Source organism: Hyla sarda, chromosome 6 (genome assembly GCF_029499605.1).
Source record: "Hyla sarda isolate aHylSar1 chromosome 6, aHylSar1.hap1, whole genome shotgun sequence".
NCBI lineage: Eukaryota > Metazoa > Chordata > Amphibia > Anura > Hylidae > Hyla > Hyla sarda.
Genome location: NC_079194.1, coordinates 61,274,940 through 61,346,440, shown reverse-complemented (window position 1 = coordinate 61,346,440; position 71,501 = coordinate 61,274,940). Strand labels below are relative to the sequence as shown.

The 71,501-nt window shown below is 45.4% G+C and overlaps 1 protein-coding gene, 1 long non-coding RNA gene and 3 other non-coding genes across 7 annotated transcripts; 3 read left to right on the top strand and 2 right to left on the bottom strand.

Annotated features, from left to right (window-relative positions):
- Nucleotides 1–12,356: 12,356 nt before the first annotated feature.
- Nucleotides 12,357–37,986, bottom strand: LOC130275671 (uncharacterized). The gene is made up of 3 exons (XR_008844865.1): nucleotides 37,846–37,986; nucleotides 23,112–23,145; nucleotides 12,357–12,795 (listed from the first exon to the last, which is right to left on the bottom strand). It is a non-coding gene; the product is annotated as an uncharacterized LOC130275671 (long non-coding RNA).
- Nucleotides 37,887–47,367, top strand: RPL3 (ribosomal protein L3). Of its 3 annotated transcripts, none has more exons than XM_056523896.1 (9): nucleotides 37,887–37,910; nucleotides 39,814–40,006; nucleotides 41,727–41,895; nucleotides 42,490–42,625; nucleotides 45,140–45,326; nucleotides 45,587–45,747; nucleotides 45,830–45,931; nucleotides 46,596–46,811; nucleotides 47,242–47,367. In XM_056523896.1, the coding sequence occupies exons 1-9, from the start codon at nucleotides 37,908–37,910 to the stop codon at nucleotides 47,281–47,283; spliced, it is 1,209 nt and encodes a 402-aa protein (XP_056379871.1). In that variant the 5' UTR covers nucleotides 37,887–37,907; the 3' UTR covers nucleotides 47,284–47,367. The 3 variants fall into 3 exon arrangements, with proteins under 3 accessions (XP_056379871.1, XP_056379869.1, XP_056379870.1); XM_056523894.1 differs by lacking the exon at nucleotides 37,887–37,910 and adding an exon at nucleotides 38,230–38,357; XM_056523895.1 differs by lacking the exon at nucleotides 37,887–37,910 and adding an exon at nucleotides 38,250–38,285.
- LOC130277842 (small nucleolar RNA U83B) lies at nucleotides 45,430–45,523 on the top strand. Its single transcript, XR_008845604.1, has one exon. It is a non-coding gene; the product is annotated as a small nucleolar RNA U83B (small nucleolar RNA).
- On the top strand, nucleotides 46,249–46,339 carry LOC130277843 (small nucleolar RNA U83B). Its single transcript, XR_008845605.1, has one exon. It is a non-coding gene; the product is annotated as a small nucleolar RNA U83B (small nucleolar RNA).
- Nucleotides 47,368–59,989: 12,622 nt separating the features above from the next.
- LOC130277832 (U11 spliceosomal RNA) lies at nucleotides 59,990–60,154 on the bottom strand. Its single transcript, XR_008845597.1, has one exon. It is a non-coding gene; the product is annotated as a U11 spliceosomal RNA (small nuclear RNA).
- Nucleotides 60,155–71,501: the final 11,347 nt, after the last annotated feature.

Genomic DNA, 71,501 nt, shown 5'->3' with positions numbered 1-71,501 from the left:
CTTGTCCTCAGTGTACAGAGCCCCGCTTGTCATCTGTGTACAGAGCCCCGCTTGTCCTCAGTGCACAGAGCCCCGCTTGTCCTCAGTGCACAGAGCCCCGCTTGTCTTCAGTGTACAGAGCCCCGCTTGTCTTCAGTGTACAGAGCCCCGCTTGTCCTCAGTGTAAAGAGCCCCGCTTGTCCTCAGTGTACAGAGTCCTGCTTGTCCTTACTGCACAGAGCCCTGCTTGTTCTTAGTGCACAGAGTCCTGCTTGTCCTCAGTGTACAGAGCCCTGCTTGTCCTCAGTGTACAGAGCCCTGCTTGTCCTCAGTGTACAGATCCCTGCTTGTCCTCAGTGTACAGAGTCCTACTCATCCTCAGTGTACAGAGCCCTGCTTGTCCTCAGTGTACAGAGCCCTACTCGTCCTCAGTGCAGAGCTCTGCTTGTCCTCAGTGCATAGAACCTGCTTGTCCTCAGTGTACAGATCCCTGCTTATCCTCAGTGTACAGAGCCCCGCTTGTCCTCAGTGCACAGAGCCAGGCTTGTCTCAGTGTACAGAGCCCTGCTTGTCCTCAGTGTACAGAACCCTGCTTGTTCTCAGTGCACAGAACTCTGCTTGTCCTCAGTGTACAGAGCCCTGCTTGTCCTCAGTGCACAGAGCTTTGCTTGTCTCAGTGTACAGAGCCCTGCTAGTCCTCAGTGTACAGAAGCCTGCTTGTTCTCAGTGCACAGAGCCCTGCTTGTCCTCAGTGTACAGAGCCCTGCTTGTCCTCAGTGTACAGAGCCCTTCTTGTCCTCAGTGTACAGAGCCCTGCTTGTCCTCAGTGTACAGAGCCCTGCTTGTCCTCAGTGTACAGAGCCCTGCTTGTCCTCAGTGTACAGATCCCTGCTTGTCCTCAGTGCACAGAGTCCTGCTTGATCTCTGTACACAGAGCCCTTCTTGTCCTCATTGCACAGAGTCCTGCTTGTCCTCGGTGTACAGAGCCCTGCTTGTCCTCAGTGCACAGAGCCCTGCTTGTCTCAGTGTACAAAGCCCTGCTTGTCCTCAGTGTACAGAACCCTGCTTGTTCTCAGTGCACAGAGCCCTGCTTGTCCTTAGTGTACAGAGCCCTTCTTCTCCTCAGTGTACAGAGCCCTGCTTGTCCTCAGTGTACAGAGCCCTGCTTGTTCTCTGTGTACAGAACCCTACTCATCCTCAGTGTACAGAGCCCTGCTTGTCCTCAGTGTACAGAGCCCTACTCGTCCTCAGTGCACAGAGCTCTGCTTGTCCTCAGTGCACAGAACCTGCTTGTCCTCAGTGTACAGAGTCCTGCTTGTCCACAGTGCTCAGAGCCCTGCTTGTCCTCAGTGTACAGAGCCCTTCTTGTCCTCAGTGTACAGAGCCCTGCTTGTCCTCAGTGTACAGAGCCCTGCTTGTCCTCAGTGTACAGAGCCCTGCTTGTCCTCAGTGCACAAAGCCCCGCTTGTCCTCAGTGCAGAGAGCCCCGCTTGTCCTCTGTGTACAGAGCCCCGCTTGTCCTCAGTGCACAGAGCCCCGCTTGTTCTCAGTGCACAGAGCCCCGCTTGTCTTCAGTGTACAGAGCCCCGCTTGTCTTCAGTGTACAGAGCCCCGCTTGTCCTCAGTGTACAGAGCCCCGCTTGTCCTCAGTGTACAGAGCCCTGCTTGTCCTTACTGCACAGAGCCCTGCTTGTTCTTAGTGCACAGAGTCCTGCTTGTCCTCAGTGTACAGAGCCCTGCTTGTCCTCAGTGTACAGAGCCCTGCTTGTCCTCAGTGTACAGATCCCTGCTTGTCCTCAGTGTACAGAGTCCTACTCATCCTCAGTGTACAGAGCCCTGCTTGTCCTCAGTGTACAGAGCCCTACTCGTCCTCAGTGCACAGAGCTCTGCTTGTCCTCAGTGCATAGAACCTGCTTGTCCTCAGTGTACAGATCCCTGCGTATCCTCAGTGTACAGAGCCCCGCTTGTCCTCAGTGCACAGAGCCACGCTTGTCTCAGTGTACAGAGCCCTGCTTGTCCTCAGTGTACAGAACCCTGCTTGTTCTCAGTGCACAGAACTCTGCTTGTCCTCAGTGTACAGAGCCCTTCTTTTCCTCAGTGTACAGAGCCCTGCTTGTCCTCAGTGTACAGAGCCCTGCTTGTCCTCAGTGTACAGAGCCCTGCTTGTCCTCAGTGCACAGAGCCCCGCTTGTCCTCAGTGCAGAGAGCCCCGCTTATCCTCAGTGTACAGAGCCCCGCTTGTCCTCAGTGTACAGAGCCCCGCTTGTCCTCAGTGTACAGAGCCCTGCTTGTCCTTAGTGCACAGAGCCCTGCTTGTTCTTAGTGCAGAGTCCTGCTTGTCCTCAGTGTACAGAGCCCTGCTTTTCCTCAGTGTACAGAGCCCTGTTTGTCCTCAGTGTACAGATCCCTGCTTGTCCTCAGTGTACAGAGTCCTGCTTGATCTCTGTGTACAGAGCCCCGCTTGTCCTCATTGCACAGAGCCCTGCTTGTCCTCAGTGCACAGAGCCCCGCTTGTCCTCAGTGCAGAGAGCCCCGCTTATCCTCAGTGTACAGAGCCCCGCTTGTCCTCAGTGTACAGAGCCCCGCTTGTCCTCAGTGTACAGAGCCCTGCTTGTCCTTAGTGCACAGAGCCCTGCTTGTTCTTAGTGCACAGAGTCCTGCTTGTCCTCAGTGTACAGAGCCCTGCTTGTCCTCAGTGCACAGAGCCCCGCTTGTCCTCAGTGCATAGAGCCCCGCTTGACCTCAGTGTACAGAGCCCCGCTTGATCTCTGTGTACAGAGCCCTTCTTGTCCTCATTGCACAGAGCCCTGCTTGTCCTCCGTGCACAGAGCCCTGCTTGTCTCAGTGTACAGAGCCCTGCTAGTCCTCAGTGTACAGAACCCTGCCTGTTCTCAGTGCACAGAGCCCTGCTTGTCCTCAGTGTACAGAGCCCTTCTTGTCCTCAGTGTACAGAGCCCTGCTTGTCCTCAGTGCACAGAGCCCTGCTTGTCCTCAGTGTACAGAGCCCCGCTTGTCCTCAGTGTACAGAGCCCCGCTCTTCCTCAGTGTACAGAGCCCTGCTTGTCCTTAGTGCACAGAGTCCTGCATGTCCTCAGTGTACAGAGCCCTGCTTGTCCTCAGTGTACAGAGCCCTGCTTGTCCTCAGTGTACAGATCCCTGCTTGTCCTCAGTGTACAGAGACCTGCTTGATCTCTGTGTACAGAGCCCTTCTTGTCCTCATTGCACAGAGCCCTGCTTGTCCTCGGTGTACAGAGCCCTGCTTGTCCTCAGTGAACAGAGCTCTGCTTGTCCTCAGTGCACAGAGCCTGCTTGTCTTTAGTGTACAGAGCCCTACTTGTCCTCAGTGTACAGAGCCCTGCTTGTCCTCAGTGTACAGAGTCCTGCTTGTCCTCAGTGTACAGAGCCCTGCTTTTTCTCTGTGTACAGAGCCCTACTCGTCCTCAGTGTACAGAGCCCTGCTTGTCCTCAGTGTACAGAGCCCTACTCGTCCTCAGTGCACAGAGCTCTGCTTGTCCTCAATGCACAGAACCTGTTTGTCCTCAGTGTACAGATCCCTGCTTATCCTCAGTGTACAGAGCCCTACTCGTCCTCAGTGTACAGAGCCCCGCTTGTCCTCAGTGTACAGAGCCCTGCTTGTCCTCAGTGTACAGAGTCCTGCTTGTCCACAGTGCTCAGAGCCCTGCTTGTCCTCAGTGTACAGAGCCCTGCTTGTCCTCAGTGTACAGAGCCCTGCTTATCCTCAGTGTACAGAGCCCCGCTTGTCCTCAGTGCACAGAGCCCCGCTTGTCTCAGTGTACAGAGCCCTGCTTGTCCTCAGTGTACAGAACCCTGCTTGTTCTCAGTGCACAGAACTCTGCTTGTCCTCAGTGTACAGAGCCCTTCTTGTCCTCAGTGTACAGAGCCCTGCTTGTCCTCAGTGTACAGAGCCCTGCTTGTCCTCAGTGTACAGAGCCCTGCTTGTCCTCAGTGCACAGAGCCCTGCTTGTCCTCAGTGCAGAGAGCCCCGCTTGTCCTCTGTGTACAGAGCCCCGCTTGTCCTCAGTGCACAGAGCCCCGCTTGTCCTCAGTGCACAGAGCCCCGCTTGTCCTCAGTGTACAGAGCCCTGCTTGTCCTCAGTGTACAGAGCCCTTCTTGTCCTCAGTGTACAGAGCCCTGCTTGTCCTCAGTGTACAGAGCCCTGCTTGTCCTCAGTGTACAGAGCCCTGCTTGTCCTCAGTGTACAGATCCCTGCTTGTCCTCAGTGCACAGAGTCCTGCTTGATCTCTGTACACAGAGCCCTTCTTGTCCTCATTGCACAGAGTCCTGCTTGTCCTCGGTGTACAGAGCCCTGCTTGTCCTCAGTGCACAGAGCCCTGCTTGTCTCAGTGTACAAAGCCCTGCTTGTCCTCAGTGTACAGAACCCTGCTTGTTCTCAGTGCACAGAGCCCTGCTTGTCCTTAGTGTACAGAGCCCTTCTTCTCCTCAGTGTACAGAGCCCTGCTTGTCCTCAGTGTACAGAGCCCTGCTTGTTCTCTGTGTACAGAACCCTACTCATCCTCAGTGTACAGAGCCCTGCTTGTCCTCAGTGTACAGAGCACTACTCGTCCTCAGTGCACAGAGCTCTGCTTGTCCTCAGTGCACAGAACCTGCTTGTCCTCAGTGTACAGAGTCCTGCTTGTCCACAGTGCTCAGAGCCCTGCTTGTCCTCAGTGTACAGAGCCCTTCTTGTCCTCAGTGTACAGAGCCCTGCTTGTCCTCAGTGTACAGAGCCCTGCTTGTCCTCAGTGTACAGAGCCCTGCTTGTCCTCAGTGCACAAAGCCCCGCTTGTCCTCAGTGCAGAGAGCCCCGCTTGTCCTCTGTGTACAGAGCCCCGCTTGTCCTCAGTGCACAGAGCCCCGCTTGTTCTCAGTGCACAGAGCCCCGCTTGTCTTCAGTGTACAGAGCCCCGCTTGTCTTCAGTGTACAGAGCCCCGCTTGTCCTCAGTGTACAGAGCCCCGCTTGTCCTCAGTGTACAGAGCCCTGCTTGTCCTTACTGCACAGAGCCCTGCTTGTTCTTAGTGTACAGATCCCTGCTTGTCCTCAGTGTACAGAGTCCTACTCATCCTCAGTGTACAGAGCCCTGCTTGTCCTCAGTGTACAGAGCCCTACTCGTCCTCAGTGCACAGAGCTCTGCTTGTCCTCAGTGCATAGAACCTGCTTGTCCTCAGTGTACAGATCCCTGCTTATCCTCAGTGTACAGAGCCCCGCTTGTCCTCAGTGCACAGAGCCACGCTTGTCTCAGTGTACAGAGCCCTGCTTGTCCTCAGTGTACAGAACCCTGCTTGTTCTCAGTGCACAGAACTCTGCTTGTCCTCAGTGTACAGAGCCCTTCTTGTCCTCAGTGTACAGAGCCCTGCTTGTCCTCAGTGTACAGAGCCCTGCTTGTCCTCAGTGTACAGAGCCCTGCTTGTCCTCAGTGTACAGAGCCCTGCTTGTCCTCAGTGCACAGAGCCCCGCTTGTCCTCAGTGCACAGAGCCACGCTTGTCTCAGTGTACAGAGCCCTGCTTGTCCTCAGTGTACAGAACCCTGCTTGTTCTCAGTGCACAGAACTCTGCTTGTCCTCAGTGTACAGAGCCCTTCTTGTCCTCAGTGTACAGAGCCCTGCTTGTCCTCAGTGTACAGAGCCCTGCTTGTCCTCAGTGTACAGAGCCCCGCTTGTCCTCAGTGTACAGAGCCCCGCTTGTCCTCAGTGTACAGAGCCCTGCTTGTCCTTAGTGCACAGAGCCCTGCTTGTTCTTAGTGCAGAGTCCTGCTTGTCCTCAGTGTACAGAGCCCTGCTTTTCCTCAGTGTACAGAGCCCTGTTTGTCCTCAGTGTACAGATCCCTGCTTGTCCTCAGTGTACAGAGTCCTGCTTGATCTCTGTGTACAGAGCCCCGCTTGTCCTCAGTGTACAGAGCCCTGCTTGTCCTTAGTGCACAGAGCCCTGCTTGTTCTTAGTGCACAGAGTCCTGCTTGTCCTCAGTGTACAGAGCCCTGCTTGTCCTCAGTGCACAGAGCCCCGCTTGTCCTCAGTGCATAGAGCCCCGCTTGACCTCAGTGTACAGAGCCCCGCTTGATCTCTGTGTACAGAGCCCTTTTTGTCCTCATTGCACAGAGCCCTGCTTGTCCTCCGTGCACAGAGCCCTGCTTGTCTCAGTGTACAGAGCCCTGCTAGTCCTCAGTGTACAGAACCCTGCCTGTTCTCAGTGCACAGAGCCCTGCTTGTCCTCAGTGTACAGAGCCCTTCTTGTCCTCAGTGTACAGAGCCCTGCTTGTCCTCAGTGCACAGAGCCCTGCTTGTCCTCAGTGTACAGAGCCCCGCTTGTCCTCAGTGTACAGAGCCCCGCTCTTCCTCAGTGTACAGAGCCCTGCTTGTCCTTAGTGCACAGAGTCCTGCATGTCCTCAGTGTACAGAGCCCTGCTTGTCCTCAGTGTACAGAGCCCTGCTTGTCCTCAGTGTACAGATCCCTGCTTGTCCTCAGTGTACAGAGACCTGCTTGATCTCTGTGTACAGAGCCCTTCTTGTCCTCATTGCACAGAGCCCTGCTTGTCCTCGGTGTACAGAGCCCTGCTTGTCCTCAGTGAACAGAGCTCTGCTTGTCCTCAGTGCACAGAGCCTGCTTGTCTTCAGTGTACAGAGCCCTACTTGTCCTCAGTGTACAGAGCCCTGCTTGTCCTCAGTGTACAGAGTCCTGCTTGTCCTCAGTGTACAGAGCCCTGCTTTTTCTCTGTGTACAGAGCCCTACTCGTCCTCAGTGTACAGAGCCCTGCTTGTCCTCAATGCACAGAACCTGTTTGTCCTCAGTGTACAGATCCCTGCTTATCCTCAGTGTACAGAGCCCTACTCGTCCTCAGTGTACAGAGCCCCGCTTGTCCTCAATGTACAGAGCCCTGCTTGTCCTCAGTGTACAGAGTCCTGCTTGTCCACAGTGCTCAGAGCCCTGCTTGTCCTCAGTGTACAGAGCCCTGCTTGTCCTCAGTGTACAGAGCCCTGCTTATCCTCAGTGTACAGAGCCCCGCTTGTCCTCAGTGCACAGAGCCCCGCTTGTCTCAGTGTACAGAGCCCTGCTTGTCCTCAGTGTACAGAACCCTGCTTGTTCTCAGTGCACAGAACTCTGCTTGTCCTCAGTGTACAGAGCCCTTCTTGTCCTCAGTGTACAGAGCCCTGCTTGTCCTCAGTGTACAGAGCCCTGCTTGTCCTCAGTGTACAGAGCCCTGCTTGTCCTCAGTGCACAGAGCCCCGCTTGTCCTCAGTGCAGAGAGCCCCGCTTGTCCTCTGTGTACAGAGCCCCGCTTGTCCTCAGTGCACAGAGCCCCGCTTGTCCTCAGTGCACAGAGCCCCGCTTGTCCTCAGTGTACAGAGCCCCGCTTGCCCTCAGTGTACAGAGCCCCGCTTGTCCTCAGTGTACAGAGCCCTGCTTGTCCTTAGTGCACAGAGCCCTGCTTGTTCTTAGTGCACAGAGTCCTGCTTGTCCTCAGTGTTCAGAGCCCTGCTTGTCCTCAGTGTACAGAGCCCTGCTTGTCCTCAGTGTACAGATCCCTGCTTGTCCTCAGTGTACAGAGTCCTGCTTGATCTCTGTGTACAGAGCCCTTCTTGTCCTCATTGCACAGAGCCCTGCTTGTCCTCGGTGTACAGAGCCCTGCTTGTCCTCAGTGCACAGAGCTCTGCTTGTCCTCAGTGCACAGAGCCTGCTTGTCCTCAGTGTACAGTGTACAGAGCCCTACTCGTCCTCAGTGCACAGAGCTCTGCTTGTCCTCAGTGCACAGAACCTGCTTGTCCTCAGTGTACAGATCCCTGCTTATCCTCAGTGTACAGAGCCCCGCATGTCCTCAGTGCACAGAGCCCCGCTTGTCTCAGTGTACAGAGCCCTGCTTGTCCTCAGTGTACAGAGCCCTACTCGTCCTCAGTGCACAGAGCTCTGCTTGTCCTCAGTGCACAGAACCTGCTTGTCCTCAGTGTACAGATCCCTGCTTATCCTCAGTGTACAGAGCCCCGCTTGTCCTCAGTGCACAGAGCCCAGCTTGTCTCAGTGTACAGAGCCCTGCTTGTCCTCAGTGTACAGAGCCCTGCTTGTTCTCAGTGCACAGAACTCTGCTTGTCCTCAGTGTACAGAGCCCTTCTTGTCCTCAGTGTACAGAGCCCTGCTTGTTCTCAGTGTACAGAGCCCTGCTTGTCCTCAGTGTACAGAGCCCTGCTTGTCCTCAGTGTACAGAGCCCCGCTTGTCCTCAGTGTACAGAGCCCCGCTTGCCTTATTGTACAGAGCCCTGCTTGTCCTTAGTGCACAGAGCCCTGCTTGTTCTTAGTGCACAGAGTCCTGCTTGTCCTCAGTGTACAGAGCCCTGCTTGTCCTCAGTGTACAGAGCCCTGCTTGTCCTCAGTGTACAGATCCCTGCTTGTCCTCAGTGTACAGAGTCCTGCTTGATCTCTGTGTACAGAGCCCTTCTTGTCCTCATTGCACAGAGCCCTGCTTGTCCTCGGTGTACAGAGCCCTGCTTGTCCTCAGTGCACAGAGCTCTGCTTGTCTCAGTGTACAGAGCCCTGCTGGTCCTCAGTGTACAGAACCCTGCTTTTTCTCAGTGCACAGAGCCCTGCTTGTCCTCAGTGTACAGAGCCCTGCTTGTCCTCAGTGTACAGAGCCCTTCTTGTCCTCAGTGTACAGAGCCCTGCTTGTCCTCAGTGTACAGAGCCCTGCTTGTCCTCAGTGCACAGAGCCCCGCTTGTCCTCAGTGCACAGAGCCCCGCTTGTCCTCAGTGTACAGAGCCCCGCTTGTCCTCAGTGTACAGAGCCCCGCTTGTCCTCGGTGTACAGAGCCCTGCTTGTCCTTAGTGCACAGAGCCCTGCTTGTTCTTAGTGCACAGAGTCCTGCTTGTCCTCAGTGTACAGAGACCTGCTTGTCCTCAGTGTACAGAGCCCTGCTTGTCCTCAGTGTACAGATCCTTGCTTGTCCTCAGTGTACAGAGACCTGCTTGATCTCTGTGTACAGAGCCCTTCTTGTCCTCATTGCACAGAGCCCTGCTTGTCCTCGGTGTACAGAGCCCTGCTTGTCCTCAGTGCACAGAGCTCTGCTTGTCCTCAGTGCACAGAGCCTGCTTGTCCTCAGTGTACAGAGCCCTACTTGTCCTCAGTTTACAGAGCCCTGCTTGTCCTCAGTGTACAGAGTCCTGCTTGTCCTCAGTGTACAGAGCCCTGCTTGTTCTCTGTGTACAGAGCCCTACTCATCCTCAGTGTACAGAGCCCTGCTTGTCCTCAGTGTACAGAGCCCTACTCGTCCTCAGTGCACAGAGCACTGCTTGTCCTCAGTGCACAGAACCTGCTTGTCCTCAGTGTACAGATCCCTGCTTATCCTCAGTGTACAGAGCCCTACTCGTCCTCAGTGTACAGAGCCCCGCGCTTCCTCAGTGTACAGAGCCCTGCTTGTCCTCAGTGTACAGAGTCCTGCTTGTCCTCAGTGTACAGAGCCCTGCTTGTCCTCAGTGTACAGAGCCCTGCTTGTCCTCAGTGTACAGAGTGCTGCTTGTCCACAGTGCTCAGAGCCCTGCTTGTCCTCAGTGTACAGAGCCCTTTTTGTCCTCAGTGTACAGAGCCCTGCTTGTCCTCAGTGTACAGGGCCCTGCTTGTCCTCAGTTTACAGAGCCCTGCTTGTCCTCGATGTACAGAGCCGGCACTGCACCCTATGCTATATATATATACCTGGAATGCATGTTGTTGTGTGGAGAAAATAAACATTTTGATTATACAGTGGGGATCAAAAGTTTGGGCACCCCAGGTAAAAAAAATTGTATTAATGTGAATAAAGAAGCCAAGGAAAGATGGAAAAATCTCCAAAAGGCATCAAATTACAGATTAGACATTCTTATAATATGTCAACAAAAGTTAGATTTTATTTCCATCATCTACACCTTCAAAATAACAGAAAACAAAAAAATTGGCATCTCAAAAGTTTGGGCAACCTGCAGATTTTATAGCATGCACTGCCCCCTTTGCAAAATTTAATGAAAAGAACCTCTGTCCAACTGTTAAGCATGGGGGTGGATCAATCATGCTTTGGGGTTGTATTGCAGCCAGTGGCACAGGGAACATCTCACAAGTAGAAGGAAAAAATGGATTCAATAACATTTCAGCAAATTTTGGATGTTAACTTGATGCTGAAAAAGCTCTGTGAAAAAGCTGAAGTTAAAGAGAGGATGACTTCTACAAATGGATAATGATCCTAAACACACCTCGAAATCCACGGGGGATTACATCAAGAGGCGTGAACGGAAGGTTTTGCCATTGCCTTCACAATCTCCTGACCTCAACATAATTGAAAATCTATGGATAGACCTTAAAAGAGCAGTGCGTGACAGACAGCCCACAAATCTCAACGAAGTGGAAGACTTTAGTAAGGAAGAATGGGCAAAGATACCTCAAACAAGAATTGAAAGACTCTTGGCTGGCTACAAAAAGCCTTTACAAGCTGTGATACTTGCCAAAGGGGGAAGTACAAGATATTAACTCTGCAGGGTGCCAAAACTTTTTCAGACGCCATTTTTTTGTTTTCTGTTATTTTGAAAGTGTAAATGATGGAAATAAAATCTAACTTTTGTTGACATATTATAAGAATGTCTAATCTGTAATTTGATGCCTTTTGGAGATTTTTCCTTGGCTTCTTTATGCACATTAATACAAATTTTTACCTGGGGTGCCCAAATTTTTGATCCCCACTGTATGTCTTTTTATGTTTCTGGCTTCTGCATTTGCCTCACAAATCCCTCTGTTCTGCTGTTCACTTATTCTGACGTCCACTGGTCAGGAAGGGGCATGTCAGAGGCGAGCACTGAGCTCGCCCTCACTCACCATGCATTCACTTCCTCCCTGAGTCTGCTGTGCTGGGTCTCTTCATCCAATCACTGCAGGCTGCTCTGTAACCCCATCCTTTCTGTTTTCATTCTGCAGTCAAATAGGAAACGAGTGAGCACAGAGAAGTGCTAGTCCCACCCTCACTTTCCGGACTCTGTCCAAGCCTGTGCTTCAGCTGGGACAAAGATGATGCTTCAGCTGGACAGGATTATGTCCTGAATAGTGCTGTTTTTTATTTTTTTTGTTTTTTTTTTATAAGCCATGATTTCTATAAAAGAAGATAAATTTTTTTATAGTACTGTATACAGTGGGGCACAAAAGTATTTTGTGCAAGTTCTTCCCCTTAAAAAGATGAGAGAGGTCTGTAATTTTCATCATAGGTATACCTCAACTATAAGGGACATAATGAGAAAAAAAAATCAATAAAACCTGCATAGAGCTGGGAGCAAAGTAACAAAGGCTACATCAGTAACATGCTATGACGCCAGGGACTCAAATCATGCAGTGCCAGATGTGTCCCCCTGCTTAAGCCAGTACATGTCCGGGCCTATCTGGAGTTTGCTAGAGAGCATTTGGATGATCCAGAAGAGTATTGGGAGTATGTCATATGGTCAGATGAAACCAAAGTAGAACTTTTTGGTAAAAACTCAACTCATCGTGTTTGGAGGAGAAAGAATGCTGAGTTGTATCCAAAGAACACCATACCTACTGTGAAGCATGGGGTGGACACATCATGCTTTGGGGCTGTTTTTCTGCTAAGGGACCAGGATGACTGATCCATATAAAGGAAAGAATGAATGGGGCCATGTACCGTGAGATTTTGAGTGAAAACCTCCTTCCATCAGCAAGGGCATTGAAGATGAAACGTAGCTGGGTCTTTCATCATAACAGTGATCTCAAACACACCACCCGGGCAATGAAGGAGTGACTTCGCAAGATGCATTTCAAGGTCCTGGATTGGCCTAGCCAGTCTCCAGATCTCAACCCCATAGAAAACCTTTGGAGGGAGTTGAAAGTCCGTGTTGCCCAGCGACAGCCCCAAAACATCACTGCTCTAGAGGAGATCTGCATGGAGGATTTGGCCAAAATACCAGCAACAGTGTGTGAAAACCTTGTGAAGACTTACAGAAAACATTTGACCTCTGTCATTGCCAACAAAAGGTATATAACAAAGTATTGAGATTAACTTTTGTTATTGACTAAATACTTATTTTCCAACATAATTTGCAAATAAATTCTTTAGAAATCAGACAATGTGATTTTATGGATTTTGTTTTTCTTTTTTCTCATTATGTCTCTCATAGTTGAGGTATACCTATGATGAAAATTACAGGCCTCTCTTATCTATTTAAGTGGGACAACTTGCACAATTGGTGGCTGACTAAATACTTTATGAAGACTAAATACTTTTTTGCCCCACTGTGTGTATATACATATATATATATATATATATAAAATCTATTATGTATATTGACTTTGGGGACTATCAGTGCATTCACCTATATGTTTCAGGACATTAGTATTTCTGGGGAAAATAACTTAATTCATGCTCATAGGTAGGTTCTTCTTTCCCTGGTGTGGAGAATCAGGAAGATTATTTTCTCCATACGCTTCGAATTCCAAACAGCTGGAGAAATATTTAACTGCTCATAGAATGATAGACTCTGTAATATTAAGATTCAGACGTGTCCACAATGTTCCAAAATTTGTCTTGACTTTTCCTCTTCTCCTCACCTTCGCTCACTGATGTTGGCACTCCGGGCTCTGTTTCCATAGCAGCTAATCAGAACTCCATTTGTGGGTCAGTGCAAGCGCGCACGCTTAGAGGCATCACTATGCAGACAGCGAGCAGCACAGCAACCGGAGATTGTGGGGAGAAATCATTCCTCATTATGTCTTGTAAATGCAGAAAACCCTCACGGGTCGCTGAACAGATCCTCATCCAAGGAGTACAGCCAATGTGGGCACATCTCTATATTTGTACAATGATAGAAAAGGCAAACTGTAAATCAAATGCATTCGATAAACATGAACCCTCCTCCTCACGCAGGTAAATCATTATATATATATATATATATATATATATATATATATATATACATATATATATATATATATATATATATATATAATGTCCCACTACAGGTACATGGTACTGTACTACCTGTAAGCCCTGTCAGGTTGAGTCCCTCCGTGACCTGGAGGTTCCCCTGCAGGGACTTCCCTTGTTCTCTTGTTAATTTACTAAATGTGGCATGTGTATCTTTAAGAGCATATACAGGATCCTAATGTCTAGATGGTATACAGGGCTTGTGGAGGACTCAAGGACCTATGTGAGTAATCCTATCACATGTTATGTTATGCAGTTATATGACTGGTTGTAACATGTACTCCCAGAGAGCACCAGCTTTAACCCATGACCCACAGCTTGACCAATGGGATTTAGTCCATCCCCCCAATAAATAAAGGGGCGGCCACCTTTATAGCGTAACTGTCATGAGATTTTAGCCCCCCAGACTACTACAATGTTGTTACCTTTTCCCTGTGTTTTGGACCCCCTCCTGACTTTGTCTAAAAGCTTGCACCAAAATGTGAATCCAATACAAATCAGAATGCATTGAGTGAACCCAGCCATAGTGGATAAATCAGTAGACACACCTGCTAACTTGTTTTTTTCAAGGGCATCAAGTCTATTGGGTTCACTAATGGGGTAGTGACATCAAATCATAAAGATAACCCCAATCCATAAGCTCTTTATCCCCAAGGGCCATATACAATAAGAAGCTTTCTGACAGCATTTAGCAAGTGTTACCAGCTCTTTTTTTCTTTTTAGCCCAATTGGAGTCCCTTAAAGTGGTACTCTGGGGAACTTTACTTATCAGATGCCTATACTCTATCTACAGCAGGGGTCTCAAAGTCAAATTATCTGGGGGCCACTGGAGGTAGCAGCTGGGTGAGGCTGGGCCGCATGCGTCCCTTACATATAATGCACCCATCATGCGCCCCTTACATATAATGCCCCCATCATGCGCCCCTAATCATCCTCCAGCAACGCTCCATTCCCCCTACCCCCGTGTGGTAATAGCATGAGTTGACAGGTGATGGGGGTGCTACATCTGGGGGTTCCCCACATTAGGTAGGCAGCAGGTTCCCCACATTAGATAGGCAGCAGGTTCCCAACATTAGGTAGGTAGTAACAGTTTCCCCACATTAGGTAGGTAGTAGCAGCTTCCCCACATTAGGTAGTAGCAGGTTCCCCGCATTAGGTAGTAGCAGGTTCCCCGCATTAGGTAGTAGCAGGTTCCCCGCATTAGGTAGTAGCAGGTTCCCTGCATTAGGTAAAAGCAGGTTCCCCACATTAGTTAGTAGCAGGTTCCCCGCATTAGGTAGTAGCAGGTTCCCCGCATTAGGTAGTAGCAGGTTCCCCACATTAGGTAGTAGCAGGTTCCCTGCATTAGGTAAAAGCAGATTCCCCACATTTGGTAGTAGCAGGTTCCCCACATTTGGTAGTAGCAGGCTCCCCACATTAGGTAGTAGCAGGTTCCCCACATTAGGTAGTAGCAGGTTCCCCACATTAGGTAGTAGCAGGTTCCCCACAATAGGTAGTAGCAGGTTACCCACATTAACTCCTTAACGACACAGGACGTATATTTACGTCCTCCGCCGGCTCCCGCGATATGCCGCGGGGTCACGCGGTGTCCCCGCGTCATATCGGGTCGGTCCCGGCCGGGACCCGTGGCTAATACAGGACATCACCGATCACGGTGATACCCTGCATTAACCCTTCAGACGTTGGGCTGTTCGGGACCGCCGCGGTGAAATTTCACCGCGGCATCCCGAACAGCTTACAGGACACCGGGAGGGCCCTTACCTGCCTCCTCGGTGTCCGATTGATGAATGACTGCTCCGTGCCTGAGATCCAGGCAGGAGCAGTCAAGCGCCGATAACACTGATCACAGGCATGTTAATACACGCCAGTGATCAGCATGAGAGATCAGTGTGTGCAGTGTTATAGGTCCCTATGGGACCTATAACACTGCAAAAAAAAAAGTAAAAAAAAAGTGTTAATAAAGGTCATTTAACCCCTTCCCTAATAAAAGTTTGAATCACCCCCCTTTTCCCATAAAAAAAATAAAACAGTGTAAATAAATAAACATATGTGGTATCACCGAGTGCGCAAATGTCCGAACTATAAAAATATATCATTAATTAAACCGCACGGTCAATGGCGTACGCGCAAAAAAATTCCAAAGTCCAAAAAAGCGTATTTTTGGTCACTTTTTATACCATAAAAAAATTTATAAAAAGTGATCAAAAAATCAGATCAAAACAAAAATCATACCGATAAAAACTTCAGATCACAGCGCAAAAAATAAGTCCTCATACCGCCCTGTACGTGGAAAAATAAAAAAAGTTATAGGGGTCAGAAGATAACATTTTTAAACGTATAAATTTTCCTGCATGTAGATATGATTTTTTCCAGAAGTACGACAAAATCAAACCTATATTATTAGGGTATCATTTTAACCGTATGGACCTACAGAATAATGATAAGGTGTCATTTTTACCGAAAAATGCACTGCGTAGAAATGGAAGCCCCCAAAAGTTACAAAATGGCGTTTTTTCTACGATTTTGTCGCACAATGATTTTTTTTCCCGTGTCACCATGAATTTTTGGGTAAAATGACTAATGTAACTGCAAATTAGAATTGGTGACGCAAAAAATAAGCCATAATATGGATTTTTAGGTGGAAAATTGAAAGGGTTATGATTTTTAAAAGGTAAGGAGGAAAAAACGAAAGTGCAAAAACTGAAAAACCTTGAGTCCTTAAGGGGTTAAATAGTAGCAGGTTCCCCATATTAGGTAGAAGCAGGTTCCCCACATTAGGTAGTAGCAGGTTCCCAACATTAGGTAGAAGCAGGTTTCCAACATTAGGTAGTAACAGGTTCCCCACATTAGGTAGTAGCAGGTTCCCCACATTAGGTAGAAGCAGGTTCCCCACATTTGGTAGTAGCAGGTTCCCCACATTAGGTAGAAGCAGATGCCCCACATTTGGACATTTGGTAGTAGCAGGTTCCCCACATTAGGTTGAATCGGGTTCCCCACATTAGGTAGAAGCAGGTTCCCAACATTTGGTAGTAGTAGATTCCCCACATTAGGTAGTAACAGTTTCCCCATATTAGGTAGAAGCAGATCCCCCCCCCCCTCCCGACTCTCACACACACACACACACACACACAGACGGACAGACACATGCACACACACATAGACACACTTACCTTTCCTGCGCTGCGCTTCTCCTCTCCGGCGGCAGCCTGACGAGTGACGCCACTGAGGTCCTCCTGTGCGGGTCTGCGGAGGGACGTCACATGCGCAACATCCCTCATCAGACTCGGGCCGGTCGGCCAATCGGAGACGGGGAGGAGGAGGGCGGGGCAAGTGAAGCCTTCTGGCATTTAGCGCTGCTTGCCCGAAGAAGGGCTAAATGCCTGAAGAAGTTACCTGCCCGGCGCCCGGAACTGCATTTCCTGGGCATCGGGCAATATAAATTACACATACCTGTGTGGGCCACAAACTTTCATTCCGCAGGTCGCAAATGCCGCGCGGGCCAGGAGTTTGAGACAAGCAGCAAGCAGCGCTAAATGCAGGAAGACTTCATTTACCCCGCCCTCCTTCTCCCTGTCTCCGATTGGCCGACCGGCCCGAGTCTGATGAGGGACGTCGCGCATGTGACGTCCCTCCACAGACCCGCACAGGAGGACGTCAGTAACGTCACTCGTAAGGCCGCTGCCGGAGAGGAGAAGCGCAGCACAGGACAGGTATGTGTGTCTATGTGTGTGCATGTGTGGGTGTCTGTCTGTCTGTGTGAGAGTCGGGGGGGACCTGCTTCTACCTAATGTGGGGATAGGGAAAAAGTGTCTGATCGTGGGGGGGTCCGACCGCTGGGGCCCCCCACGATCTTCTGTATGGGAACCATCCTACTTACCTGCTCTTAGGATGCTCCAGCCCCACCTTCCTGGATGTGGGCAAGTGTTGGCCAGCTTAGCGAATCACCAGCTGCATTGATGTCCCGCCTAAGCTGGTAATTGCCTGAGCTGGCCATCACTCGCCTACATTTAGGAGGGTGGCGGCCGGAAGGTATGCTGAGAACTAGTAAGTGGCATGGCCTCGTACATGAGATGAAAGGGGCCCAAGCGGTCGGACCACCCGCAATCAGACATACGTCTCTGAATATTTCAATTCCCTGGATTCCACCATTTGAGAAGCTCATTGTGCAGCTCATTTAAAGGGGTGTTCCATGCTAGTATGATTGAACTGCTTCTGTGTAGTGTGAGTGAGGATCACTGATTGGTGGCCTATCCTATGGAAAAATCCAAACCCCTTTAAAAAAAATTGTGTACCAAGCTGTAAGGTGCATAAAGATCTAGACCATTATATTGTATGCTGGATGCTGTCACATATTCTACATTGTTATTTTTTAACACAGTACAGATGTTGTGAGAGGACATGAGATGAGCAGATACAAATACCTCCTGGCATTATGAGAGACTGATATTACATTATAATATGCATTTACTCGAGTTGCTATTATGTTAAAGGTCCATTGATGTTTTTACACAGGTGATATCGTTTTTGTGATCCTTAAAGTGGTACTCTGCCACTAGACATCTTGTCCCCTATCCAAAGGGACCCCCGCGATCTCCCTGCTGCACCGGTGTTCTTTTAGAGCATCGGGTGCAGCGCTGGAGGCTCATCACGTCACGGCTGCGCCCCGCTCGTCACGTCACGGCCAAGCCCCCTCAATGCAAGTCTATTGGAGAGGGTGTGACGGCCATCATCAACTTGCATTTAGGGGGCATAGCTTAGGGGGACGATCACATGCCTTCATACGGTTTGTCAAACTGTGGGCTTATCTGGGCTGAGGGCGTGAATAACATACATGTGTGTAGTATGCGCTCCCATAGTCAATGAAAGTCACACAATGTAAGTCCATAGGACCATTTAAGATTGGGGAGAGAAGCGCACAACCAATATTAAGTCCCTTATACCAGTGAAAATCTCACATTTCAGGCCACTGAAATGTAAAATGATTGACACCTGATGCTGTCTGCCACTGTTCATGGTGGTATACCATTCTTATCAGGAAGCTGACAGATTCCTGTGATGGAAACCAAGAACACAATGGCCCTCATTTACTATTCTAAACCCGACTTGTTTTGTCGGGTTTTTTTGTTGCATCTTTGTCTGCTACATGTCACCAATGGCCCTCATTTACTTAGAAAATCGGATTGTAAGTCTACGTTGCTTTCTTACCCGATTGCTTTTTTCCCCTGGTATTGATTATTATGTCGCATCCTGTTTGTCGCACCTGCGTTTTTTTTTGGCTTGGTTTCCAACTCCTCTGAGTTGTAGGGAAAAATCCACAACAATTAAACAAATTGTATGGATTATGAAATAAATTATTATTTTGTATGAAGTTAAGTGCATTACAGTGATTTTAAAGAAAAATTTTGGACGGATCCGAAAAAGAAGTGATTGACGGTGTGCCATATATTTGGACGGCGTGGTGGAAACAAACTTTTTCGAAGGCTAGCCGGATTGAGGGGGGTTTAAGGACGAAAAAACCCCTCTCGCTGAAGTAAGTAAAATTGCGCTTGGAAAGTTGTAAAGTGGCTGCATATGAATATCGATCCTGTCCGCTCTCCTATATTTGTTTTTGTGTTTCTTCATTATATTATTCGGAGTGACGAGTCACTTGCCGAGGAGGATAGATGCGGAGAAAGGACTGATATAAGAGATCACTGGTTGTATCTACGGGCTTTTGAAAGTGTGTGAGTGGTTCTAGTAACCACTCACCAAGTGTAAGTGTGAATTTTATTCATTCAAAAGTGTTGCCAACGGAAGGATTAGTACACCGCTCCCAAAAAAAGTTTTTTCTTGTACTACTTTCTGCATTTATAAATACGTAGGAAAGTTCAGAAATGTCAGGTTACACCCCTTTTTTGGGGTTGGGAGAATCCAAATCGGGTCCGTCGGCAAAAAATGTCGCATCATGTCGCAGACTGGCGCACGGTGTCTGCGACATGTCGCAGACAAAGATGCGACAGAAAAACCCGACAAAACAAGTCGGGTTTAGAATAGTAAATGAGGGCCAATATATTTCTAGCCTAAACCCAATGCTTTCTTCAGAACAGCTAAAAAATTGGAACCTAAAGAGGATGGCATAGCATTGATCAGTATATGCAATCAGAAGATTGCATGTTGTAGCCCACTGTGGGGGCAAAAAAAAAAAAAAAAAGAAAAACTGTAAAAAAAAGTTAATAAAAGTGAATTAACTAACCCCTTCCCTATTAAAAGTTAAAATCACCCCCCTTTTCCCATTTTTTTTAAAATAATGTAATAAAAAATAATCATATGTGGTCCCGCCGTGTGCGTAAATGTCCGAACTACTAAAATATAAGGTTAGCTAAACTGCACGGTCGATGGCGTACACGTAAAAAAATACCAAAATCCAAAATTGTGCATTTGTGGTCACTTCATATACCATTAAAAAGTAATAAAAAGTGATCAAAAAGTCCCATCAGAACAAAAAATGACGGTGATGATGGAAGAAGGAGGGATAGGGGAGACTTCTCATCTTAATGGCAGCAGTACTGATGTTCTCCTTGTTTAGGAGAAGTTGGATAATAACTGCCAAAATTCTATTTACATTAACATGACTATAAGAAAAAAAACATTTCCAGCCAAACCTGAAAGAAGAGTGCAGTCCTGACCCCAGCCACAGTACCTGCTTGGATGACTAAAAGACAGCATACTCACCTCTCCCACTCCATGATACTCTCACTGTTATATTATCTGTTCTTCTCTTCTTCTTCCTCCTCCTGATGATGTTTCCTGTGGGCAAAAACTGCCCAGTCAGCCCAGGTATTAGCTGAGCTGGTGGTTCCTACCCAAATGAAACATCATTGAAAGGAGGAAGTAGAAGACTACTGGAATAGTAGCACCAGAAGGGGAGCAAGGGAAATGAGTATGCTATCTTTTATTTTTTTTATGGCTATGAGCAGGCACAGATGGAGGCACAATGTAGGGTCCATTGTCAGCAGATCCACAGCGTAAAATACACTGCGGATCCATCCGTGTGAATGAGCCCTAAGGATGCAAGGCGTACATGTACGCACAGTGCCTGCTCCCACAGTGTTGTATAAATCATTAGCTGGAACCCTCGGCTGATGCCAGACATCACCAATCAAGCTGATGTCCGACATTAACCCTTTAGATACTGCTATCAAAGTTGATAACAGTGTCTAAAAGTGTTAAAACACATGTATTAGTCAGTTAATTAAGCTGATCGGGACCACAGCGGCAAAATTGCAGAGTCCCAATCAGCTGAGAGGAAGGCTGAAGGGGCCCTACCTGGCTCAGTGCCGTCAGATCGGCACTCCAAAAATATAGGCAGCCTGTATAAATAGAACGCCAATAACACTGATCAATGCAGTGCTATAGTACAGCATTGGTCAGTGTTTGCAAAAAAAAGTGACGTGATAGTTCCCTAAAGGGAATAAAAATGGTGAGAAAACTTTAATATAGGACACTTTTTCATTTTTGCAGTTTGGTTTTTTCCTCCTCATCTTCTAAAAATCATAATGCTTTCAATTTTCCACCTACAGAACTATATGAGGGCTTGTTTTGTGAGCCACCAATTTTGCTTTGGATTGACATCACTCATTTGTCCAGAATTGCTGAGTTTTGGTCAATTCATATACATTCATATATATAAAAATTTATTAAAAAAATATCAAAAAGTCCAATCAGAACAAGAATGGTACCAATAAAAACTTCAGATCATGAGCACTCATACATCCCCAAATAAAAAAAATAAGAGTTAGGCTGGGTTCACATTACGGTTTAAGCCATACGGGACCGTATACAGCTGGGGGGAGCGAAAACCGGGTGCTCCTGTATCCCAGCCGTATCCAGCCTGTATGTAGTGCATTTCAATGAGCCAACCGGAGTCAAACGCTGACTCCGTTTGGCTCATTTTTGCCCCGTATACGGTTCTCTAACTGGACCTAAAACCGTGGTAGACCATGGTTTTAGGTCCGGTGGGAAAACCGTATATGAGGTAAAAATGAGCCAACCGGAGTCAGCATTTAACTCCGGTTGGCTCATTGAAATGCATTACATACGGGCCGGATACGGTCCGTATTGCTTAAAACGTAGTGTAAACCCTGTCTTATAGGGGTAAGAGGATGATTTAAAACATACACATTTTCCTACAAAAAGCTATAACTTTTTAAAAGTAGTAAAATAATACAAAACCTATATAATGTGAGTATCGTTGTAAAAATATCATATTATTATCATAAAGATAATGGCCCAGATTTATCATCCTGTGTCAGAGAAAAAATAGAGTGATTTTTCCACAGCGACCAATCACAGCTCAGCTAACAAGCTCTGGTAAAGTGAAAGCTGAGCTGTGACTGGTTGCTGTGGGAAAATCCCTCTTTTTCTTTCACACAGTTTGATAAATCTGGGCCAATGTGTCATTTTTGTGTAGTATATCACAACAAATGCCCCACAGGGGGTACCAGGGTCATAATATATTCACAACTATTTTAGGGGAAACCCTCTAAAGGGAACCCTTAAACTAAGTACCTCCTAAAATATAACTTTTATTTGTCCTATTAAAATATTAAACTAAATAGTAATGTGTAATTTTCCTTATGGTGTAATCTACACCACTGATTATTTAAAACAGTATATTTATAATGATTTACCTTCATGTATTTACACTATCACAAAAGAAATTACAGGTTCCCCAACTCTCATCCCCTCCCCTCTTCCCTCCATTCCCTCCCCTTTCCTCCCCTGTCTATAATAGAATCACATTCACATTCCACTTAAGGTTATCACAAGTGAGAAATAATATAGGATATAATCAAAATCACAATCGTGAAATAAGATAGGATATAACCAAAATATTGTGCCCCCACATATATAAGTTACTTAGAGCTCGAGCCATAACGAACACAACCATAGTACATAGACATGTGTTGTATACCTGGTTCTATGTAGTTAAAGTAATGACAACGTAGGTACACTAAGTCCGGTTACATGCACAGAAACAACAACGGCAGTAGAAATAAACTAAGTCCGGTGGCATGCGCACAAACATCCATGTCAGTGGAATAATATTAAGTCCGCTGGCATGCGCAGTGACCCCAACGAAAATTATATAGAATCAAAGTCCAGTGTCATGCGCACGAGCAACTCGTGAACACAGTGAGTATATACAGGGTTTCAATAAAGTTGGACGACATGCGCGTCGCTTGTCAGTGACGCGCGTGTTTACTCACGTGACGCACTTAGGAACATATCGTGATTGGCCATGAGAACAACAACAAACAAACATGTGACTTGAATACCCTGCTATGATAGGCTAATACATGATGAGTGGAGATAGGCTGAGGGGCCGCGGCGAATTTTAATGACATCAGACGCCGTAGTATATAAGACACCACGGGACACCCGCTGGCCATTAGCCACCAGCCCTTCCTGACGAAGCTGGGGTGCCAGCGAAACGTTGGAGGCGCTGGCTAATGCTCGGATTTTTTAATTATCAGCCACTAACAACTCCCCAAAAACAGTTCATCATATCCAAAGATGATGATCGCTGTGCAATTATTCTGTCATTAATTGCAGTCATTACTATAATATAACAAGGGGAGCTGATCTGAGGCTGTGATTTTAAATAATCAGTGGTGTAGATTACACCATAAGGAAAATTACACATTACTATTTAGTTTAATATTTTAATAGGACAAATAAAAGTTATATTTTAGGAGGTACTTAGTTTAAGGGTTCCCCTTAGGGGGTTTCCCCTAAAATAGTTGTGAATTTTTGTGTAGTAACAAACCCCTCCAAAATTTGCAAACTGCGCTGTTTTTAAAAGAAAATTTGACCCACAAATATTATTTGCTTTTGCCATGGATTTTATGGTAAAAAGGGTGATGTAATGACAAACTACCTAGCTAGTTACCTGGATACTTATATACCTAACTACCTAATTACACACCTACCTACATACCTGGCTGGCTACCTACCTATCTGGCTAGTTACCTACCTACATACCTGACTACCTAGTTAGCTACCTACCTGGCTACCTATCTACCTGCCCTTTTACTGTGCAGGAGGGCATTATAACAGTTCAGGGCCTATAGATGGGGAGATTGTGTAGAGGAGGTGAGGGCACTGTATAAATGCAGAGTGTAACATGTTTGTCTTACCTATGTTTTAGCTTGATGAAGTCGACCAGGCGATCTGATGTGGACAGAGAAGAAAACGAAAAAGGACGACACTGATCAGAAAAAATGTTGATTGTGAGTCCTCAAATGTAACTGTAATCATTTATATGGTATACACATCCTTTGTACAGCTGGTGTCTATCTCTGTATGGCCCTGTATATAATCATTTATATGGTATACAGATCCTGTGTACTGCTGGTATCTACTGCTATATGGGAACTGTATGGGGGAATACTGGTGTGTGTATAGTGGTTTAATTCAGTACAGTATGTTGGTATTATCTAGTTATTGTGTGATGGCATATATTTCCTCCTTGTATACATGTATTATTGGTCATGGAAAATTATCTGACCTACGTTATATATATTTAATTGTATTTTGTATGTAGAAGTGGTGCATGAAGAGGGATTTGGGTAGAATAAAGGCAGGGCAGAGGTGTGGCCAGGGGCTGACTTTGGGCCCTTGCTTTATTTGGTCCGAGGGCCCTGAGTGTTGTCAGTCCGCCCCTGGATGAGAGATCAGAGGCATCTGACAACTACAGATACAACAGGTAGTCAGTTCCCACATCTTGCAAGTTCTGCCACTGGTGGGTGGGGGGGGGGGGCACCTATCATGCAGCAGATTATACTATACAGTGACACAATGAAGGGTGTGTGGCCCCCAGTCTTCTGATATGATTACGGGGCCCCAGTTACAAGAACAGGCCTCCAGAATTCTTATGAAACAGCAGTAGATACTTTTTGGAGATATTTCACAAATGAGGCGGCAGAGGTTGCTTTACCACTTGTTCTTAGGCTGCTTTCACACTATACTTTTGCTCCATTAAAAGATCCGCTATAAACTTCCGTTAGAAAACCCTTAAAAACAGCCGTTAAATGGCTAGGCCCACGGAGGTGACCAGTGACTTCAGAGACCTTATGGCTTGCTGGGACTGATAGTGGACTTGGACAATTTGGATGCAGGCAATGACTACTTGAGACAGGATGACTTGGACTGACTTGACTATGACAGACTATAACTAACTTCACCCCTTATGTAGCTTACCATTCTTTGACTTGACCTGTGGGGAAAGGACTTGAGAATCCGTGGCTGCTTGACTGACTTTATGCCTCCTCTGACCTCCAGACACACTCTAGCAGGACTGCAACTCAGCATACAAGAGAGAGCAGAGGCTCCACCCAGGGCTTATATGGGGTAGACTCTGAGGGGTCCCACATGTGATATCCCAGTATGGGATAAAGTCCTGTACAGTACTTAGGCCCTGTGAGGTTGAGTCCCTCTGTGTCCTAGGGGGCCTCCTGCAGTGTCTCCCCCATAGTAATCTATACGTATTGTATAGTGTTATGTGTGTTATGTATTAAGGACTTTTAAGGACCTTTGAGTTGTCACATAAAAATGAGTTCACATGATGTGTTTGTTACCCAGAGAGCACCAACTAACCACGTGACCTGCAGTTTGACCTATGGGCTTCTGGCTCAGCCCCCCTTTATAAGAGGGGCAGCCATTACAATCTCTCTCTTATAACTCCTGCTAAGGAACAGTAAAGACCAGATGTCTCAGAGCTAGTGTCCAGCACATCTGGAGGCCTCAAGCCACCTAAAGCCACATTTCAGTAAGTCAAGTCTATGTCTGCTGTCACTACCTACAACCCAGTCAAGTCTGAAGTCAAGTCTATTATAGTCTGCGTGGCTGAACTAAAGTCTATCAAAGTCACCACAAGACCCAGCAAGCTGCGAGGTCCTTCTGTGTTACTGGCCACCTCTCTGGGATCCTGGCCTAGCTGTAAAGACTATTTTCATCTGTCTACCTCAGTAATGCTACCGTTAACCCTAACCTGATCTTGGACTATTATTGCACTGCCTAACATTGGGATAGCGGTACTACCGTTCGGGTGGTTACCAGGAAAACTACGCCGTGGCGTCACGAACATTTAGGGTTTAAGAACACCTTGCCCCTGGGCTACAACACCTGCCCCATCCACAACACCTTCACACCCCAAGACACCCCGTGGCTTTGCCATAACTTTGGCATCATGAACAGGATTCTGGTGTGTGACTTAGCCATAAAGCCGCAAGTCCTCCCCCCTAGTCTTAGTCTGAACTGTGTCCAAAGTAAATCGCATGCAGTTGCGAAAGAGTTTGCGCCAGAAAATTGTACAGGACTTTGTCATTGTAATGTGTTACTGCCATGGCGCTGTTAAAGTACATGGGGAGGTGAAGAAAACTGTGTTGTTCATTGTGGAAAAGTCTGTGAAAGTTAAGTTGACAATGTGCAAGATCAGAACGGAGGCCATGTTGTGCGCCTAAATATCTGTTGTACCTGCAAGGGTTAACCTGATGGTTAAGAAGCGTGTAAAAGGTTCCCACCAGAGCCAGCGTCCCCCCCTGGGCGTGGAGATCATATTGCCGTGTCCAGTCCGAGGTGGAACTTGAAGAGTCCACCCCTTGTTGCCAGGGGGGCGGACAAAGAGGATGCACCGCTGAGTCGCTTCCGGCCGGTGGCCATCTTGTCGGAGACCAGTATAAGAAGCGACACGGAGCCTGACCTCTTCAGTTTACTGGAAGCGCTGGCGAGGAGCAAGAGGATGGCAGAGTCGCAGCAATCCACGTGTGCCGAGAGTCCCAGGATGGAACCGGAGGATCGACTGATTGCTGTGGCTGCGGCAAAGGTGTTCCAGGAGTTATCAGATCGCCTGTACAAGCTCTCCATAAGAGCCGAAGATGCCCACCTGAAAGTGACCTTACCGGAGGACGATGGAGAGTTGGCCACAAACCCGGCTGAAGGTACGCCGGAGTCATCACGAGAGCTGTCACTGGTAAGGCTGTCACCACATCACCGGAATTGGGGATCCTGGGCTGAGATACAGTCGGAGGAGTCAGAAGTGAGTACCCGGCTGAGGCCGCGTTCTCTACCCCTCAATCTACCCCTAGTCCAGAGCCCGCATCCCTGGCCCAGCAGCCACCAGCACGTCCTCTGTCGCCACCATTACCCAGATGGCTATTTGGCGACATGCCCGTATTGATCCAGTACATGCGGGAACATCTCCTTTCCTTGCAAGGTAAGCCCCTTCCCTCAGTTCCTCCGACCCAGTCCAAAAAGGCCAAAAGAGACGCTGAGGTTGCCACAATTGTGTAGGAACTGAGGGCCCAGAGATTAGAAAGATACGGGCCTAAGCCTTTGCCGTTCGAGATATGTCAGAAACAGCAGCAGTACACCAAAGAGTTGGAGGCCCTCTACATACAAAAGTTAGAGCACCTGGAGTGCCATCGTGCCACTGTAGTCCAGTTCAACAAAGTGAGGAGGTTTGGCACCGTTATTGACTGTCACCACGGGGGCATCCTCCTAGTGAACAGGAGAGCAGTGCAGAGGGACTATCTCCCCCCAGAAATGCATTCTCTCAAGAGCAGGGAGATTGTGGAATATACCCCTGTGCAAAGCCTGTGAGGTGAATGGGCAGCCGCTGTCACCAGGCCTAAGAACCCTACACAGATTCCTTTTGCCTATTTCCCCTCTGAAGATTGGTCTTCTACCTCCAAGTGTCAAGAGAGAAGTTGTCCAGGAGGAGTATCCCCATCCACCCGCAATGGATCATAAGTATCTACGTCAAAGCTCCTTTACAAATGTGCCCGGGCCTGCTCCTAGGGGTGAGGAGGTTTGGCCTGACCGTCGGGCACCAACAGAAGTACCCAGGCCTGCTCCTGCCGTTGAGGAGGTGTGGTCTAAAAAGCAGGTACCTACAAAATTGCCTCGGCCTGGTCCAGCAGTTGCGGAAGTTTGGCCGGATCAGCAGGCACCAGCCAGTCATCCCCCAGTGGAGCAAGCTGCTGCGGTGCAAGTGGTAGTGACAGTCAGTCCGAATATCACTGACTCCCGTTTGTCCCATGTTTCATGGAACACTCATGTTGGCCCCATGTGGGGAGCCCAGTCTCATAAACCTAGATTCATATCCCAACCTAGGGCCCAGTCCGACAGGCGAGGCTGGGAAATAAAGTTGTCAAAGTAACTTGTGTACAGTAAAATTCACCAGACTTGGTTGTATGACTAACTGACTTGTATGTGCAAGCACAAACTTTTTGTTGTTTCAGGTTCTACAATAACGTTCAAGCACAGTCGTCAAGAACTCCTCAAGAAAAGTTTTTTCAGTAACCAATCTTGTAAGTGTTGTGCCCGGCTTCTGCTGAGAGACTCCTTAGGTACAGGAGATTTGACCTGAGCTCTTAGTTAATGAACTCTATAGTGTATTCAGACTGCTAAGCAATACATGGAAAGTCGTGCAAATATTCCAAAGTAATATTTTTTTGTTGCTAATGTGTACAAGAAAAAAAAAAAAAAAAGGGTTACGGTCTTGTACTGAAATGTTTATGGTCATGCATTATAACTGCTATGGTCTAATAAAATGTATATACGTTGTTGTACAGGAAAAGTCATAGTGTACAGTGTTTTTTTAATGTCTGGTAGTTTTCTTACAGGGGTTGTCGTGAACCAATCGGGAGAAGCAACATTCCACCCCATCACCAGCATCAAGTACATTAAACATTAAAGTCGTGTGCTACACTTAGTCACCAGTACACATAAAAGTAATGTAACATAAAGTAAACCTGTTTCATGTAAACCTGTTTCACAGTAGGACTGTAACACTCACAACCACACAGTCCACACAAATGTCATATGTCATCGATGTCAAATGTGATATTTCTTGTGTCCTCGTGTTCAGGATGATTTGCTGGCCAGAAGGTATTCCTGTTATTCACAGAAGCATGTAATAAAAGTCAAAGGTAACAGAATGTCAAATTTTATCTACAAAGATAAGAAATATGTCTAGCATTAAATATAACTACTGTTCTGGGGAGAAGTGTGTAATGCCAAGGGACCCCAGTAACCAAAGCATTGGGCAGAGAGCCTCCGGCAACCTAATCCACCAAATGTCATGTCTAGTCTTGTATAAATTATTGTTATGCATAGTCAAATGTCATAATATGCATAGTCAACTGTCATAGTATATGTAGTCATAGTCCATAAGCCGTGTTATACCATAGTCATAGGTATGTAGTTATTCTCCTTTAAATGTAAGTCTACCAGAGCATGTTTGGACATTTATACAAAGACTCTATTGCATTATTAGTTTTCGTTAAACCACAGCCTGGAAATAGACATTATAATGGGTTATAATGCCCTAGAACTGCATTCGACCCCAAGGCCACTTCGACACTCAAAGCCTTACAGGACCATTCGTCGAGGAAGACTTCTGTTAAGTAGGGGGGTTTGTGATGTCCCAGTACGGGATAAAGTCCCGTACAGTACTTAGGCCCTGTCAGGTTGAGACCCTCTGTGTTCTAGGGGCCCTCCTGCAGTGTCTCCCCCATCGTAATCTATATCTAAAATATATAGTGTTATGTGTGTTATGTATTAAAGACCTTTGAGTTGTCACATGATAATGGGTTCACATGATGTTTGTTACCCAGAGAGCACCAGCTAAACAGGTGACCTGCAGCTTGACCTATGGGCTTCTAGCTTAGCCCCCCTTTATAAGAGGGGCAGCCATTACAATCTCTCTCTTCTCACTCCTGCTGAGGAACAGTAAAGACCAGACATCTCAGAGTTAGTGTCCAGCACATCTGGAGGCCTCAAGCCACCTACAGCCACATTCCAATAAGTCAAGTCTATGTCTGCTGTCACTACCTACAACCCAGTCAAGTCTAAAGTTAAGTCCAAAGTCAAGTCTATTATAGTCTGTGTTGCTGAACTAAAGTCTATCAAAGTCACCACAAGTCCCAGCAAGCTGCGAGGTCCTTCTGTGTTACTGGCCACCTCTTTGGGATCCTGGCCTAGCTGTAAAGACTATTTTCATCTGTCTACTTCAGTAAAGCTACCATTAACCCTAACCTGATTTTGGACTATTATTGCCCTGCCTAACATTGGGATAGCGGTACTACAGTTCGGGTGGTTATCGGAAACACCCTGGCATCATGAACATTTAGGGGTTAATAATACCTTGCCCCTGGGCTACAACTTCTGCCACATCCACAACACCTTCACACCCTGAGACACCCCGTGGCTTCGCCACACATTGGTCACCCTTAGGTCACATGGTCACTGATACCTCACTGGGTTACACTCACATGACAATAGGTTAATCACACGTCAACTATTCTTAAAGGCATAACACTTTAATATACAATACACAGCATAAAGATAACTGTACAAGGGGAACAGGTGCAAGGGGCCCAGGGGATACTGTAGGCAGGATGCCTGACAGGGCAGCAAGGGTACAGGGGTGCAAATCCTGTACTGGGCCACCACACATAGGATAAGCACCCTGGGGCCAATTAATTATTATGAACACACTGGGGCCAATGAATTATTATAAAAACACTGGGGCCAGTGAATTATTATAAACACACTGGGGCCAATGAATTATTATAAATATGCATGGGGGGCATACATTTGGGGGTCAAATTAGTAGTTTAAAAACCTCGCCAGGAGCCCTGAATGGCTCTTTGGTGCCGGCCATTCAGGGCACCCGGCAGGGAGTTTAAAAGTGAAAGTAAAAATACACCATACATCGCAGGGGAGCGGAGCATGCCACCCGCTCCCCTGTTTAATAACTTCTGATCGCATAGGGTCTCATAAGTGAGATCCAGTGCAATCAATCCCTCAGACCCTGTACTACAACCCCCATCTTGGAACAGAGTATGGGGGTAGTAGTACAAAAACTCAAGTAGCCTCCCCAGCCAGCGTAAGACTCCTGCAACCAGGGATCTACTATTCCCATCATGGAAACAAGTCTGTTCCATGATGGGAGTAATAGTAGTCCCGGCTGCGGGAGTCTGTAGGCTGAGGTGTTAAAACGGCCGTAAAATAATGGTATACTACGGATGTTATAAAGGGTCTTAACAGATGAATATGCCCGTTATTTTGACGGACTTTATTCAGCCGTTAGCACCAGTTATTTCCTCTGTTTTTTAATGATCCGTTAATACAGATAACGGATGTACAATAATGGGCGAATACACTGTAGTGTGAAAGCAGCCTTACTTGACTTCATGGACACATCATGGATGTCACATGACATTTCACCATACAGCTTCAGATGTGATAAAAAATAAAATGAACTCTTATTATTATTGGGTCAGATAAAGATTTTCTGGGGTGAGATCAGCACTGAGGTTATATGAGAGCCCTACAGGAAGATCTTCCATATAGCGGAAGGAGACTTGAAACCACTTTTTCTTGTGTATATGAAACCACTTTGCAATGTGTATACAACGAAAGAAGATCTTAAAGATGAAGGACATGGTTCACATAGAATGGTTGCTGGCATTTACCATTATTCAGGGTTTATCACATTTTACTGACTATGTTTTTATCCTTTTAGATTTTTTAGATGGGCTGTCGTGTTTGGTTGGTGAAGAACATCGTCTACGGGAGTCCATATGCTGCAAGAAATAGAGCTGCTGTCATGTGGCATCTTCTCCTTCCTGTCCTTAATGATGATTATTATTAATGGAGAACAGGGCGGCCATAAGTACATGATCTCATAATAGCTCTGTCGGAGGATGAGGACCCAGAACTGGTGGAAACATGTGACTATAGGGGGCCCTTGATATAGCACTTCCATCAAGGTAAATACAAGGCAGATCCTAAGAAAAACAATCGTCTTATGCTATAGAGCAGTGCTTCTTAATCTGTTAAGGACCAAGGGCGTACCTGTACGTCCGTGGGAATTTCAGTCCCTGCCGCGCGCCGGGCGGGGACCGGACAGGGGTGCCTGCTGATACTGATCAGCAGGCACCCCACGCAAAAGCCCAGGGGGGTCATCATGAATTCACATGTGCGATTTGCGCCGATACCGGGTCATACGGGTCTATGGTGACCCGGAAAATAAGGGGGATCGCGGTTGTCCAAGACACCTACGATCCCCCTAAAGAGATAGGAGTGAGGTGGCAGGGGTGCCACCCCTCCTATCCCTGCTATTGGTCGTATAGACGCGACGACCAATAGCAGATCGGGGGCGGGGGGGGGGGTTAACTTTCGGTTTACCCATTCTGCCCACCCAAAATAGGCAGGGCAGAACAGCAAAACTGAACAGGACCGGCGACGAAGTCCACTTACCCTGTGGGTGAGGCTGCGGGCGACGATCGGTGTCAGAGATCGGCCTGCGGCGATGTCGTGCGTTTGGCTCCCTGGATCCTACAGAAGCCGGTGAGTTGCCTAACAACACCTGGAGGTCTACAGTTTGAGAGCACTATATAGTGGTCTCAACTGTAACCCTCCAGATGTTGCAAAACTACAACTCCCAGCATGCCCAGACAGCTATTTGCTGTGTGGGCATGCTGGGATTTGCAGTTTTGCAACAGCTGGAGGGCTACAGTTTGGAGGTCACTGTGCAGTGATCCAACTGTGGCCCTCTAAATCTTGCAAAACTACAACTTCTAGCATGCCCAGAAAGCTATTTGCTGTGTGGGCATGCTGGGATTTGTAGTTTTGCAACATCTGGAGGGCCACAGTTTGGAGATCACTGTGCAGTGGTCTCAAACTGTAGCCCTCCAGATGATGCAAAACTGCAAATCCCAGCATGCCCAAACAGCAAACAGCTGTCTCAGCATGCTGGGAGTTTAGTTGTGTACCTCCAGCTGTTGCATAACTACATCTCCCAGCATGCACTTCGGCGATCAGTTCATGCTGGGAGTTGTAGTTTTGCAATAGCTGGAGGCACACTTGTTGGAAAATACTGAGTTAGGTAACAGAACCAAACTGAAGGTTTTCTAACCAGTGTGCCTCCAGCTGTTGCAAAAGTACAACTTCCAGCATGCACGGTCTGTCAGTACATGCTGGGAGTTGTAATTTTGAAACAGCTGGAGGTTTGCCCTCCCCCCCCCCATGTGAATGTACAGGGTACATTCACACGGCCAGGTTTACAGTAAGTTTCCTGCTTCAAGTATGAGCTGCAGCAAATTTTGCGCAGCAGCGCAAACTCCTAGCGGTAAACTCACCGTAACATGCAAGTGCGAATGTACCCTAAAAACACTACACTACTCTACACTAACACATAATAAAGGGTAAAACACTACATATACACCCCCTTACATTGCCCCCCCCCAATAAAAATGAAAAACGTATTGTACGGCAGTGTTTCCAAAACGTCTCCAGAGTCTCCAGCTGTTGCAAAACAACAACTCCCGGCATTTCCGGACAGCCACTGACTGTCCAGGCATTCTGGGAGTTTAGCAACAGCTGGAGGCACCCTGTTTGGGAATCACTGGCGTAGAATACCCCTATGTCCACCTCTATGCAATCCCTAATTTACTCCTCAAATGCACATGGCGCTCTCTCACTTCGGAGCCCTGTCGTATTTCAAGAAAACAGTTTAAGGCCACATATGGGGTATTTCCGTACTCGGGAGAAATTATACTACATACTTTTTCTCTTTTTCTCCTTTTACCCCTTATGAAAAGGAAAAGTTGGGGGTTACAATAGCCTGTCAGTGTAAAAAAAATTTTTTTACACTAACAAGCTCGTGTTGACCTTTACTTTGTATTTTCAAAAGAGGTAAAAGGAAAAAAAGACCCCCAATTTCTCCTGAGTAAGGAAATACCCCATATGTGAACGTAAAATGCTCTGCGGGTGCACAACAAGGCTCAGGAGAGACAGCACACTATGTACATTTGAGGCATAAAGTGGTGATTTGCACAGGGGTCGCTGATTTTACAGTGGTTCTGACATAAACGCAAAAAAATAAATACCCAAATCTGACCCCATTTTAGAAACTACACCCCTCACGGAACGTAAGAAGGGGTATAGTGAGCCTTAACACCCCACAGGTGTTTGACGAATTTTCATTAAAGTTGGATGGCAAAAAAAAATAATTCACTAAAATGCTGGTGTTACCCTAAATTTTTTATTTTCACAAGGGAAAATAGGAAAAAAGCCCCCCCAAAATTTGTAGCCCCATTTCTTTTGAGTAAGAACATACCCCATATGTGGATGTTAAGTGCTCTGCGGGCAAACTACAATGCTCAGAAGAGAGTGAGCGCCATTGGGATTTTGAAGGGAAAATTTGTCCCGAATTAAAGGCCATGTGTGTTCACAAAGCTCCCATAGGGCAAGAACAATGGACCCCCCACATGTGACCCCATTTTGTAATTTTTTATTTGCACAGCCCACTGTTCCAAAGATCTGTCAAAAGCCAGTGGGGTGTAAATACTCCCTGCACCCCTTATTAAATTCTGTAAGGGGCATAGTTTCCAAAATGGGGTCACATGTGGGGGGGGGGTCCACTGTTCTGGCACCACGGGGGACTTTGTAAATGCACATGGCCCCTGACTTCCATTCCAAACAAATTCCCTTTCCAAAAGCTAAATGGCGCTCCTTCTCTTCTGAGCATTGTAGTTCACCAGCAGAGCACTTGACGTCCACACATGGGGTATTTCCATACTCAGAAGAAATGGGGTTACAAATTTTGGGGGTAATTTTCTCCTATTACCCCTTGTAAAAATGAAAAATTTGGGGGAAAAATGCATTTTAGTGAAAAATTAATTTTTTTTTCATTTACACATCCAACTTTAACAAAAAGTCGTGAAATACTTGTGAGGTGTTTAGGCTCACTATACCCCTTGTTATGTTCCTTGAGGGGTGTAGTTTCCAAAATAGTATGCCATATTTTTTTTTTGCTGTTCTGGTACCATAGGGGCTTCCTAAATGCGACATGCCCCCCAAAAACTATTTCAGCAAAATGTACTTTCCAATAGCCAAATGTGACTCCTTCTCTTCTGAGCATTGTAGTTCGCCTGCAGAGCATGTTTATGTCCTAACATGGGGTATTTCCTTACTCAGAAGAGATGTGGTTACAAATTTTGGGGGCATTTTCTCCCATAACCCTTTATAAAAATGGTAAATTTGGGGAAAAACTGCACTTTAGTGAAAAAATTTTTTTTTCATTTACACATCCGACTTTAACAAAAAGTAATCAAACACCTGTGGGGTGTTAAGCCTCACTGGACCCCTTTTTACATGCCTTGAGGGGTGTAGTTTCCTTAATGGTATGCCATGTGGGGGTTTTCTGCTGTTCTGGCACCATAGGGGCTTCCTAAATGTGACATGCCCCCCAAAATTAATTTGAAAAAAACTCACTCTCCAAAATCCCATTGTCGCTCCCTTCCTTCTGAGCCTTCTACTGCGCTCGCCAAACACTTGACATACACATATGAGGTATTTCCTTACTAGAGAGAAATTGGGTTACAAATTTTGAGAGGATTTTTCTCCTTTTAAATCCTGTAAAAATTCAAAAACTGGGTCTACAAGAACATGCAAGTGTAAAAAATTAAGATTTTTAATTTTCTCCTTTGTTTTGCTGTTATTCCTGTGAAACACCTAAAGGGGTAACACACTTACTGAATTTCATTTTGAATACTTTGAGGGGTGCAGTTTTTATAATGGGGTAGTTTATGGGGTATTTCTAATAGGAAGGCCCTTCAAATCCACTTCAAACCTGAACTGGTCCATGGAAAATTCCGATTTTGAAAATTTTGTGAAAAATTTTAAAATTACTGATGAACTTTGAAGCCCTCTGATGTCTTCCAAAAGTAAAAACATGTCAACTTTATGATGCAAACATAAAGTATACATATTGGGGGACATGTATCAAAGATTTTACCCCTGTTTTGTGTGTATTTTTTTGCGCAAAATTTTGTGCAAGCCCTTTTTTTGGTGCATTTTTTTGCGCACGTTTTGGTAGAGCATGTCCTCCAGATGTGGCCGAATCGGGGTACCTTGGAGTGACATCTATAGTACGCATGGATTTATTAACTGCGTACTTTTCCTTTACACCAAAAATTTTGCCGCAAGAGCTGTTTTTTTGCGCAAATATACGCCATCTTGTACTTAACGTAGCAAGATGCTCTAAATCATCCATTCTATTTTCCAAAGAGTGGATTGAGGAGATTACTATATTTACCCTTAATTTATGAAGCTCATTGCGCTTGATTGATAAATTTAGCGCTTCTGCACATAATTTAGAATTCGGGAAAAGGGGTAAAATGCTTCTACCATACACAAATAATGATACATGTCCCCCCCTGTGTTTGTGAATCAAAATATAATTTATTTGGAATGTCTATTTTCCTTACAAGCAGAGAGATTAAAAGTTAGAAAAATGCTAAATTTTCAATTTTTTAATCAAATTTTGGAATTTTTCACCAAGAAATTATGCAAGTATCGACAAAATTTTACCACTAACATAAAGTAGAATATGTCACGAAAAAACAATCTCGGAATAAGAATGAAAGGTAAAAGCATCCCAGAGTTATTAATGCTTAAAGTGAAAGTGGTCAGATGTGCAAAAAACGCTCAGGTCCTACAGTGAAAATTGGCCTTGTCCTTAAAGGAAATCTGTCATCAGAATCACCCACACTAAACCTGTTACACAGGCTTGTAGTGCGGGTGATCCTGATTAAAAAGCTTCTTACCTCATTAAAAACTGTGGAGCGGTTCGCCAGATATCTTCATTTTTAGTTATATGGTATTCCCAGGCTTGGGGCTCAGTGGGAGGTCCGCAGCATCAGCACAGACTCGCTTACGTCATTTTCGCCGGGCGGAGCGGCTGCCCGGCTCATGAATATTCATGGCTGCCTCATCGCAGTCTTCCTCCTGGTGTAGGTCACGTGGGTAGCGCCGCGCATGCTCTGCGCGCCGTACACCCGGAAGCGGCATTCTCCTGAATATCTATCTATGCAGGAGAACGCCTCTTCCGGGTGTACGGCCCGTGGCGCATGCGCGGCGCTACCCACGTGACCTACACCAGGAGGAAGACTGCGATGAGGCAGCCATGAATATTCATGAGCCGGGCAGCCGGTACGCCTGGCGAAAATGACGTAAGCGAGTCCGTGCTGATGCTGCGGACCTCCCACTGAGTCCCAAGCCTGGGAATACCATATAACTAAGAATGAAGATATCTGGCGAACCGCTCCACAGTTTTTAATGAGGTAAGAAGCGTTTTAATCAGGATCACCCGTACTACAAGCCTGTGTAACAGGTTTAGTGAGGGTGATTCTGATCACAGATTTCCTTTAAGGGATTTAAGGGGTATACCAGCATTATACCTCTTAACCCCTATCCAAAGGATAAGGGATACGATGTCTGATCGCAGGGGTCCTGCCGCTGGGACCCCCGCGCTCTGGGTGCAGCCCCCGACATTCTGTGCCGGGCACTGCCTCCAAGACGTGACGTTACGGCCACGCCCCACCAGTGAAGTCACACCACACCCCCTCAATTCATGTCTATGGGAGGGGACATGATGGTCCAGGACGACCATTGTAAGCTGAAACCATTGTATGTTGAGACCAGAACTCTATGGAAACCTGGTAATTCCTTCTGAAGCCACCAAAATGTCATCCAAAAATAGGAAAATGTGAGGATTAAAGAAACATAAGTAGATAACTAATATAGATAAAGCAAATCCTTACATATAAAAGTAAGAAAGAGCTGCTGGGAACTGTAATCACGTCTAATTCAGTGTTAATTGGCTGTCTGGGCATGCTGAGAGTTGTAGTTTTGCAACAGCTGTAGACACCCTCGTTGGGAAACACTAGTCTATGTAGAGGACAAGAGCTTGGCAAGAGCGGGGGCCGAAAAACGTCACACTGCCACTCAGCCTATCGCTGGCCAAGTCGGGACTTCGCTGCGGCCGGTGATTGGCTGAGCGCAGTATGACTCGCTGGCAACCAGGAAGAGGATTGTAGAGGAGACCGGAGCGGGTTACCAGAGGCACTGGGGGAGAGAAGGAAGGTATGTACCTCTTTATTTTTTAACTGCTGGCAGTATGGAGTACAATTTTCCTATTCTGGAGTACTCCTTTAATATTTTTGCCAACTTAAAGGGGTTCTCCGCCCCTAGACAGCTGTCACGCCCCCTCCCATAGACTTGAATTGAGGGGCAGGGTGTGACATCACACGGGGGCGGAGTCGTGACATCACGATCTTCAGCCCCCGTGGTCGGGATGGACTTAGCGTGAGGACCTCCAGCAGTTCCGGAAGCCGCTACAGGTGGGTGCCGCATCGGAGATCCCGGGGGTCCCCAGCAGCGGGACCCCGGCGATCTGACATCTTATCCCCTATCCAAAGATGTCTAGGGGCGGAGTACCCCTTTAAGCTGCAGAAGCCAAAGTCAATGGGGCTTTTTTGCTAAATTTTTGAATGCAGTCTGACCTTCATAAAAAACGTATAAAGTTTTTATAATAGTGTAGCCAATACAAAATGTATGAGCACATGATTGCATACAGTTGTGTCTGTTTTTTGAGGCATACGTTTTCCTAAAAAAAAACTAAACAAAAACTGATTCAAAACAGTATGGCAAAATCGTGATGTGAATGTAGTAAAATGATAAATTCTCCCTCTCCACTTTCCCTTATGTATAAAACCAGCAGAGACCATAGCTGTGCAGCCCTGCTGTAATATAAGGCAGTGTTTTCCAACCAGGGTGCCCCCAGCTGTTGCAAAGCTACAACTACCAGCATGCCCGGACAGCCGAAGGCTGTCCGGGCATGCTGGGAGTTGTAGTTTTGCAACAGCTGTGGGCACCCTGGTTGGCAAACACTGATATAAAGAATATGACCAACATGATTCCCTAAAATACTCTCGTTATGTCAGCGATTGTATTATGTTACTTGCCAATAAAGTTTGAAGAAAAAAAAAAAAAAAAAATCTGTGGGCGTGTACTGACTTGCTATAAATAGCAAGGGCGCAGCCGCGTCTCTCTCTCTTCTAGTCCGGACAGGAAGCGGGATGGTGAGTGAGGCCTTTAGTCTATCTGTTCGCTGTACAGTCCATCCTGTTACCGGGCCACCCGTACGCTTCACCCTCGTCTGTCAGTGACCGGCACTTCCCCGGTGCCGCCTGTATTTCAGTTTCTGGCATTATCGTTGAGTGTCGCGGCCTGTGCCGGGTCCGCCGCCATGATCACGTGACTGCTCCTTTTGCCCTCACGAGACGCGTCCTGTCCGCGCGGCTGTTGTCTAGTAACCTTCCCCAGTGTGTACTGCGCTCTACTTCTCACTGACGTGCGCACTGCGGTACCGCTCATAGTGTGACTTGTCTCCTGTTGCCGTCAGCACAGTGCTAGGCCGGTGCCATCCATAAGTAATGACACGTGTAGCTTCTAGTGTACGGTCAGATCAGGCGCCATGTTTTAGGCTCTTTATGCAGCATTTAATGTTCCATAGGCTTCTATTACAGGTTATGTAGATATATATTGTCAGTGTTCACCTATATGACTTTAGTTAGGCTGGGTTAACATTGCTGAGAACACTGGGTCTGATTTCTCTCTCTCTCTCTCTCTATATCTATATATATATATATATATATATATATATATATATATATATATATATATATATATATATATATATATATATATATATATAATTATAAATTTTTATTTTTTTTTGCTGATTTGTCCCAAAAAATGGGGTTACTATCTGACCCCATTCACTTGCATGGGGTCCTTTTGGTAATCCAGTAATTGTACAGGTTTTTCTCTGCTAAACCCCCTTCCTTCTATCCGGATTGCCGACTGAACTCCTGAATAGTGGAGTCCGCAGGCAATGTGAACGAGGCCTTAGACTACACCTCCCAGTATACAAGCAGAGCTGCAGCCTATCCAAGCATGCTGGGAGTTGTAGTTCTGCATCAGCTGGTGAAACACTGGAGACTAGCGCTGTAGGTGTGCTTACTAGATATAATGCCTAGTTCCGTGCAATTACCGTACGGTATAAGTTTACTGGACATTAGGTGGGGCCCTTCGTACATCTTACTATTTATTGAAATGATGCAGTTTGTCATTTTGAATGTACAAATTAGGGCAAACATTAGAGCGGAGCTCAATGGTGCTGTCAATGTAGCCTTGGTCTAAAGCAGTGTTTCCCAATCAGGGTGCCACCAGTTGTTGCAAAACTACAACTCCCAGCATGCCCGGACAGCCTTTGGCTGTCCGGGCATGCTGGGAGTTGTAGTTTTGCTACAGCTGGAGGCACACTGGCTGGGAAACCGGTCTAAGGCTGGGTTCACACCATGTCTTCGCAATACAGTTCCCGTATACGTCTTCAATTTAAAAACCGTATGCACGGACTCTCCATTGAAAACCATATGCCAAAAGATGCGTCTGGTTGTGTCCGCTTTGCATCCTGTAGTTTTTTTTTTTTTTTTTTCCCGTGCACCCAAAACCGTAGCCTACCACTGTTTTTGGTCCAGGTGAAAAACCTGTATTGAAATGTATACTTTTTTTTTTAACATGGGAGTCAATGGGAACTGTACAGAACTGAGTGTACGGTTCCTTCTGGTTTTCACCATACGGTTTTTGACTTTGCAGTTTTTATTTTTTCTTGGAATTTCAAACAAGTTAAACTTTATCCATAATGGAGTGAAAACTTAAACATACTTTTTTTTTTTTTTTTTTTCTTAAACGGAGGCTACCAGACATTTTTCAAACCATATATGGCTTAGAATTTGTACAAGTTTTGATAGTTTAGTCCGGTTTTGAGGAATCCAAAACGTGGTGTGAACCCAGCTTAAAGAATAGATTGAGACAAATGTTATAAAGTGCTACAGCTGTATGGGGATTTACAGTAAATAAGTAACTCTTTTTTTTATAAATATAATTTTATTTTTATATTTTTTTTTCCCCCCCCTTCAGTCTCACAGAAAGTTCTCAGCTCCCAGGCACGGGTCCCTGGGCTTCCTGCCACGCAAGCGCTGCAAGAGACATCGTGGCAAGGTCAAGAGCTTCCCCAAGGATGACCCGACCAAACCAATCCATCTGACTGCCTTCTTGGGGTACAAGGCTGGCATGACCCACATTGTCAGAGAGGTGGACAGACCTGGCTCAAGTAAGTGGCCTTGGTATCTATAGGCGTGCAGCTATCACTGGTGTATGGGGACCTTAAGGGGGTACTCGTGACATCACGAGGGGGCGGTCCTGAACACCGAAGCCCGAATGCAACGTTCGGAACAATAAACTTCCGGAAGCAGGGCAGCGGAGTACCCCTTTAAAAGGTGTGCAGGATGTTGCTACCTTGCTTTGGTTGGTTATTTCCTTTAAAGATAAAGCTCTGGCAAATTTGACTGCCTGGCCCTTGTTGACATATGTAGTCAGGAGAACCTGGCACCCCTAGACAGTGTTTCCCAACCAGGGTGCCTCCAGCTGTTACAGAACTCCCAGCATGCTCGGACAGCCATAGGATGTCCAGGCATGCTGAGAGTTGGAGTTTTGAAATAGCTTGAGGCACCCCTGTTGGGGAATACTGCCCTAGACACATGGTCAACTGTAATCCGCTTTAATCATGAAGTAGATTGTTACCGTCGCCAGAATTCACAAACCTGTGGATGCATAGATTATCACTGGGGCTCTGACCAAGAAGACCACTAGCAATCTTAGAAGGGTCCTAGACTCCCATCAGAATGAAGAGCTTGTCATGTGTGTGCATTGCTGCTTCCTTCAGTGGGACTATTAAAGGGTTACTCCGGTGGAAAACTCTTTTTTTTTTTTTTTTTTTTTTTTAGATCAACTGGTGTCAAAGTCAGATTTGTAAATGACTTCTATTAAAAAATCTTTACCCTTCCAGTACTTTTTTTAGCAGCTGTATACTACAGAATTCTTTTTGAGCACTGTGGACAAGACAAGAGACTCAAAAATTCCTCTGTAGCATACAGCTGCTAAAAAGTACGGGAAGGGTAAGATTGTTCAGTAGAAGTAGTTTACAAATCTAGCAGCAGTCCTGTAGGTAATGAGTGCACGTGTCTGCTAGCTCACATACAGACTTCTGTGCTTTTGATCACTTGGGCTTCTGAGTGGTCAGACCCCCTGCCCCCTAAATCACCAGCAATCATACTCCAATTCCATAAGATATTATTGCTGCTGGCAGATCAGGAAATTCTTATACGGATGTGTCTTTAAAACGTTAGATATAGACTTCACCTTTCACAATATCCCTAAAAGGTGTCACTACTCTTAGGCAGGTGACTGTTATACAGATCAGATTTAAAGGGCTGCACATGATGAAACGTTTTCGACGGGCGGACTGAATGGCATCCTATGGTTGTCTCTGCTGAATGTCGATTGCTGACTGTAGCTCTTAATCTGTACACTTAGTACCTAAATTCATTTTATTCCGATTTTTATTGGTGATCACTAGAGATGAGCGAATTTACAGTAAATTCGATTTGTTACGAACTTCTCGGCTCGGCAGTTGATGACTTATCCTGCAAAAATTAGTTCAGCTTTCAGGTGCTCCGGTGGGCTGGAAAAGGTGGATACATTGCTAGGAAAGAGTCTCTTAGGACTGTATCCACCTTTTCCAGCCCACGGGAGCACCTGAAAGCTGAACTAATTTCTGCAGGATAAGTAATCAACTGCCGAGCCGAGAAGTTCGTGATGAATCGAATTTACTGTAAATTCGCTCATCTCTAGTGATCACACAAGATTGAGATTACCTGCTATATTTGACACTTGAGGCAACACTATTTCGAGATGCAAAATCCAGATAACTTTGTCATTTTTTTTTTTTTTTCCACCTAAAACCCTAATGTGTTTATTTTTTTTCTTTTCAGAGGTCAATAAGAAAGAAGTTGTGGAGGCTGTAACTGTGGTGGAGACTCCTCCCATGGTCATTGTTGGAATTGTGGGATACGTCCAGACTCCACGTGGTCTTCGCAGCTTCAAGACTGTCTTTGCTGAGCACATCAGTGATGAATGCAAGAGGCGCTTCTACAAGAACTGGTAAGGATGGCTGCTGGTTTGTTCTGGAATGTGGTGTTTAGTATAGTAACCAAACACGTTCATTGTCTCTACAGTAGTGTTTCCACAAGCAGGGTGCCTCCAGCTGTTGCAAAACTACAACTTCCAGCATGCACGGACAGCCTCTGGCTGTCCGTGCATGCTGGAAGTTGTAGTTTTGCAACAGCTGGAGGCACCCTGCTTGTGGAAACACTACTGTAGAAGAACATAATGATGCCATGCAGACAAGTAATAGTAACTATAATACATCAACATTTCACATAGAACAGTAAAGCCCCTAGTATATAGTCGGCCTAAAAGGCTTAATCAGTCTGATGCATTTTTTGCTTAATAGAATTTACTAACCTTTTCTGATTGGATACTAAATGTACCTGGAATAACATTGGCAGCTCCTCTCAGCTCTGGCCTTGCCTGCCTCTGTCTGATGAGCTCCAGGCTCCGCTTGCTGGCTGAAAATCTCCTTTGACGCCAAGCAATGAGCCAAACACTTGACATGGTCTGGTGCCTTCCGCTCTTGTCCCTTCATTGGGGCATGATGAAGGTCCGTTCCAATTATGCACGCTCTGCTTGTTGAAGGTATAAGTCCAAGAAGAAGGCCTTCACAAAGTACTGCAAGAAGTGGCAAGATGATGAAGGCAAGAAGCAGCTGGATAAAGACTTTGCTAGCATGAAGAAATACAGCCAGGTCATCAGGGTCATTGCCCACACACAGGTATGTGGTAGTCAAGCATTTTGGTGTGAATTGTTTCCTGCTGTTTGACTTTGATATAGGCACAATTACCATAAAACATGCCAATATACACCAGTTTGTTTTAAGAGAAACTGTTAAACATAATCCCAGCTTTAGTGACCTCCCTTACATGTGATCGTAGGTTGCTGTACCAGTGGCCCCCGGGTACATACACTTCTGTTTTGCAGGGTAAGCAGGCCTGATGTGCAACACTGACACAAATTTTGCTTGCCCCCCAAATGGTATTAAAGACAACTAAGAGCTATCAATCATGAACCATAAGATTTTTCAACTAAACTGGCAGCTGCAGGGATTATACAGCAAAAGCAAAGACCTCCCTTTGTAAGGGATGTATCTAAATATTTTAGTGATTGTCATTGCTTATGAACACTGACAAGTCTGGTTTTCTCTAGAGAAAATACCGTACGTTTTATGGTAAAATGAGGTTTCGTTACAAAGTAAAATTGGTCACGCAAATAACAAGCCCTTATATGGGTCTGTAGATGGAAATATTAGTTAATGATTTTTAGGGGTGTGAATCGCCAAGAATTTGGCGATTCGTTTCGAATCGCGATACCAGTGTGGCGATTCGATATATCGCGATACCGTCTAGGTGACGATACATCGCGATATAGCCCGATATATCGCCCACCTGGGAGCATTCATAGATCCCAATAGACGCGGCTGTCAGCTTTGACAGCGGCGATCTAGTACTCCGGTGCTCACTTTTCTCATGTTATCCCGTCCGGGCTGCAAAATAAAATAAAACGCACTTTATCTTACCTGCCAACGAGCCCCCGGAGCTCCGGTACAGGTGTTCGGTCCCCGGGCTGTATTCTTCTTACTTCCTGTTAGTCCGGCACGTCACATGGAGCTTCAGCCTATCACCAGCGGAGGCGGGACATCGCTGCGGCTGGTGATAGGCTGAAGCTCCATGTGACGTGCCGGACTAACAGGAAGTAAGAAGAATACAGCCCGGGGACCGAACACCTGTACCGGAGCTCCGGGGGCTCATTGGCAGGTAAGATAAAGTGCGTTTTATTTTGCAGCCTGGATAGGATAAAATGAGAAAAGTGCGCACCGGATACTCCTTTAATAGCCAGCCGCGGCGATTGCCGCATGCTGGCTATTAGCGGCGGCCCCCGGCTACTGAAATCAGCCGGGGGTCGCATAGTACGGAGTGGGCACGAGTCGGAGCCCGCTCCATAGCCGTGTCAGATCCGGCCTGCCCGGCTCCACAATTGTGGAACTTTTATCTCCTGATACCCGGGACATGACATGCTGTTCCGGGCGTCCGCAGATAAAAATTCCACATCCCTAAAAGAATCGATTCAAAAATATTTTGAATCGATTCTGTATCGGCAAATGAGAAAATCGCGATTATCGCGAGAATCGATTTTTTTTTTTTCTTACATCCCTAATGATTTTAGAAGGCGAGGAGGAATCGAACGCAAAAATTTGGCCTGGTCCTTAAGGTTAAAATGGGCTTGGTCCTTAAAGGAGTACTCCACTGCACACTTTTTTCATGTTATCCCGTCCGGGCTGCAAAATAAAAGAGAACACACTTTCTTTTACCTGCCAACGAGCCCCCGGTGCTCCGGTACAGGTGTTCGGTCCCCAGGCTGTATTCTTCTTACTTCCGGTTAGCCTGGCACGTCACACGGAGCTTCAGCCTATCGCCGGCCGCAGCGATGTCCTGCCTTGGCCAGTGATAGGCTGAAGCTCCGTGTGACGTGCCGGGCTAACCGGAAGTCAGAAGAATACAGCCCAGGGACCGAACACCTGTACCGGGGCTCGTTGGCAGGTAAGATAGTGTGTTTTCTTTTATTTTGCAGCCTGGACGGGATAACATGAAAAATGTGTGCACCGGACTACTCCTTTAAGGGGTTAAGTACATAACCATAAATGACAAAAGGGAAAAACAGCTCACCACCAGTCACAATAGGGTAAGTCCAAGGCACATGGCAAAGTGGAAGCACAAGTCAATGGGCCATATCCCAGACATTGAAGAGGTGTAGATCCAGCTACCAACAGTGAATTAAAATCTTCACTTTAATAGAAATCCATGTTAAAAGCGAAACAAGAGCAACATGTCACGAAGTGATAAACTCCACAGCATTTATCACTTTTACAGTGACATGTTGCTCTTGTTTTGCCTTTAATATGATTTTCTATTAAAGTTAAGATTTTAATTCACTGTTGGTAGCTGGATCTACAGTTTCTACTACATAACCATAAAGCCTGTCCTGGTGAAGGGCTTCTTATGAACACATCTTTGCTATTACATTTCAGCTATTCAGTTGTGAATATAATAAAAGGAAGGATTTAGCATCAGGTCTTGTTGGGCAGACTGAATGATGAGACTCTCGACGGGCGGACAGATGATTGTGATGCAATCTATGCTGAATGTCGATTTTCTGACTTGTGCTCCTGTTCAGAATTATTTGAAATTGACCAAATTTGTGTAGTCTAAATATGTAAGCTTTCTATTTTAAGATGCGCCTGCTCCCTCTGCGTCAGAAGAAATCTCATCTTATGGAGATCCAGGTGAATGGAGGAACCATTGCAGAGAAGGTGGACTGGGCTCGTGAGAAGCTGGAGCAGCAGGTGGCAGTGTCTGGAGTTTTTGGTCAGGATGAAATGATTGATGTCATTGGAGTCACAAAGGGAAAAGGCTACAAAGGTAAGGCTGGAGGTGGTTAGTGTAATGTCACTTATTTCAAATGAAGAAAGCCAGGGATTTCCTTCAAGGTCAGCAGCCCTTGTATAAATGAATACATGTTTAGTCTGTTCGGTGATGAAGTCATGGAATACGCACTGGGCACAGTGCCTGATAAATACTGAAGAATTGTTCCATGCTGCCTTCCTTCTGAGAACAAGCTGTAGTAAAGTTATGAAATAAAACCTGCATTTTTCTTTGCTAATCTGTGTATTCCCACCCAGGTGTGACCAGCCGTTGGCATACAAAGAAGCTGCCACGCAAGACTCACAGAGGTTTGCGAAAGGTTGCTTGTATTGGAGCTTGGCATCCTGCCCGTGTGGCCTTCTCTGTGGCTCGTGCTGGCCAGAAAGGTTATCACCACCGCACGGAGATCAACAAGAAGGTATGTACAGCTGCAGTCAGGCTTTGTTTAGTAGGTTCTTTTAAGCAATGCACACTTACATTTTTTTTTTTTTCCCCCTCAGATCTACAAGATTGGACAGGGATACCACTCAAAGGATGGTAAACTTGTGAAGAACAATGCTTCCACTGACTATGATCTGTCAGACAAGAGCATCAACCCATTGGTAAGTTCACTTTGGTGCTGAAATTTTGTCACATCAGATGGCTCCTATAGTCATTAAAACTACTTGTCAATCAGACATTATCAGTTGATTGCATCGGGTCTCCTGAGACTTGCCGCAATTGTAACTTATTAGCCCAGGAATCGGGTGGCATTGTGCTCTGGTCACTGGGTGATCAGCAAATTTCTCTGCATAGATTTCTATACAGAGAAATGAAGGGCTCTTTCAGTCAGGGAGCAAATTGCAATTCCATTGGGCTACAAAAATACAATTTAGTAAGTTGGCTTTCCATAGGTCCAAGACCCTCTAGTCCTGAGCTCCTAGTTCTATGATGAAGCAATGGAAATCGCACTAGACAGTGCATGAAATGCATGATTATAATCTCCATGCTGCCTTCCTTCTGAGGACTCTGCTCAGTGCTTGCTTAATCTGCGTATTGCCTTTGCCTTTTTTCTGGAGGTTTCTGGTAGTAATGTACAGCAATATTTAGGAGACTAAATATGGTTGAACTAATAAAGCCTAACTACTCAATGAGGCCAGTCCCAATGGTGGACACTGTTTAAATCTGAGTAAAGGGAAGTTCTCAATCTTTCCACTATCTGAGAAGGTGTTTGTACCATACTCCAATGTGTTATCACAATTAGTCAATCTTCACCTTTTTTCTTAGGGTGGCTTTGTTCATTATGGAGAAGTGAAAAATGACTTCATCATGCTGAAGGGCTGTGTTATTGGGACCAAGAAAAGAGTTCTCACCCTGCGCAAGTCCCTCCTTGTGCAGACCAGTCGTCGTGCATTGGAAAAGATCGACCTGAAGTTTATTGACACAACCTCCAAATTCGGACATGGACGTTTCCAGACAGCAGAAGAAAAGAAGGCTTTCATGGTATGAGATTCTGGATTTTCTTGTAGAATTCTACGGTAACATAGCTAAAATGCTGGGTAGGCTTTGATTTTCGTGGTTTTATAGTACAGGAATGTAAACTTCTAGGAGTTGTTGGCATTTGTCTGGCCTTTTGTCTAGTAATGTGGCATACCCTTAAAGCTCTGTATGCCTGTTAGGTAGACACCCTAAATAGTTATTCCTTTCCAACCTCCTTGCCTAAGCATTTAAGTGTTCTTTATAGGAAGGGGCAGTAAGCTGCTGCTCTTGGGCCACCCCATATGTTAGATGGACAATTCTGTATTTCAGCTTTTCTGGCCCACATTAATCTAGGGAACAGTATATCGGTATTGGGCCTAAGCGATAAGCCAGGGGTTAAATTGTCAGTCTAAATAGGGTTCTCTTGTACTAACCTAAAGTCTTTGTCTTACAGGGTCCACTCAAGAAAGACCGTCTGGCAAAGGAGGAAGCATAAATCTGACTACATCTGGTCCCATTTACCACCTGGGCTACAATGTGGCGCTGATGCTTTCCTCAATAAATTCTATTAAAGAAACAATGCAGTGCATGTTTACTAAAGGGTCAGCTGTTTAATCACAGATTTTACATTCTTTAAGGGTGCCCCTGCATGTGTATGGCAGCAAGTACATGGGGCACATAATTTACTGTAGGCCAGCACTTTACATGCCAGTCGTAAAACCTGGAGTAACTCTGTGAAATTTAATGGGTTGCACCAATCTGCCTCATGTGCCTAGAAGCTAAAGTAGATTGCAACTACAACTTGCATAAATGATAGCATATCTGCTTGGCCACTGGCCAAAAGTGGTTGTGGTTCCTAAAATTCAGTCAACAATCAGATAATTCCTTTGCTTTTATTTCTGTTTATCCAAATGTATCATTGGCTGCTATGGGGACCTGCACCACTCTTCCTCTATACAGGTTTTGCTCTATCTCCCAGAGTCTTAAGACTTTCAGCATGTGCCTACTATGACTCTGTAATTCCTTTCTGTGGTAGCCTTGAGACTAGTGGACTGGATTAGTTTGAGTATTTTGAAGGAATGTCAGGATTCTTTGTATAAATCTGTCCATGTGAGGAACAGTCTAGAGCAGACATTTAAAACACCAAAAAGGGTAATCCAGTGGAATTTTTTCTTTTGCCAGAAAGTTACGATTTGTAAATTCTATTTAAAAAATCTTAATCCTTCCAGTACTTAACAGTGCCTGCATACTAGATTTTTTTTTTTCTTGTCTGACCATGTCAGGAACTGTCCAGAGCAGGATAGGTTTGCTATGGGGATTTGTTCCTGCTCTAGACAGTTCCTGACATGGTCAGGTGTCAGCAGAGAGCACTAGTCAGTAAAAAAAAACTTCCTCTGTAGTATACTGCAGTTAAGCACTGGAAGGATTAAGATTTTTAAATGGAAGTAATTTACAATTGTTAAATTTCTGGTACCAGTTGATCAACCCCTTGAGTACCAAGGGTATATGTGTATGCCCTGAGTCCACTCCTTTTCTATAACTACAGGTTACACTGACCGCGCATCTTAATGGGTTTAGGCCCAGCCTCTAACTGCCAGGACCCATGGCTAATGGTGCACGTCACAGATCGTGGGGCTGCATGCTTTTAACCCTTCAGAGGCTGCATTCAAAGTTGTATAAAAATTACTCCCAGCTGCTCAGTCATGCAGATCAGGACCACCGAGGTGAAACTGCAGTGTCCCAATCAGCTAGGACACATCAGGAGGTTCCCTGACCTGCCTCCTGCACATCTGATCACCAGAAGACTGCTCCGGGCTGGAGATTCAGACAGGAGCAGTCAAGTGGCAGAATCACTGATCATTGCTATACTATTGCAAAGTATAAAAGATCCGTGTAATGCATGTTATACCCCCTAGAGGGGGCTAGAACACTGCATAAAAAGGCTAAGTGACTAAAGATGATTTAACCCTCCCCTAATAAGTTAAAATCACCTCACGTGCATGTGGCATCTGTTGTAGAAGTCTGGACAACTATATCCTAACATTGGGAGAGATTTATCAAAACCTGTGCAGGGAAGTTGCCAGAGCAATCGGATCACTGCTTTGCATTTTTCAAAAGCCTTTCTTTTAAATGAAATCAAGCTGGCTGCTATGGGCAACGGTCAACTTTTAGGATAGGTTCACACTACAGAATATGGGCAGAAAATTTCCACCCAGAGATTCAGTGCCGACTTAGTCAGCGATAGGACCACGCAGCCACTGCTATCCTTAATGGACTGCAATGTATTCTGAGTTTCCGCCTGAATGAGCAACGCCATTTTAAAGTTGAATTTCTGTTCCCAAATTCTGAAGTGTGAATTTGAACAGACCCATTCACTATACATTTTAGTAAGCTAATTTCTGCCTGCCATTACAAAGCAGAATTTCAGGCAGAAACTCTGTAGTGTGAACCTAGTCTTACTATGCACAGATTTTGTTGACTATCCCCATTGACTTGCCAAGATGTCACATGGTGGCAGCAAATTTGCAGATTTCTTTGGGGTAAGTTCCCGGCTTCTTAACCATATAGGAGATTTATCAACTTGTGCAGAGCAAAAGTGGTGCAGATGCCTGTAGCAACCAGATCGCTGCTTTCACTTTTAGAAGCCTGTGAAAAATAATAAATGCAATCTGTTTGCTATGGGCAACTGTACCCCTCTTCCTCTACACAGGGTTTAATCACCCTATAGTGCTGATCACAGATGTCTTTTCTGAACCTTGGGAAGATGGTGCTAGAAAGTAGCAGCACAGTCCTCCAACATGAGGTGTTGGGGCAATAAGACTGGCGAACTGTATAGTGAAGGACTGGTATGTCCAGTATTCTACATAAACAGGCAGAGGGCAGCAGTTTACTGTTTATTAAAAGATGCAAACCTGATGAAGTGCAGAATCCAGCCCTATGGGGAGATCAGAGATTGAACCAAAGAACTGACTTATAGTCAAAAATCCACCCAGTGTAGTTTGAAGCCAGCAATAATCAACTATAGATGGAGATTTATGAAAAATCTTAATCACTGATCAGTAAATGGTTCCTTTATGAGGAGTCAAACTGAATCCTCTGTCCACATTTGTGAAACATCGAATATCAGTGCAGATCACCATTTGAGGGTTTATCCCTTCACCTGAGTTCCAACTGTGTGCAGTGCCAGAGAGATCTCATGGCCACCAAGTTAAACTCCAAGGGGAAGTTCTGCTACCTGTACCATGAAGACAACCTGACTGATGGTCTGTCCTTTTCTTGGAGCTCCTGACTGGCCTACATGTTCCCACTGATTTTCTTAAAAACCCAAGGGTATTGAAGATGCCAGGCTGCCATCATACCATTCAAGCAGATAACTAGTGAGTCAGGGTCAATATCCAAGACTTCCTCACAGGTTTTCTTTTCTTTTGTAAGTCTTCAATATTGACTGACACCCATAAACTGGGTTAACCGCAACCTCTGCAGGCAGAATGGGGACTATCGGGATGGCTTGAAGATGTTACCTTTCTCAAGCAGACAGAAGTGTCAGATGCTAGAGCACAAAGCTTAAACCAATCTGCAGCTCACTGGTTTCTATAATTGCACAAAGTTTATCAAAACCTGTGCACCTTTTTGGTAACCGTTGAGCAACTGCAAACAATACACCAAGCAAATGGGTAAAATCTCTACTACCTCACAGCAACGTTGATTAATGTCCCCCTTGGAGTAACTTATTGCTAAATCCCCATCATTGAGCTGCTGTTGGGACTAAGAAAACAAATTATCCTAAGAAATTAACGCTTACATCCAGTGACTCACTGAAGGAGTTCCGTCTCCCCCCCCCCCCTATTTGGCTCAGACCACCATGAAGATTCATTCCAACCATGACTCCTCTCTGTAGAATCTGCTAGACAAACAACTTAGGCTCAGCACTTACACAGCACATTCTGTACCCTTAAGTGTCCCAAATAATGCCTTCTGTGGTACCATTGATAGCATGAGGGACTAGGTAAGTGGGTTGGTGGTTAGGGGAGGATTGGTGGGGTGGCTTGGCAGGTCCCCATTTGGTATATAATCTCCCCCCCCAGTAGATACATAACTTCTCCTTCATTAGGTAGAAGACCCCAGCAGGTTGATTATTTCATCCCCCCCATTAGATAGAAGTCCTCAGCAGGTAGGACCCCCCCCCCCCCATTAAGTTGATGCCCTGCGTGGGTATAGGCCGGTAGTTTATACCACCCCCGGGATGTCTCTATTAGGGTGGGTTCACACCACGATTTTGCTATACGGTTTCTGCATACAGTTTAATAAAAAAAAACAAAAAAAAAAACGTATGCAACCGTACAGAAAACAGTTTCAACAATAAAGGAGAAGTGGAAATGAATCGCACTCACCACTGTAGTATTCCCAAAAGACGATCCTTTAATGCATAGGTAGTAGCAGCATATTACAAGAGGATGGTGTCCATAGAGCGGAGACTGAGAGCAGCTGCTCTCAAGACACAGGGGCACACCGGTGGGTAGCAACTAGTTTCGGGTCAGCCGACGCTTCTTCCGGCAAGGTGTGTGCTGCCGAAAGAAGCGTCGGCTGACACGAAACTAGTTGCCACCCACCTGTGTGCCCCTGCGTCTTGAGAGCGGCTGCTCTCAGTCTCCGCTCTATGGACATCATCCTCTTGTAATATGCTGCTGCAACTACCTATGCATTAAAGGATTGTCGTTTGGGAATACTACAGTGGTGAGTGCGATTCATTTCCACTTCTCCTTTATTGTTGAAGCAAGTTTGTCTCTATACCAGCATTTGCTGGGTTGAAGCCGCACCGCCCACCTTCCCATATCACAGCAGCAGGTGCCTTAAATAGCAGTTTTTCCTCCATTTTAATTAATTTTTTTCTGGACAGAAAACTGTGGCCTACCACGTTTTTTGGCCCAGGTGAAAAACCGTATTAAACTGTATACGTTTTTTTTTGTTTTGTTTTTTTACATGGGAGTCAATGGGAAGTGTACAGAACCGTATGTGCATACGGTTCCATCTGGTTTTCACCATACTGTTTTTGACTTTGCACAGTTTTTCTTCTTGGAATTTCAATCAAATAAGTGACAATTTTTCATAATGGAGTGAAAAGTTAAAAACGTATACAGTTTTTTCTTAATAAACAGGCAAACGGACATCATTTTTCAAACCGTATAGAGATAAAAATTTGTACACACGTTTTGATACAGTTTAGTCCGGTTTTAAGGAATCTGTTTTGTTATCAAAAACCTGATACAGGAACTGTATTGCAAAAACGTGGTGTGAACCCAGCCTTAGGCAGGGTTCACACTAGGGTTTGTAACTACGGTTCCCGTATGCGGCTGGGAGGAGGGGTGGGCAGGGTTTAATCGCGGCGCCCGCGCTCAGCCGTATTCGGGAACCATAGTTAATGCATGTCTATGAGCCGACCGGAGTGAACCGCGGCCTCCGGTCGGCTGTGTTTTTGGCCGTATGCGGTTTCCCGACCGCAGGCAAAAACGTGGTAATTTTACCCCAATAGGTCCCCTCCAATGAAATGGCGTCATCATGCGCAGCCTGCAGCAGAAGCCCTGCGCTGTTGTACAGGAGCAGGGAGTCTGGATAGGACTGGAGTCTCTGCTCCAGAGACAGCAATGCATTTTAGAGTGGATTCCGCCTAAAGAATTTTCATCACAGAAACTCTGCCATGTGCATGGTGCAGCAGACTGCCATTGAAAACTATAGGATTCTGCTGAAATGGAATTTCTGAGCTGAATTTTTCTTTCAGATTCCACACTGAAATTCTGCCGTGGCAGATTGATGAATCTGGGAGAATGAATACATTTAACCCCTTAAGGACAATGGACGTACTCCTACGCCCCCGTTTCCAAGTCCTTAAGGACCGAGGACGTAGGAGTACGTGCTGTCCATTCCCGGCCCCCCGCCGCTAGCCGGAGAGGAGCCGGTGCCCGATACCTGCTGAAATCATTCAGCAGGCACCGCGGCATATCGCCCAGGGGGGGGGGGGGGGGTCATTATGCCCCCCCATGTCGGCGATGGCCGCAGATTGCTGGACAATTCAGTCCAGCGATTCCGGGTCAATCAGGTCTCCAGTGACCTGGTGACCCGGAATTACTGGCTGAACAGCCATAGCCAGCAGGGGTGAGGTGGCACTGGTGTCATCTCACGATCGCCCTGATTCGTCGGCCGGTTTCCCGGCCGATCAATCAGGGCGCCTGCTGCGGGTGTCACTCCCGCAACCCGCTCCGCCCCTCTTCCGGAGGACGTGAGCGGGTGCGGGACGTGCACCCCGGGTGCTGGGGACCCCGATCCCCGGCGTCAATGTTGGGATCGGGGCCCCAGGGGCGGCGGCGGCGGCGGCGGGACTGAACTGCACGGCGTGGATCAGCAGCAGTAGGAGGTGAGTGAAAGCCTCCTGCTGTTGCTTAGCAACAGCTCCCAGCATGCAAAAAGGGCATGCTGGGAGCTGTAGTTATGCATCAGCAGGAGGCAGACCACCACAACTCCCAGCATTCCCTTATGGGCATGCTGGGACTTATAGTTTTGCAACAGCTGGATGCACATTTTGTCTATGGAAAAGTGTACCTTCAGCTGTTGTATAACTACAACGCCCAGCTTGCACAATCAGATAAAGTGCGTGCTGGGAGTTGTAGTGGTGCATCTGCTGGTTGCATAACTACAACTCCCAGCATGCCCGTTGGCTGTCGGTGACTGCTGAGAGTTGTAGTTTTGCAACAGCTGAAGGCACACTGAGTTAAAGGGGTACTCCGGTGAAAACCTTTTTTCTTTTAAATCAACTGGTACCAGAAAGTTAAACAGATTTGTAAATTACTTCTATTAAAAAAATCTTAATCCTTCCTGTACTTATTAGCTGCTGAATACTACAGAGGAAATTATTTTCTTTTTGGAATTCTCTCTGATGACATCACGAGCACAGTGTTCTTTGCTGACGTCATAATAATAATAATAACTCTTTATTTATTGTTGTCCTTAGTGGGATTTGAACTCAAGGCCCCAGCACTGCAAGGCAGCAGTGCTAACCACTGAGCCACCATGCTGCCCTAAGCATTCATCTGCTATGCACGGTTGCTAAAAAGGACAGAGAAGTCAGCACAGAGCACTGTGTTCATGATGTCATCAGTGTTCCAAAAAGAAAGGAATTTCCTCTGTAGCATTCAGCAGCTAATAAGTACTGGAAGGATTAAGATTTTTTAATAGAAGTAATTAACAAATATGTTTAACTTTCTGTCACCAGTTGATTTAAAAGAAAAAAGGTTTTCACCGGAGTACCCCTTTAAGTAGCAAACCAGTGTGTCTCCAGCTGTTGCATAACTACAATCCCCAACATCCCCAGCCAAAGTAGTATGCCTCCAACTGTTGCATAACTACAAGACCCAGCATGCCCTTCCGCTGTCCGTACATGCTGGGGGTTGTAGCTTTTGCAACAGCTGAAGGCACACTGGTTGCAAAACACTGAGTTTGTTACCAAACTCGGTGTTTCACAACCAGTGTGCCTCCAGCTGTTGCAAAACTACAACTCCCAGCATGCACTGATAGACCGTACATGCTGGGAGTTGTAGTTTTGCAACAGCTGGATGTTTCTCCCCCACAATGTGAATGTACAGGGTACACTCACATGGGCGGAGGTTTACAGTAAGTATCCGGCTGCAAGTTTGAGCTGCGGCAAATTTTCTGCCGCAGCTCAAACTGCCAGCGAGAAACTACTGTGAACCCCCGCCCGTGTGACTGTACCCTAAAAACACTACACTACCAAAAAATGGAATAAAAAGTAAAAAACACTACATATACACATACCCCTACACAGCCCCCCTCCCCAATAAAAATGAAAAACGTCTGGTACGCCACTGTTTCCAAAACGGAGCCTCCAGCTATTGCAAAACAACTACTCCCAGTATTGCCAGATAGCCGTTGACTGTCCAGGCATGCTGGGAGTTTTGCAACAGCTGGAGGCACCCTGTTTGGGAATCACTGGCGTAGAATACCCCTATGTCCACCCCTATGCAAGTCCCTAATTTAGGCCTCAAATGCACATGGCGCTCTCACTTTGGAGCCCTGTCGTCTTTCAAGGCAACAGTTTAGGGCCACATATGGGGTATCGCTGTACTCGGGAGAAATTGTGTTACAAATTTTGGGAGGTATTTTCTGCTATTACCCTTTTTAAAAATGTTAAATTTTTGGGAAACCAAGCATTTTAGGTAAAAAAATAATTTTTTTTTTTTACATATGCAAAAGTCGTGAATCACCTGTGGGGTATTAAGGTTCACTTTACCCCTTGTTACATTCCCCGAGGGGTATAGTTTCCAAAATGGTATGCCATGTGTTTTTTGTTTTTTTTGCTGTTCTGGCACCATAGGGGCTTCCTAAATGCGGCATGCCCCCAGAGCAAAATTTGCTTTCAAAAAGCCAAATGTGACTCCTTCTCTTCTGAGACCTGTAGTGCGCCAGCAGAGCACTTTTCACCCCCCATATGGGGTGTTTTCTGAATCGGGAGAAATTGGACTTCAAATTTTGGGGGGTATTTTCTGCTATTATCCTTTTTAAAAATGTAAAATTTTTGGGAAACCAAGCATTTTAGGTAAAAAAAAATTATTATTTTTTTTACATATGCAAAAGTCGTGAATCACCTGTGGGGTATTAAGGTTCACTTTACCCCTTGTTACGTTCCCCGAGGGGTCTAGTTTCCAAAATGGTATGCCATGTGTTTTTTTTTTGCTGTCCTGGCACCATAGGGGCTTCCTAAAGGTGACATGCCCCCCAAAAACCATTTGTCGCTCCTTCCCTTCTGAGCCCTCTACTGCGCCCGCCGAACAATTAACATAGACATATGAGGTATGTGCTTACTCGAGAGAAATTGGGTTTCAAATACAAGTAAAAATTTTCTCCTTGCAAAAATTCTAAAATTGGGTCTACAAGAACATGCGAGTGTAAAAAATGAAGATTGTGAATTTTCTCCTTCACTTTGCTGCTATTCCTGTGAAACACAAAAGGGTTAATACACTTATTGAATGTCATTTTGAATACTTTGGGGGGTGTAGTTTTTATAATGGGGTCTTTTATGGGGTATTTCTAATATGAAGACCCTTCAAATCCACTTCAAACCTGAACTGGTCCATGAAAAATAGCGAGTTTGAAAATTTTGTGAAAAATTTCAAAATTGCTGCTGAACTTTGAAGCCCTCTGGTGTCTTCCAAAAGTAAAAACTCATAAATTTTATGATGCAAATATAAAGTAGACATATTGTATATGTGAACCAAAACAATTTTTATTTTGAATATCCATTTCCTTACAAGCAGAGAGCTTCAAAGTTAGAAAAATGCTAAATTTTCAAATTTTTCATCAAATTTTGGGATTTTTCACCAAGAAAGGATGCAAGTTACCATAAAATTTTACCACCAAGTTAAAGTAGAATATGTCACGAAAAAACAATCTCGGAATCAGAATGATAACTAAAAGCATTCCAGAGTTATTAATGTTTAAAGTGACAGTGGTCAGAATTAAAAAAAACGCTCTGGTCCTAAGGTGTAAAATGGCCTGGTCCTTAAGGGGTTAATAAAAAAAATCAGCTCACAAATATGCATTAGCAAATCTATACCATGTCCACATCGAAATCCATAGCAAATTCAGTCTAGTTAAAAAACATCAGTCACTGTGCAATACATTTTTGTGTACCCCAAAAAACATGATTATTTTACACCACCATTAGAATGTTTCTGCGCAAAAAAAAAAAATGGATGCACAGGGCAGTTTGAAGTACTTTTTTTTTGTTTTTGCGCCAAATGCAGAAGTAGGAGAGATGTACATTACTTCCTACCACAAAAAGCTGTGTGGCCAGAAAGTAAGGATCAGTGGTGTAAAGCTGTGGCCGTCCTGATGTTTCAAAACTTCAACTCCCAGCATGCCCGGACAGCCAACGGCTGTCCGGGCATGCTAGGAGTTGAAGTTTTGAAACATCTGGAGGGGCATCGTTTGAGACCACTGGTATAGATAGCAGGAATTGTAGACAATGTCCAGCTCACCGTGTAGTCGCCCCTTGCTCGGACTGTGCTGTGGCAGGCACACAATGCAATGTAGCATAAAACAAGAGATAATCCAGCGGAGGAATGATGCCAAAGAACTCTTCTTTATTGTTAAAAGCCAGCAAAACAGAAACAAATGTGACGCGTTTCAGGTGTCCATAGGCACCCTTAATCGTACATGTACGATTAAGGGAGCATGTGGACACCTGAAGTGCGTCACATCATTCCTTCGCTGGATTATCTCTTGTTTTATGCTACACTGGTACAGATAGTATGTAACGTAGCATAAATGACAAATACATCACCATGCTGTAATAGTTTTAACCATGAGATGGCAGTATGAGATTGATAATATAGATGCTTTCTGGGACCATTAATAGAGTAGCGTTAGAAATGGGAAGGTGTCTAACATCTGAGGATAAAGGCTTGTGCTGTCACCATTAGATGCAATGTAGCATGACTTTTAGTTTCCTGTTCTCTGTGTACTTACTATGCACCAGTTCATATTACATATTTATTCATGGTGTTCACAATAGGATTAAATGGCTTTACTACTGGTGACTTAAGAACCATTTCATCCCTGAAGTAAGTGGCATTACATCAGAGATAAAACCTGCCTCTATCAGCGTGAAGTTCTTACGTTTTACTATTGATTTACTTTCTTTTGTGCCTTTTACCTTTGAAGTACTCTTTCTAACAATAATACATGGTTGTGTCTTGTTTCTGATGATGTAAGATGGAGCTTTTTTTTTTAATTTTTTTTTAAATTTTTTATTTTTTAAAGATTTGTTCCTAAGACACGGGATGCCATATATCCAGCACTGTTCCCATCATTTTGCTTGCATGGTTTCTAAGGGAGAAAAATAGCGGAACACCTCCGACATCCAATGAAGCTTACCATTAGAGATGAGCGAACTTACAGTAAATTTGATTCGTCACGAACTTCTCGGCTCGGCAGTTGATGACTTTTCCTGCGTAAATGAGTTCAGCTTTCAGGTGCTCCCGTGGGCTGGAAAAGGTGGATACAGTCCTAGGAAAGAGTCTCCTAGGACTGTATCCACCTTTTCCAGCCCACGGGAGCACCTGAAAGCTGAACTAATTTATGCAGGATAAGTCATCAACTGCCGAGCCGAGAAGTTCGTGACGAATCAAATTTACTGTAAGTTCGCTCATCTCTACTTACCATAGGTTTTCTTGATGTTGGATTTAAATGGAATCACAGAAAGAAGTTTTCTATGACTGATAAATGGTGCCATAAGGCATCATTCAAACAAGATAGATGATTCTGGCTCCCAATAAAAAAAATATGGAATTTTAATCTTTTTGAAATAAAGTATAAGGTGAACAAGGTGAGAAAAAAAAAAAAACATAAAAAAACCCTCCTGAAACACCAACGCTTTTCGACCTGTTAACAAATCTTAAAGGGGTACTCCGGTGGAAACCCCTTTTTTTTTCTTTTTTTTTTTAAATCAACTGGTGCCAGAAAGTTAAACAGATTTGTAAATTAGAACACTTGGAAAATTATATTAACCACACATCAAGGATGAGATGTGGTTAATATCATTTTCCAAGTGTTCTCTTTTTTTTTTTATACCTCGGATTTTCGGTTGTGAGCTGCACACGTATTTCCTTTATTCTAGATTTGTAAATGACTTCTATTAAATCTATTAAATTTAATCCTTCAAGTACTTATTAGCTGCTGAATAGTACAGAGGAAATTCTTTTATTTTTGGAACACAGAGCTCTCTGCTGACATCATGAGCACAGTGCTCTCTGCTGACATCTCTGTCCATTTTAAGAACGGACCAGAGCAGCATATGTTTGCGATGGGGATTTTCTCCTACTCTGGCAGTTCTTAAAATGGACAGAGATGTCAGCAGAGAGCACTGTGCTCATGATGTCAGCAGAGAGCTCTGTGTTCCAAAAAGAAAAGAATTTCCTCTGTAGTATTCAGCAGCTAATAAGTACAGGAAGGATTAAGATTTTTTAATAGAAGTCATTTACAAATCTGTTTAACTTTCTGGCACCAGTTGATTTAAAAAAAAAGTTTTCCACCGAAGTACTCCTTTAATCATGGAAAATCTTCCCTGGCTTCCGTTTCAAGACAAATGTCTTGCTAAATACACTGGAAGGCATTACAAGGCGGTGAGCTGACCCTATTTTTTTGTATGAATAAGGCCTCCTTCACTTGTCCAGTCTTAAGAAATTCTGCGGATAGGGGATAAATGTCTGATCGTAGGTGGTCTAATCCTGAGCCCCCCGCAATCTCCCATACAGGGCCCCAACTCTGCGCTGCTATATTGCGTTTTGTACCCTGCAGGGCAGCTGGTCCAAACACTTCCCTTCCATTCATCTCTATGGTAGAGGCAGAGACACAGGTGTTTGAACCAGCTGACCTGCTGTGTGAGAAATGTCACCCACAGCAGCTCAGCCGGGCCGGGGCCCTGTATGGGAGATTGCAGGGGGTCCCAGTGGTCAGACCCCCTGTATCAGACCTTTATCCCCTATCCTGCAGATAGGGGATACATTTCTTATCACTGGACATCGTCTTTAAGGCCTTATTGTTGTGTTGGCTTGGCTTGTAGTTGGTCTCAATGCTTAATTTTGTAACAGTTGAGGGATACCCTGTAAAGCGTATTCCCTTGGACCTGTCTTGATCTCCAGAACAGGGCTCGTCTCTTACCTCGGAGGGCTCCGGCCCCCTCCTTCCAAGAACTGGTCTTGCGAGTGATGTCTGCCTCAGCCATAGTGGGCCATCACTCCCAAGACCAGTTCATCTAAACCTGATATTACATGTTAGTATGTAACACTACTATATCTCCTAGGAAGCACATCCACTCCCGTGGGGTTATGTTAGGCTCAGATCTGTCCTTTAATCTGTAGATTGAGTCACATGAAAACACATACCCCCTGTACTTCAAAAACATCTTTTTATGTACTTTTCTTACTGTGAAAATGGCTAAAACTTAAACTGATAAAAAAAACCTCATCAGTAAAGCCGACACCTTTCAGACTCAAAGTCCCTAGTCATGGCTGCAGAGTAAAGATTCTTTTATTATTGGAGCTGGAAGTCACTTGGTTTCTTAAACATCCAAGTACTGTGAGTGCCCTATTACATGGGGCGATGTGCTCTTTTACTGAGCCTATTACGAGCGTTGAAATATCTGGATTGTTTATGCAGCCATATTCTTTTTTTTTACAACAGTCACAGGCAATCCTATTAACAAAAATTATACTTCCAAAATCTCTTGATATCAATTCCACACCACCGTTACCAATGCTGGGAACAATATTGTGCTATACATAGCACAAGCCCTTTTTGAGCCATATGCTTTTTTCATGACACGGAGAGATGTTGCTGAAAATTTTTATTTTTAATTTTTTTTTTAAGGGAACCTGTTAGTAACCGACACGGAGCTTGCTGACAACTTCATCTAGACAGGGTGCGCACGTGTCAACACACCCTTAAAGGGGTACTCCGCCCCTAGACATCTTATCCCCTATCCAAAGGATAGGGGATAAGATGTCAGATCGCTGGGGACCCCCGGGATCTACCATGCAGCACCCACCTTTAGCGGCTTCCGGAACCGCTGGAGGTCCTCAGGCTGAGTCCATCTCGACCACGAGGATGGAGCATAGTGACGTCACGGCTCTGCCCCCGTGTGACATCACGCTCCGCCCCCTCAATGCAAGTCTATTGGAGGGGCGTGACAGCTGTCATGCCCCCTCCCATAGGATTGCATTGAGGGGGCGGAGCATGATGTCACACGGGGCAGAGCCGTGACGTCACTATGCTCCGTTCCCGTGATCGCCAGTAATCAGACCCGGAGCAAACACGCTCCGGGGGCTGATTCTAACGGGGTGCGTCGTGGAAGATCCTGGGGGTCCCCAGCGGCGGGACCCCCTCAATCAGGCATCTTATCCCCTATCCTTTGTATAGGAAATAAGATGTCTTAGTGCCGGAGTACCCCTTTAAACTGCTCATCAGCGGTCGATCAGAGGCCTGATCATCTCCCCCATGACACAATTGCAGGGAGCTAATTGGTTGACATAGCAGGTGAAAAAAAGTTGTTGTTTTTTTTATTTATTTTTTTATAAAATTTTAATGACCCTTTGTTACATAGTTACATAGTTAGTACGGTCGAAAAAAGACATATGTCCATCAAGTTCAACCAGGGAATTAAGGGGTAGGGGTGTGGCGCGATATTGGGGAGGGGAAGGGATGGGATTTTATATTTCTTCATAAGCATTAATGTTATTTTGTTCCATGAATGTATCTAATCCTGTTTTAAAGCTGTTAATTGTTCCTGCTGTGACCAGTTCCTGAGGTAGACTGTTCCATAAGTTCACAGTTCTCATGGTAAAGAAGGCGTGTCGCCCCTTGAGACTAAACTTTTTTTTCTCCAGACGGAGGGAGTGCCCCCTCGTCCTTTGGGGGGGTTTAACCTGGAACAGTTTTTCTCCATATTTTTTGTATGGGCCATTAATATACTTATATACGTTTATCATATCCCCCCTTAAATGTCTCTTCTCAAGACTAAACAATTGTAACTCCTTTAATCGCTCCTCATAGCTAAGATGTTCCATGGCCCATATTAGTTTAGTCGCGCGTCTCTGCACCCTTTCCAACTCCGCAGTGTCCCTTTTATGGACAGGTGCCCAAAACTGAACAGCATATTCCAGGTGAGGCCGTACCAATGCTTTATAAAGGGGGAGTATTAGGTCCCTGTCCCTTGAGTCCATGCCTCTTTTGATACATGACAATATCCTGCCGGCTTTGGAAGCAGCAGCCTGACATTGCATGCTATTCTGTAGTCTGTGATCTACAAGTACACCCAGATCCTTCTCTACCAGTGACTCTGCCAGTTTAATCCCCCCTAAGACATACGACGCATGCAGGTTATTAGTACCCAGATGCATAACTTTACATTTATCCACATTGAACCTCATTTGCCAAGTGGATGCCCAGACACTTAGTCTATCCAAGTCATCTTGTAACTTATGCACATCCTCTATAGACTGTACCGTGCTACAAAGCTTGGTGTCATCTGCAAAGATAGAAACAGAGCTGTTAATACCATCCTCTATATCATTGATAAATAAATTAAACAACAGCGGTCCCAGTACTGAACTTTGGGGTACACCACTAATAACCGGGGACCAATCAGAGTACGAATCATTGACCACCACTCTCTGGGTACGATCCATGAGCCAGTGTTCAATCCAGTTACAAACTACAATTTCCAAACCCAAAGACCTTAACTTACCTGTCAGACGTCTGTGAGGGACAGTATCAAACGCTTTGGCAAAATCCAGAAACACTATATCCACAGCCATTCCTCTATATACAGAGCCCCCCTCTATATACACAGCCCCCCTCTATATCCACAGCCATTCCTCTGTCAAGGCTTCTACTCACCTCTTCATAAAAGCAAATTAGATTGGTTTGACAACTTCTATCCTTAGTAAACCCATGCTGGCTATTACTTATAATACAATTATCCCCTATGTATTCCTGTATGTAATCCCTTATAAGTCCTTCAAACAATTTACCCACAATGCACGTTAAACTTACCGGTCTATAGTTTCCTGGGGAAGACCTAGAGCCCTTTTTGAAGATTGGTACCACATTCGCCTTGCGCCAGTCCCTTGGCACAATACCAGACACCAGAGAATCTCTAAATATCATGAACAGGGGTACAGATATTACTGAACTTACCTCTCTAAGAACTCTTGGGTGTAGTCCATCCGGCCCTGGAGATTTGCTTACATTTATATCACTTAACTTACCTTGTACCATCTCTACATTAAGCCAGTTCAGTACATTACATGATGTGTTAGCAGCACTGACCTGTCCAATGTCAGCTCCTTTTTCCCTAGTGTATACAGAACTAAAGAACCCATTCAGTAGCTCCGCCTTCTCTTGATTGCCCGTGACAACCTCCCCATTATCATTATTAAGGGGTCCTACATGCTCTGTCCTTGTTTTTTTTGCATTAATATATCTAAAAAAATATTTAGGATTAGTTTTGCTTTCTTTGGCCACCTGTCTCTCGTTTTGAATTTTTGCTGTTTTTATTAAATTTTTACAGATTTTGTTAAGCTCTTTGTACTGTTTAAATGTTATCGCTGACCCATCAGATTTGTATTTTTTTAAGGCAATTTTTTTGTTGTTTATTGCTCTTTTAACATCATGTGTCAGCCAAGTAGGATTTAGTTTTAATCGTTTATATTTGTTCCCCTTTGGTATATATTTAGATGTATAGTTATTTAGAGTTGATTTAACCCCTTAAGGACTGAGCCCTTTTTCACCTTAAGGACTCGGCCATTTTTTGCAAATCTGACCACTGTCACTTTAAACATTAATAACTCTGGAATGCTTTTAGTTATCATTCTGATTCCGAGATTTTTTTTCGTGACATATTCTACTTTAACGTAGTGGTAAAATTTTTTGGTAACTTGCATCCTTTCTAGGTGAAAAATCCCAAAATTTGATGAAAAATTTGAAAATTTTGCATTTTTCTAACTTTGAAGCTCTCTGCTTGTAAGGAAAATGGATATTCCAAATTTTTTTTTTTATTCACATATACAATATGTCTACTTTATATTTGCATCATAAAATTGATGAGTTTTTACTTTTGGAAGACACCAGAGGGCTTCAAAGTTCCGCAGCAATTTTCCAATTTTTCACAAAATTTTGAAACTCGCTTTTTTTCAGGGACCAGTTCAGGTTTGAAGTGGATTTGAAGGGTCTTCATATTAGAAATACCCCAGAAATGACCCCATTATAAAAACTGCACCCCCAAGTATTCAAAATGACATTCAGTAAGTGTTTTAACCCTTTACGGGTTTCACAGGAATAGCAGCAAAGTGAAGGAGAAAATTCACAATCTTCATTTTTTACACTCGCATGTTCTTGTAGACCCAATTTTTGAATTTTTGCAAGGGGTAAAAATGAGAAAATTTTTACTTGTATTTGAAACCCAATTTCTCTCGAGTAAGCACATACCTCATATGTCTATGTAAAGTGTTCGGCGGGCGCAGTAGAGGGCTCAGAAGGGAAGGAGCGTCAAATGGTTTTTGGGGGGCATGTCACCTTTAGGAAGCCCCTATGGTGCCAGAACAGCAAAAAAAAACACATGGCATACCATTTTGGAAACTAGACCCCTCGGGGAACGTAAGAAGGGGTAATGTGAACCTTAATACCCCACAGGTGATTCACGACTTTTGCATATGTAAAAAAAAAAAAAATTTTTTTTACCTAAAATGCTTGGTTTCCCTAAAGTTTTACATTTTTAAAAAGGGTAATAGCAGAAAATACCCCCCAAAATTTGAAGCCCAATTTCTCCCGATTCAGAAAACACCACATATGGGGGTGAAAAGTGCTCTGCTGGCGCACTACAGGTCTCAGAAGAGAAGGAGTCACATTTGGCTTTTTTGAAGGAAATTTTGCTCTGGGGGCATGCCGCATTTAGGAAGCTCCTATGGTGCCAGGACAGCAAAAAAAAACCACATGGCATACCATTTTGGAAACTAGACCCCTCGGGGAACGTAACAAGGGGTAAAGTGAACCTTAATACCCTACAGGTGTTTCACGACTTTTGCATATGTAAAAAAAAATAAAAAAATTTACCTAAAATGCTTGGTTTCCCAAAAAATTTTCATTTATACAAAGGGTTAAAGCAGAAAATACCCCCCCCAAAATTTGAAGCCCAATTTGTCCCGATTCAGAAAACACCCCATATGGGGGTGAAAAGTGCTCTGTTGGCGCACTACAGGTCTCAGAAGAGAAGGAGTCACATTTGGCTTTTTGAAAGCAAATTTTGCTCTGGGGGCATGCCACATTTAGGAAGCCCCTATGGTGCCAGGACAGCAAAAAAAAACCCACATGGCATACCATTTTGGAAACTAGAGCCCTCGGGGAATGTAACAAGGGGTTAAGTGAACCTTAATACCCCACAGGCGTTTCAAGACTATTGCATATGTAAAAAAAAAAAAAAAAAAATTTTTTTTTTTACCTAAAATGCTTCTTTTCCCAAAAACTTTACATTTTTAAAAGGGTAAAAGCAGAAAATACCCCCCAAAATTTGAAGCCCAATTTCTCCCGAGTACGGCGATACCCCATATGTGACCCTTAACTGTTGCCTTGAAATACGACAGGGCTCCAAAGTGAGAGCGCCATGCGCATTTGAGGCCTAAATTAGGGATTGCATAGGGGTGGACATTGGGAATCACTGGCGTAGAATACCCCTAACAGGGTGCCTCCAGCTGTTGAAAAACTCCCAGCATGCCTGGACAGTCAACGGCTGTCCGACAATACTGGGAGTTGTTGTTTTGCAACAGCTGGAGGCTCCGTTTTGGAAACTGTGGCGTACCAGACGTTTTTCATTTTTATTGGGGAGGGGAGGGGGGCTGTGTAGGGGTATGTGTATATGTAGTGTTTTTTACTTTTTATTTTATTTTTTGTGGTAGTGTAGTGTAGTGTTTTTAGGGTACAGTCGCACGGGCGGGGGTTCACAGTAGTTTCTCGCTGGCAGTTTGAGCTGTTGCAGAAAATTTGCTGCAGCTCAAACTTGCAGCCCGATACTTACTGTAAGCCTCCGCCCATGTGAGTGTACCCTGTACATTTACATTGGGGGGGACATCCAGCTGTTGCAAAACTACAACTCCCAGCATGCGCTGACAGACTGTACATGCTGAGAGTTTTAGTTTTGCAACAGCTGTAGGCACACTGGTTATGTATCACGGAGTTTGTGACCTTACTCAGTGTTTCAAAACCAGTGTGCCTCCAGCTGTTGCAAAACTACAACTCCCAGCATGTACGGTGCATGGTGTAAGGTGACTGCTGGGAGTTGTAGTTTGCAACAGCTGGAGGCACACCGGTCGTGAAACACTGAGTTAGGTAAAAAAAAAAACTCTAAGTTTCACAACCAGTGTGCCTTCAGCTGTTGCAAAACTACAACTCTCAGCAGTCACCGACAGCCAACGGGCATGCTGGGAGTTGTAGTTATGCAACCAGCAGATGCACCACTACAACTCCCAGCATGCACTTTAGCTGTTTGTGCAAGCTGGGAGTTGTAGTTATACAACAGCTGAAGGTACACTTTTCCATAGAAAAAATGTGCCTCCAGCTGTTGCAAAACCATAAGTCCCAGCATGCCCATAAGGGAATGCTGGGAGTTGTGGTGGTCTGCCTCCTGCTGTTGCATAACTACAGCTCCCAGCATGCCCTTTTTGCATGCTGGGAGCTGTTGCTAAGCAACAGCAGGAGGCTGTAACTCACCTCCTGCTGCTGCTCCATCACAGGACTGTCCCTCGCCGCCGCCGTCGCTCCTGGGACCCCGATCCCAACACTGGAGACCCGATTGACCCGGAATCGACGCAGATCGCTGGACTGAATTGTCCAGCGATCTGCGGCGATCGCCGACATGGGGGGGCATAATGACCCCCCTGGGCGATATGCCGGGATGCCTGCTGAACGATTTCAGCAGGCATCCGGCTCCGGTCCCCAACCGGCTAGCGGTGGGGACCGGAATTCCCACGGGCGTATGGATACGCCCTGCGTCCTTAAGGACTCGGGATGCAGGGCGTATCCATACGCCCTGCGTCCTTAAGAGGTTAAAGATGTCCCATTTACCTTCTGTATCAGTATTTGACAACACCTCCCCCAGTCTATGTCCTGTAGTGCAGCCCTCAGCCCAGGGAAGTTTGCCTTTTTAAAGTTATATGTTTTTGCTTTCCCTGTCAGTCTTTGTTTTCTACATTTTAAGTAAGTCAAAAGTAACTATATTGTGGTCGCTATTACCAAGGTTTTCCCTCACAGTTACATTACCAACCAGCTCTGCGTTGTTGGAAATGATCAGATCCAACAAGGCATCACTTCTTGTTGGGTCCTCCACAAACTGGCCCATAAAATTATCCTGCAATAAATTTAGGAATTGTCGCCCCTTTGTAGTTTTAGCCAACCCCGGACCCCAATCTATATCTGGATAGTTAAAATCTCCCATTATTACCACTGTACCTGCCCGGGCGGTTGTTTATGAAGCCGAACTTCTATCTCTTCAGTGATATTAGGGGGTCTGTAGATTACCCTAAATATTATTTTTTCAGTATTTCCCTCCTTTTGTAATTCTACCCACAGTGATTCCACATCCTCAGAATCATCACACACTATGGCATCGTTCACACTGACTTTCATACCACTTCTTACATACAGACAGACTCCACCACCTTTTCTGTTTATTCTATCCTTGCGAAACAATGTAAACCCCTGCAGATTGACAGCCCAGTCATGCGAGGAGTCCAGCCATGTCTCAGTGACCCCAACTATATCAATATGTTCCTCCAGTATCAAGGCCTCAAGCTCCCCCATTTTATTTGCTAGGCTTCTGGCATTTGTGAACATACACTTTACATTTCCATCCTTTATGTTATTGGGGTTAATGGGATTCAAGGGTGTAAGTTTTTTATTTTCCTATGAAGCCTATTCCTATTAACTATTCTAACCCCTCCCTCCGCTCCACCCGCAGGTACATTTATATTTCCCACCTCTCTATCTACACTATCTTCCCCCTCTTTGCTGTAGGTTCCCTCCCCCCAAGTCCCTAGTTTAAACACTCCTCCACCCTTCTAGCCATCTTCTCCCCAAGCACAGCTGCACCCTCCCCATTGAGGTGTAGCCCGTCCCTACGGTAGAGCCGGTAACCGACAGCGAAGTCAGCCCAGTTCTCCATGAACCCAAACCCTTCCTTCCTACACCAGCTTCTGAGCCACTTGTTTACCTCCCTGATCTCCCGCTGCCTCTCTGGTGTGGCTCGTGGTACTGGTAGTATTTCAGAAAATACTACCTTGGAGGTCCTTGCCTTAAGCTTGCGGCCTAAGTCCCTGAAATCATTTTTAAGGACACTCCACCTACCTCTTACTTTGTCATTGGTGCCAATATGTACCATGACTGCTGGGTCCTCTCCAGCCCCGCCCAGCAACCTGTCAACCCGATCCGCGATGTGCCGAACTTGTGCGCCAGGCAGACAACACACTGTTCGGCGATCCCGGTCTTTGTGACAGATTGACCTGTCTGTTCCCCTAATAATTGAGTCCCCCACCACTAGTACCTGTCTGGCCTGCCCTGTACTCCTCCCTCCCTCCTTACTGGAGCAGACACCCCCCTGGCCGTCAGAGGCGGTATCCTGCTGCAGTTCTGCTAGCTCTGTAATGGCATCCCCCTCATCTGCCAAGCGGGCAAACTTGTTGGGGTGTGCCAGTTCAGGACTAGCCTCCCTGACACTTTTTCCCCTACCCCCCCTCTTTCTAACTGTAACCCAGCTAACTGCCTGACTGTCCCGCAACTCCGTCCCACTGTCCTCCCCCACCTCTAATCCCGAGAGTGCCTGCTCAGTGAGCACGAGACTCCTCTCCATGTTATTAATGCTTCTCATTGTTGCCAGTCGCCCCTCTAGATGCAGGATCTGGGCTTCCAAACGGACAACTAGCACACATCTCGCACAACAATATGCACCCTCAAACTGTTGTTCAAGGATTGCATACATTGAACAGGATGTACATTGGACTGCATTTTCCAATATGGAGGCCATCTAGTTATGGGGATTTCACAAATGTATAGGCAAAAACAGACAGTCAAAATTACACTTAAAATTTTTTGTAGACCTTGTGGGTTCAGAAATTAACACTCACAGCAATCTCAACCTCCTGCTTTCAAACTCCTGTTTTTGTAACTCCTCTTTCACGCCCCCTCTTACAAAGCAACACTCAGAAGAGCAAGCTCTCAATAAGAGTCCCAAGCTAAGATTTATACACCTGTGCCCAATCTACTCCTCCTCCCCCCAAAATATGAATGTAGGCTATAGGCAGTCGCACCCACTCCACAGATTCACTCCGCACAACAGATAATCACAGTTTTTGTAACTCCTCTTTCACGCCCCCTCTTACACAGCAACACTCAGAAGAGCAAGCTCCCATTTTGTTCCTATTTTTTAAATAAAATAAGTGTAAACTCCCCCCCCCCCCAAAAAAAAAAAAATAATATATATACACTTGGTATGGCCAATGGCAGGAAAATGTAACATTATCATTCATGTAAACTTGCCATATGAAGGGGCCCTCTGTGTTTGCAAACGTAATATTTCTTCTTAGCCAATAAGGGTATTGTGTTTGACGCAGAAATGTTCAACTTCACATAAGCAATGTTCCCCCTAAAGGAATATAAATGTATTTTGATTTTAGAATGGATAGTTTGATGACAAATATTCTTGGGAAAAAAAATAAAATAAAAAAAAAATATATATATATATACATATATATATATATATATATATATATATATATATATATATGTATATATACTTCCCCTTTTAAAAACATAATTTTTTAATACTCAACCGTACTAATGCAATTATAGAAATAGAAGTGTATGACACATCATATTATCTCAGGAAGTGATACATTATCAGTATAACACTCTGCCCACCCACCATGTTCACATATAGGAAAAGCAGAAATATTAACCTTTATCAGGATCATTTCTGCCATTGGTAACCAACCACAAAATGTCCACAAACCATTTAAAATATAGCTTAAATAGATACATATATATACAACCGGAACATAACATATCACACTCACCCACCTAAAGCCACAATACACTAAGTTCCCTTTCACATGTTATTTTTCGACTGTGTAACATATACATGGGGGATATTGGCAGAAAATAAGTATGGCAATATAAAAAAATAAGTATTTTTTGCAGTACCCTTATAAAAAAAAAAAAACACAAAAAGGTCAGCTTTAAAGGGACACTTCATGGAGTGGGTAATATTGCTGGATCTCCAAACTTCTGTGGTGTCACCCCCATTAGAGATGGCCATTGTACATATAGACTACACCACTAGTTCTTTGGATATTAGAAAATAATGGACCTCTAGTTAATTAGTTACTGTGCTTTTTTTTATTAGGTGATATCCAAGAGATCTTCAGGATTCTTTATGTCTAATGATTATTTTATTCATTGATACGGCATCACCATTGGTTCCTGTCCCCACTGGGGCACACAATATAAATTCCAAATTACCGTATTTTTCGCTGTATTTTCTTCCCTAAAACTGGGGGGGAAAAGTTGGTGCGTCTTATACGGCGAATACACCCCTTAACCCTTCAGACGCGGCGATCAAAGCTGACCGCTGCGTCTGAAGGGAAAGTGACACTAACCCGGCTGTTCAGTCGGGCTGTTCGGGACTGCCGCGATTTCACCGCGGCGGTCCCGAACAGCCCGACTGAATAGCCGGGTTAGTGCTTACAGGACACCGGGAGGGACCTTACCTGCCTCCTCAGTGTCTTCTCCGTTCAGGGATCCCCTGTATGGCCGGCGCTCTGCTTCCATGTCATCACGTCGTCGCGTACGTGCGTCGGCGTGCGTAACGACGTGATGGTGGCAACGGAGAGCGAGGATACCCGGCCGGCAGCAGAGACGTTCCGGAGTGACGGGGACACGGCGACAGCGATGCAGCGACATCCAGGGCAGCGGTGACACATGAGTATTACCTCCTATGCAGGGCCGTTTGAAGGAATTTGGGGGCCCCAAGCAAAATGGACATGGAGGCCCCCCCCCCTTTGATGTTGACGCACGTCACATTCTAGGGCCGGCTTCGGGACATAGTAACGCCGGCCCTTGAATTCTGGGAGCGCAACGTGAGCGAACGTCAATACGACGCACATTAGGTGCAGCAGTGTTCCCCCCACATTAGGTGCAGCAGAGTTCCCCCACATTAGGTAGGCAGTGTTCCCCGCACATTAGGTAGGCAGTGTTCCCCCCACATTAGGTGCAGCAGTGTTCCCTACCCATACCCCCTGTCCAGACCCCCCCCCCCCCGGGCCATTTCTTTGGGTGGGGGTTTGACTGCTGAGACCCCCACCGATCACCTCGGTTAAAGTGGTTCTCCAGCTGTTGGAAAGTTAAAACTCCCATCATTCTGGAGAGCCTCTGGCAATGGGAGTTGTAGTTTTGTAACAGCTGAAGAGACACAGATTGGACACAGTTTTACCCATCATCACTGCAGAACTTACAAGTGACTACAGCTCTGATGGGACAGTCAGGAGAATACACAATGATATCAGTGACCTGAGTGACGTCTTCTGACTTGAGTGATATCTTCTCTGTTATCTTTTCTTCTTCATCTGGTCCAGAGACCAGGTCTTCCTCCAGCTCCATCTTCTCTGCAGAGTCTGACATCCAGACATCATTGGCTCCTCACTGTCAGCAGATCCTCATCCTCTGCATGAAGACAGTAATCATTATAACCTTGCCAGAAAGTGTACTCTAAATAATATACTGCCCCACACTGTACCCTGAATATAATGCTGCCACACACTGTACCCTGAATATAATACTGCCACACACTGTACCCTGAATATAATGCTGCCTCACACTGTACCTTGAATATAATACTGCCACACACTGTACCCTGAATATAATGCTGCCACACACTGTACCCTGACTATAATGCTGCCACACACTGTACCCTGAATATAATACTGCCACACTGTACCCTGAATATAATGCTTCCACACACTGTACCCCTGAATATAATACTGCCTCACACTGTACCCTAAATATAATCCTGCCACACACTGTACCCTGAATATAATGCTGCCACAC

Coding starts and splice junctions, on each gene's coding strand:
- RPL3 (XM_056523894.1), top strand. CDS start 38,265: ATGACACGTGTAGCTTCTAGTGTACGGTCAGATCAGGCGCCATGTTTT. Junction 41,896..42,489: donor AGGCGCTTCTACAAGAACTG/GTAAGGATGGCT, acceptor TGCTTGTTGAAG/GTATAAGTCCAAGAAGAAGG. Junction 46,812..47,241: donor AAGAAAAGAAGGCTTTCATG/GTATGAGATTCT, acceptor TTTGTCTTACAG/GGTCCACTCAAGAAAGACCG.